Genomic DNA, 72,089 nt, shown 5'->3' on the forward strand with positions numbered 1-72,089 from the left:
AATAAGTCTTCTGTGGTCCAGGTTTGCAGGGAGGGTAGGGAGAAATTTGACCCCACAGAAGTGCAGTGAGGTCATTCACACACTCATGGGAAACTCGAACACTCCTGGTGGACCCCAGTCACTGTGACCTGCTGGAATCAGGAGCTGGATTCATGTGGGAAAGGGCCCACTCCAGAGACCTGCTTCTTTCTCCAGCCCGCCTGCCAGCACCAACAGTGGAAGAGCAGGGACCTCTTATATTTAACTGCAGAGAAGTCCAAAATAAAAGTGCTATCTGACCAACACGTGCTGGCCTGTCCTTGAATCCAGGAGACTAACCTAGGGTCACTAGGACAGCATGGGTTCAAACCTTTCCAAGGAAGTCAGGTTGTGGCAGCTGCTGGTAGAATGCCAATCAGCAGAGAATTCCTCCTAGACCCTATCCTGGCCCATTTCAGCAGAGCACCAAGGCACAGCCAAAGATGCTTTGTTCGGGTGATGAAGGACAGGAAGTTCAGTGCTGGGAAATTACTCTTCTGTTGATTGGAAGTCTCACCTCATTCTCCTTCTGGGAAAGGATGCCCACACCTATTCTTAACCTGTGCAGGCCACACATTGAAGGTGTGCAGGAATTCAAAGACCATGTTCCTATGAAGTGGGGGACAGCAGGGCCTATCCTTTTCACAGCGCCTATGATCCATTTTGTGTTGCTGTAACCAAATACTCAAAACTAATACTTTATATAGAAAAGAGTTTCATTTGGCCACACTTCTGGTGGCTGGAAGCTCCAAAACAGCAAGGTACCAGCATCCTGGCTGCTTTACAAGATGGCAGGAAATGGAAGCAGCTGTCTTTAGAGGGTGCTAAGCTTGCCCAGCCTTGCTGTCCAATGTCCCCACTCTTGAAAAAGCTGATTTCATTGAACCCAACCATTTTACAGGGGCAGCAAAATCCATTCATAGGATGTAGCCCCAGGAGCTAATGACCCCCATCAGTCCCAGTCTCTCAAAGGTGCCGTCACTTCAACCCAGTCAAGCTGGGAACCAATCTTCCAACTCGTGAATGTCTGGGAGACAAACCACATCAAACCATGGGACAGTTAACTTGTAACAACATTGCTTGTGTAGTAATCCTTTTGCAGAAAACCAGAAGACTTCAGGAGGGTGTTTGATTTTGTGGTGCTATCTTTAAAAACAAAACAGAAGCAATACAGCATGGTGTGGTGTCTAGCATTATGGAACAGGAATCGAGAGACGGGAGCTGCAGTCCCAAGTCTTTTCCTGCAAAGCCAGAAGATGCTAGGTGTCACAGTAATACCCTGAATTTAGCATCCCTTCACTGTGCACAAAAGGGGAGCTGTTGGACTCCAAGGAGGACAGTCCAATGTTCAACCTTCAGGCTTCTGGGGGTCACAGGGAAGGTTTGTGTGTGGATGGCCACCATCTGCAAGACTTGAGCTTCTTGCAGACACACAGGGGTCACCTGATGGGAAGCTCATTCCCACCATCTGGTCTAGTCTTTGATCCCATTTACAGAGCAGCCCCTTTGCCACTCTGGGATGGTGAGTCCAACTCTGCACTCATTGAGGGAGCTCCCACCATTGCCTCACTATGCAAGGTGCGTGTCCATTAGTGAACAGAATGCAGATACTTCCCTCAGTGGGGGACATGAAGCTGGAAACCAACATAAAATGGAACCTCACATAGGGAAGGGTTTCCAAGGCAGATTGGCAAAATGGTGCTGTGGACAGACTGCCAGGGTGGGCATCATGAGACTGAGACTTTGGACCAAGGACTTGGCAGGGACAGTGCATTGTCTTTAAGGGGTCTGCAGGAGAGGGTTCTGGGCAGAGGTCAAGGTCACTGCCAAAATCCTGATGCAGCACCTGCCTAGAGTGTTTGAAGAATAGTCATCATGAATGAGAGATTTCGAAGAAGGTGGCTGTTAGAGAAAAAAGGTTGACCTCCCCCAGGGAAGAGAGGACCTATGGCAGACAGTCCTCATGCTCAGTTGCAGCTTTGACTCTTTCCTGGGTCTAGTCTGCCCACTCACCCTGCAAATTTTGGATTTGCCAGTCTCCATAATCACATGAGTCAATTTTAAAACCTCTTTCTAAATATGCACACACCCTTAGTGTTTCTCTGGAGAGCCCTGCTTAATTCAATAGGCATCAGAAGCGGGGTCATGGGCATCTTGCAGGCCACTGGGAGGACTTGTTCACTCAGAGGCCAAGCTCTGGAAGATATTTTCATGGGGCACCAAAGGTGCTGGTCTGAGGGCAGATAGTCTCAGACATGTCTGTTCTTCACGTTAGAGCCACGCTACTTGGCACAAGAAGCGACAACTTCAGGATAAGGAGTAGGAAAGAAAGGATCCTGTATGTTGTGACCTTTGACCTATGCCTGGACCTATCTCCCAATGTGAATAAGATGGACTAGGCTCTTTGGGGCACAGTGGCTCATGCCTGAAATCCCAGCTGCTCAGAAGGCTGAGGCAGGAGTATCATGAGTTCAAAGACAACCTCAGCAACTTAAGGAGACCCTGTCTCAAAATAAAAATTAAAAAGGACTGAGGGTATGGCTCAGTAATTAAGTGCCCCTGGGCTTAATCCCTGATAACAAAATAAAATAAAATAAAAACAAAATAAAATTAACTGGATTAGGTTCTTCCCCCAAATCACACTATCTATAGGAGCATCAGGCCATACTGAAGCAGGCTCATCAGGAGCATGTGGGCGGGGCTCGCTCGCCGCGGTCCTGCGGGCGGGTGGCTCGGGCATGGGGCCGGGCCAGCAGCCATGGAAATCCAGTTATCAAAATTGACTCCAGAAGAAAGAACCTGACAAACCAGTAACAATGGAAGAAATTGGGAAAGTTGCCAAAAAACTATCATCATACCACCAGGCTCAGCTGGTGTCACAGGTTAAAAAAATCCTTCATGAAGACGAAAGATCTTAAGCAACATGATGGATTCAGAAGCTCATGAAAAGAGGCCACCAATCCTTACGTCTTCAAAACAAGACATCTCCCCTCACATAACAAATGTCCGTGAGATGAAGATTACTTGTGTGGCTGCTGCGCAGCTTTCAACAACGTATCCATCACATTTCCCATCCAGAAAATCCTGTTCCGACAGCAGCTCTATGGAAACAAAACCCGCAATGCGGTGCTTCAGTTGAGGAGGGATGGATTTAGAAACTTGTATCGTGGAATTCTCCCATTAATGCAGAAAACCACCACCCTGGCACTTATGTTTGGTCTGTATGAGGATTTGTCTTGCCTTCTCCAGAAGCACGTCAGTGCCCCAGAGTTTGCAACCCCTGGCGTGGCGGCAGTACTTGCAGGGACAACAGAAGCCATTTTCACTCCATTGGAAAGAGTTCAGACATTGCTTCAAGACCACAAGCATCATGACAAGTTCACAAACACTTATCAGGCTTTCAGGGCATTGAAATGTCATGGAATTGGAGAGTATTACCGAGGTTTGGTGCCCATTCTTTTCCGCAATGGATTCAGCAACGTCCTTTCTTTGGTCTTCGAGGTCCCATTAAGGAGCACCTGCCTACCGCAACGACTCACAGTGCTCATTTGGTCAATGACTTATCTGTGGAGGTCTGTTTGTGCCATGTTGGGATTCTTGTTTTTTCCAGTTAATGTTGTAAAAACTCGCATACAGTCTAAGATTGGTGGGGAATTTCAGTCTTTCACCAAGGTTTTCAAAACAATCTGGCTAGAACAGGACAGGAAACTGACAAATCTTTTCAGAGGTGCCCATCTGAATTACCATCAGTCCCTCATCTCTTGGGGCATAATCAATGCTACTTATGAGTTCTTGCTAAAGGTTATATGAGAGGAGTCATTGATGAAGTGCCATGTATCAACTAAATAGACCTAAGAATATAATTTGACCTTATTACTAATTGGCTCAAATATAAGTTCGTGTCACTAAGTCCAGGTTGCTTGAATTATGGGCAAAGTTAATTTCCATAAGCCTCAACAACAAAAATAAAACAATAAAAAGTTTCAGTAGGAACATTAAAAAAAAAAAAAAAAAGCATGTGGGCCCAGGAGCATGCTGCTCATGGGTTCTCAGCCACAAATTCATGCTCCTAGATCCATCAGCAAAGTTCTGGAAAGGACACAAAAGCCACTGGCTGAGCTTGCTCTGAGAGCTGCCCAGTCCCCTGCTTCTGTTTGGGTTGTGGTTACATCCCCCTTCCCCAGGTCAGGCCTGCAGCCATCACTGCCCTCAGGAGGAGCTTTCCTTACCCTGCTTCTGATCTTGCCTGGCAACCTGAGGCAGTTCTTAAACCTGGACATGGGGACAGACCTTCTTCCATTCTGGATCCTGCTTTCCAGAGCTCTGGGGCCTGCAGCCAATGCTTGCAGGAGGAAGGAAACCCCTGATGGTGCAGACATGGATTCCACTAGTGTCACAAGGAGATAATACCCAGGACAACCATGCGCCAGCTGTGCTCCACAACAGCTCTGCTGTGGTCCTTCAGGCAATTCCATTTCTGCAGCAAGCCAGCATGAGAAGCCTGGGCTGCCAGAGAACCTGCTGGAGCCTCCAGCCACCTGTGTCCTCCAGGGCAAGGCCTGGACACCTGCTCCCTGTCCAGGGGCCTTCATCCTTCCTGTTGAGAGACAGCTTGCCCACCACTACCCTGCCAAGCCTCTCTCTGTGGTGGCACATGACATGGGAGGACTCCAGCTCTTACAGGGCAGGACGCAAGCTCCTACTCAGCATTGGTTCCTTCTCTTTGGACTTTTATAATCTTGTAATTGTTTCAGCCTTAAGAAATACAAGGTGCTGGAAATTTGAAGTACTACACTGCTTTGGCAAACAAATTCCATCACCCCCACTTCACCAGTACTCAAGAGCCTCCCAACCCAAGCCCCCTTCAGCAACCACGTTATAGAGAAAAGCAGGATGTGGAGGCTTCAGGTGCACCACATCTCTAGCAATGACTAGAGCGTGTCCTGAGATGGTCCTGCTCTGTCAGTGTCTCATGGCACCTGCCTCTCACAGTGGCCACAGTGGATGGCTGGGAAGCCTGGGCTCTGGGTGTCCCAGACAACATCACCTGCCTCCTGGATGTGTTGGCAGATTCACAGCTGCCAACATTTTAATGTGAACCTGAGGTGGAGGAACGGTGAGGGCCAGGAATCATGGTTGGGAGCACACATATTCTAATCTGCTGTGTTTTTCTTTGCATTTCTTCACTCCAAAGCATCCTTACAGTTAAGCCACACTCAGATTGTTATCGTTCATTCACATGAAATAACAGACCAGGAGCCCTAACTTTAAAATAACAAAAACACTCAAGTAACTCTTGATGTTGTTAAATAGAAGATAAATATTGGAATGTTTCTTTTTTTGCCAACATTTTTTACATATTTGTGGAACCATTGAGGGAAAACTATAGTCTGTGAAGGGGAAAATCAGAGTGGACATGGAGGATTTAATTGAGAGTCTGACTAAATTACTCCTCCTGTGAAGCTTTCCCAGGGAGAAGTCACTGCATTTTGGAGGCAACATGGTCCTGATAGTTGGTCAAAGTTTTTGGCACTTCCTACAACTGACCACAAATAAAAGGGAAATTCCTTGGTTATGATGGACCTCAGGGCAAACAAAGTCATTTCTGGTGAACAGGGACTCTTTTGTGCCTTCAGGGAAGGGGTCCTGAGGTTCCCTAGAGGCCTCCCATGCAGCCATCCAACCCACCTCGCCCATTCCTGGAGGCCAGGTGGACTCCGCCAGCACCTTTCAGGTCTGGGCCTCTGGAGATGACTTGAGAAAGAAGACAGCACCATGGCAGTGTCCCAGAGGGCCCTACGATCTCAGGTGCAGGACTCAACAGAGGCAACAGCTGCTCATGGGGGCTGGAGGGGGAACAAATTCAACCTTTTCCCCATGACAAGGGTTAAGGTGCAGGCATAATTCCGCCAAGAGGAGAACTCTGGCTGGGTTTTACTTCTCTCTCAATGGAAAACAATGCTGGACAGGTGGTTATTTGGCAGCAAAAGAGGGCTGTGGGTCCCCATCAGCCAGCACACAGCCCTGCACTGTGGATGCTCTAGACATGTCAGCAGACTGAGGTAAGGAGAGGGAGTTGTGCCTTCTGGATTCACAGCTTAGATGAAGGAGAGCTCACAGCCAGATCATCTGCAGATTTAGTTTTCTCATGTTTATGTTTATGCATTTAGAAGGACAGGAGTTAAGCTGTTTTTACATTACTTAATAATCACTGATCCCCAAGCATGATTTAAGTTGCTTAGATCATTAATTTCCCCCAAATAAAAAGATCCATCAAGGTTATAATAACAAGTAGAAAATGACCATCTCTTTTACTAATTCTAGTTTTGATGATGAAAATAATAATTTCTGCCAGTTGAGCAGATTCCATGCAGACAAAATCAAAGCATTGTTTGGATCTCTCATCTGTCCAGGACACACTGACAATAAGCAGTGATCTGGAGAAATGCCAACCCTTGGAGGCGAGGCTACACTTTCAGCCCATGGTTAATATGAGGCTGGTAGTGGGGAATGTTCTTCCACAGGGAAATGAAAGACAAGCGATGCCCCCAAGGTACCTGGTGACTTGAAAGAAGTAGGCTGTCTCCCTGAGTGCTGGGACAAGGACCAACTAAAGCCGGGTGGCAGGCAGCACAGGGGCTGGGAGGGTGTTTCCAAGTTCACCTCTGCTCTGGCCCTCACACTTGCCACTTTGGACACTAGCCTGGTATTCAACTGGCCATTTGATAGAAGGGAGTTCAGTTATTTTGGTGGCAAAATGAAGGTGGTCTTAATCTTACAGACTGAAAACTATGGAGCAGGAACTACAGGGTTCTCCTGGGGGCTAAGTGGAAGACTCCTGTGGAGGACGCTGTGGCTTGTCAGTTTGTGCACATGTGTACCATTGAGTGGACTTGTAGCAATGGCTGGGTTTATGTTGATATGCAAAAGCACGTGGCTATGGACAGGTAACGGCAGTGGACACAGTATAGACATGGGGATATGGAGGGGAAGTTGGCTGTGGAAACGACAATGGACGTGAGGGGGAAGTGATGGAAACACGATGTACAGTGGAAGGATGTGTGGGCTGTGCTCTGCATGGTGGGGTGACACTGTGGAAATAGTGTAGACATGAGTTGGGGGAGGGGTGGGGGGGGGTGAAGATGTGCAAAGGACGTGGGCCTCGATGCAGGCTGTGTGGTAAGGGGGCCTCACCTGCAAACATAGGACATGTGATTAAGGTCAGCTCACCCCCTTCTCTGCCTGACCTTGAACATCTGTCCTTTCTCCTGGCATGGAAATTGAATTTCTTGCAGAAATGTGTGATCAATGGTGGCCTAACACCTTGCTTCTCTCACTCCCACTTCCCCAGGCCTGAGCCACTGGGTGCTGTCAGCACATCGTCACATACCTACACTCAGGAAGCTTGCCTCTGAAATGGGGGCCATGACAGACAGAAATGGTAGAGACAATGTAGCTGAGAGGAGAGAAGTATTGACCAAGTCCTCAGCTGGCTAGTGAATCCTCCTTCCCTTGGGGCAAACGTTATAGTAAAAGTAAGTCTGCAAATAAAAATTCTTCTTCTCCCAATTCCCGCCATCCACACACCTGCTACAGCTAAGCCAGGTTTCTTCTTAAATACCACAAGCTTCTAGTTGACTGGCCTCTGACAATGACTTCTACTGACTCCAGTAAAATTCTCCCAACTCATGAAGGCACAGCTGGCCCATGGCCTCTCTGCACTGTCAGGTCCAGTCAACAAGTGAATTGTGTGGTGAGCAGATGTTCCACCATGCAGGACAGTGAGGAAGGTGTCACCTCCATCATCCCCACCTCTAGCTCACACACCCACTCACACTCGCTGTAGCCCTGAGACTGCAGTGGCATCTCAAGACTGTGTGATTTGTATTCCACACCCACTGGAGTCAGGCCACATTCTTTAGGGAACTTCGAAGACTCACTGTGGCTCTCTTGGGAAGCCCATGGAAATTACACACCAGTTGCCATGTGCGTCTTCACTGTGGTGTGGCCGGAATCAAAATTCCTCTGCCATGTCTGTCAGAGCCGAGAGCTGGGAATCTCTCTGAAGATCAGTTCTTCGCTGGTAACCTCAAAGTTCTGAATTTCTTCCACATGAGCCTATGGACTCTTTTCTTTTATTGAAAGGCCACATGACAGATTTGGTTAGGCAAGTGGAGTTCTTCAAAAGAAGTCTTTTAAGTTCCATCATTATGCCAGCATTCCATGTTAAATATTCTTCTCATAGAATGCCTATTATTAATATTATCCTTGTGGAGAATATTCAAGGGTCACATAGGAGAGGCTGGTTTCAAAGGCATTCCAAGTTCTGCAGGAATAACTGCATGTATGGAAGTCTCTTTTTCTCTTAGGAGGCCCCAGTGTTGGGACCTGGCTGACAGCTCAAACTCAGATCTGGGTCTGTCCTTTGGGGTGAAGCCTTTTCTCAGAGGCCAGTCAGGCAGTGAGAGGCTGGACTGAGGCCTCCTGTGCTGAGAGGCGGGACTCAAAACACTTTGGGAGCAGAATTCAGAAAGAAAAGACATCCAGCAGAAGTGTCCACCAGTGTGTTGAGTACAGAGATAGGTAGGGCCACCTGGGCCTTTCTGTCCACTCCCAAGTATCAGCCAGGGCTCTTCAGAGAAACAGAACCAATGGACTCTTTGTGGAATAGATATGGGCACACACGTGGAAACGGGATGTGGAGGGGACATGGGTATAGAAAAGCAGTTAGATGTCCATGACCTCTCTGTATGGCTTTCCCATCCTCAACTTCAACCAACCATGAGTCAAAGATACTTGGAAAGCCATTGTGTCAGTGTTGAGCACATACAGAGGCTCTCCAACTTCATAGCTGCATGGACACAGTATGGACATTGTGACAGGCATTATAAGGGGAGGATGTATAGGGTACACACAAAGACTATGCCATTTGACATCAGGGACTTGAATATATGTGCATGTGTGTGTGTGTGACAGGGATAGAGAGGTTTCAAGGAGTTGTCTCACAGCACCACAGGAGCTGGCAAGTCCCACGTCCACAGGGCTGGCTGGCTGGCTGGAAGCCTGGCTGGGTCTCAGGACACCATCCCTTCTGCTCTGAGAAACCAAAGATTTTCTCACTTAACACTTTCAGTGGATCAGATGAGATCCACCCATTATCAAGGATAATCTCCTTTACTCAAATCAACTGATTATCCACAAATACCTTCCCAGCAACAGAGAGACAAGTGTTGACCAAATGATGGAGCACCACAGCCTGGCCAAGTTGACACATAAATTCAACCACCATGCCTGGCCAGGCTCCAAGGTACCAGCACTACCCCTCTCTTTCCTTGTGCCCTGATGATTTTACCCCTGATTCTTCATCCACAGCCAGCCTTCATCGCCTCCTGGTAATGTGGCTCTGATAATACCTTCCCCATATCCTTCCCTTGGATTCTTCCAGGTGTCACCAGCCCTTTCAGGTGGTCCTGCCCTGAGCTGCCATAGGGCAGCATGGCAGTCCACACATGGCCTCTTGCTCTGAGCCTGCTTGTTTGGGAGCCAGGGAGTTGGGAGAAAGTGCCAGGATCATGATTCTGGCTGGCACAACCAGTGACTGACTCAGAACCAATTTGTTTTGACAGTGAAAACCCAAGACAGGCAACTGAGAGGATGCTCCACACAGGAAAATATGAGCTGGCCCTCTCAGTGGAGTTCAAGCCAAAGTCACCAAGGGTCCAAGAAGATGCACCACCTCCATGGGCCACATTAAGCACAGGGATGCCCAAGAAAAAGTCTTGACTATAAAGTGGCAAGATAGGAGGATAGACAGGCCACTGGGTAACTTGTGAAGGTCAGAGCACATTTGCTAGACAATTTGCCAAATGCCCACCTGAACTGGAGCCTGTGAAGCCCAAAATCCGGTTCTGTAAAGCCAGTGCTCCCAAGGCTTACCCACTGGGGCAGAGAGACGCAATGTCCACATTCCCAGCCCTATTTGAAAAGTGAGTATAACTCCTCATATGGCATCTTAAAGATGTCAACAGGGACAGGGCGTAGCTCAGTGGTTGAGCACATATTTAGCATGCACAAGGCCTGGGTTCCATCCCCAGAACCAAAAAGAAAAAACAAGGATATCAATCAATGTTATGAAATCCACAGAAAAACAATAAGACTCCTTTTCAAATGCCAAATTCAACACAAATCCAGCGTGTCCCCCCCGGAGCGTTCCAAGCCTAGTCATACCCTGCAGGAATGCAGGTTTCCAAGGCAAAACTCAAAAGGATTTTAGGGAAACTGATAAAGAAATGAACACATTGCATTGCCAATTATGAGCAGGTATCTTGTAGCATACTGATCCTGCCACCAAGGACAACTATAAAAGCTGAATGGGAAAAAAATCTGCTTGAAGATGTTGGAAACCAATCAAGACAGCCAGACTGAAGGCCACGAGATCCCTGGGGAAGGAGACAGCATTGGGTGAGCCCTCCTCGGATGCTTTTTCCCACTGGGGTATTTGCTGATTTACAGCACAAGAGGCAGAGGCAGCTGGGAAAGGGCAGCCTAGCAGAGTCTCCAGGGGTGAGCAGACAAACCTGGAGAGCAGCAGAGCCAGAAAGCCAGGACTGAGGTTCCAGGGCCAAGGGAGCCCAGAGGAGGATTCCGGCAGTCCGTGCCCCATTCCTCCTGGATCTTTGTCAATTCAGAGCTTCCCAGAGAGGGGCAAGGGGAAGAGAAACCAAGAGGAATGCAGCTGATAAGAGCCTTAAAAGCTAAGCAGGGATTTTGTCAGACTTGCAGCCCAGGGGAGAACAAAATGAATTTCAGAGCCCACTAAAGAGGGGCCCAGCAAACACTGCAGGCTGCCAGCTGCAGTCCAGATGAGGGTCAGGACAACCTGAACAGGGTCACCCTTCCCCAAACAGATACCCTGCCTGGATGGGGCCCAGGGTCTTCCCATACTCTATCCTCTCAAGAAGACAACAACAACATCATTCATGGATTTATCACACCACTTTCATGTCCAAGACATTTCATCCCAGGGAAAAAATATCAGACAGGACCTGCAATAGACATAAATTATCAAAAATCAAGGGAAAAAATGGTAATAGGAACAGGCTCACAGGTGAGCACATACTGGAGTAATCAGAAATGCACTTTAAATAAGTATAAATGAACATGCTTAAGAAAATAGATAAAAGAGAGAGAATTGAACCAGAGAGGAGTGATCTATGAGAAAGGATGGAAATGATAAAAATAACACAGAACATAAGAATACAATCAACTGATCCAATTGAAAATTAGCAGAAAAGAAGACAAGTGAAGTGATAGATCACATAAAATATCCAATATTGGCACCTAGGGAAAGAACTGGAAAATACCATGAAAAGCATGCAAGGTATTTGGAACGGGGGGGAAGAATCTAGTGCACAGCAAACCCAAGACTGTGCTAAAAACACCACTGAAGAGATGTCAGCTGAGAATGTTCTGATTCTGATAGGAGAATGTCAAGATGTTCTATAACCCACAGAAGAATAAATACAAAAACCACCTCACATTAAAACTACTGAAAATCAAAGATATGAAAGAGTCTCCAAAGCAGAAGCATCCAAGGGTAAACAAAGAGTGACACCTGTCTGCAAGAGAATGGAGGAGGCCAGAAACAAGGGGGGATCTTCAGCATGCTGGAAGGAAATAACTGCTACTCTAGGCATTTGTGCTCACTGAAACATCCTTTGAAAGTGGAGAACACAGGAAGTTAGAAAAATGAAGAGTATTCATCTCCCTTTGATACACACTAAAACAAACAGCAAAACAAGTTCATTATTTAGGAAAAATAAAATTACCATCCAAAAGTATGGTAATGCAGGAATAAAAAAGAAGAATGGGTAAATGGGGAGGAAAATCTGATGACATGATGATTATGCAAAACAACCATGATAATACTCAGAGGGTTCAAAGTGTATATAGAATTAAAATACACAACATCAAAAAGCTGATTGTGTAAAAAGTGAAGTATAATTAATAATTAAATTATCTGATATAAGAATAGGAAAAAAATGGAGGAAGCAAGTAGAACCCAAAGAAAGAGGTCAAATACAATCTCTTCATGCCAAAGTTTATATTAAATGTAAGTGGGATAAATATGCCAATTAAATGACTGATATTATATTTAAACAAATTTCAAAAGCCTAACTACATGCTGTTTACCTATATGCTAGATGATTCTTATTTAAATCAAAAATAAAGATAGATCCCATGTGAACACGTGCACAAGGAAGGTTCATATGCAGATTTTACTAAATCAGACAAATAGACCTTGAATAGGATAGATTGCTAGAAATAGAGAAGCTGATTCCATCATGATGAAAGTCCAACAGAGAGATAAACCTAAATTTGTTTCTCCTAAATTACAAAAGCCAGAGAGAAGCAAACTGAATCATATTCATCCACAAACTCCCTGGGTTTTTAGCACAGCTCACTCAGTGGAGATAGAGAAAGCAGAAGAAGTAAAATCAGTAAGTTCATAGAGGATTTAAGAACCACAGTTAACAAATCTGAACTGTTCTCCGCCATGATGAATGATAAAATTATGGCATTTGCAGGCAAATGGATGAAATTGGAGGATATCATGCTAAGTGAGACAAGCCAATCTCAAAAAACTAAAGGACGAATGATCTCGCTAATAAGCGGATGAGGACATATAAGGGGGGGTATGAGGGGTTAGCGTTAGGGTAATGGTTAGGTTTAGGGTTAGGGATAAGGAGGCTGGTAAGAATGGAGAAAGAAAGGACTGTAAGAGGGGTGGGAGGGGTGGGGGGGAAGGGAAAAAATAACAATGAATCAAACAATATTGCCCTATGTAAATTTATGATTTTTAATTAAAATAAATAAATAATAAAAAAATCTGAACTGTTTCATACATACAGAAGGCCACTCCCAACAACTGAAGGACAAATATTTTTAGAAGAACACATAAAATGCCTCTTAAAACATCCTTCATATTGAATCATAAATGAATCTTGACAAATTTCAGAGTAATGAAATCCCTGAGTATGTTCTACAACCAGAGTGGAGTTGAGCTAGATGTCAATAACAAAAAGACCAGAGATTCCTTCCTAAATATTTGGGGATCAAGTGATGATATTCTAAGTACTGCACAGTTAAAAAAGAGATCATAATGAAAATTAGAAAATAGTTTGAATTGAAGTGAATTGAAAATGAACCAAAAAATAAACCCAAGTTTGCGAAGTGGCCCTAGAAAGAAATTAGTCTTGAATTCATAAACTGGAAATATGAAAAGGTTGAAAAATCATGATCTGAACCAAAAATGCTTAATCTCTTTGGTCTCAAGAACTCTTTGTAATCTTTCAAATCATCAAGGGTTCAAAAAACTTTTGTTTATATGCAACATATCTCTCATTATTTAGCATATTCTAAATAAAATTTGAGGAAAATTTAAAGTTATTTATTCATTTATTTTAAAACAGTAACAAATCTATTACATACTAGCATAAATAACATCACTTTAAGAAAATAACTATATTTCTAAAGCAAACTGCTAAGTGAAAAGGTTGGCATTGTTTTAAATTTTTCAGAAGTGCTCTAATATCTGGCTTAATGGAAGACAGCTGGATTTTCATATTTACAGCTACATTCAATCTGTTGTGTTTTTATTGAAATATATAAAAAACAACTCATACATATATGTAGTTGAAAAAAAAAGAAGCACTTTAATATACTTGTCAGGTAATTGTCCATGGTCGTCTCTGATGCTACACAAAAATTTTTGCAGGTGTAGTTTCTTAAAGTCAGTGTGGGGTGAACCCCAAGGAATGCACTATTTTGTATTCCATTACACTGAAAATCATGGGTATATCTACACATTGAACAGGCTTTTCATCATGCACAGTTTGTAACATTGTGCAATGGTCACTTGGAAGATATCAATTAACTGTATTATGTAGATCTTTCAAATGCTGACACATCTTTATTCAACATTTTATATTAATTAATATCTCTACCTATATCATTGTACAAGTGTTAAAGTATTGAGACGGGAGCTTGACAGTTCAAGCGTAATGTTGATGGGAACAATTTTTCCACTGTGTCTAGAACCTTTCTAATTTTAGTACTTAAATTCCAGGGACCCAGGAAATCCTGGTCCCAGGCACACCAGCATGGTGATGATATTGGTGAATGCAAACTTGCCAAGTGTTTAAATTTTACTCAAGTATTTGAATTCTATCATTAGCAATGAATACTCAGTGGTTTTTCTTGAAATAACAGTCTCATTTGATTCCTGTTTTGAAAAAATTCAAATTGGAATAAACAAGACTCATCTATCATTTTTTTTAAATCCATGAAAAAAGTGGCTAGTTCACTTTACATCTCAATCACAGAAGTCTTTCTTTGAGGCAGTCATTGGACTTCTGTATGTAGCAGAAATGCTTTGGGCACATTTCCATTTTGCCACACAGAATTTTAATGCTAAAATTCTTACCATTCATCAGTATATTTTTAACTGAAACCAGTGCTTCGTTGGCAAGTGCATGCTATTAAAGACTATAATACAGTATAGTTGGGTGCCACTCTGCTGATTCAAACCATGGTCCCAGTTTTATTCACCAGTGCTTTTTGCACCATAAGAGTAAATGAAAACACAGTAGAGAAGTAATGATTACCATAATATTCTCTTAGTATTATTATAAAAATATTTTAAAATGTCCTAGAGACCCCTGCAGTTCACAAAAGATGCTTTGAGAACAGTAATCTGAGTACACATATCATGTCTCTAAAAATAATAAGCAGATTGAACCGAAAGATGTGAAAAATGTAACAGAAATTAAGAACTCAGTAGATGCTGCAGAAGAAAGAAGAGCAAAGATCAGCAGAAACCATCCCAATGTAAACAATACAGAGTACTTGCACAATCCAGGGCTGGCTCTTTGAGAAGCTTTCCAAAAGTCACAAATGCTTCCTGCAAGAGTGGAGACACAGCACCCATTCCTAGAAAAAACACAAGGACATCCTTATAAATGTTGCAAACCCTAAAGACACACTGAAATGACATTTGAACAACTTCATGTCAAGACTTGGAGAATTTTCAGTGGAATATGTAAAGTCATTGAAACATTCAAACATTGAAAACTGACTCAGGAAGAAATAGAAACTCTGAAAAGCCCAATGTGTAATTAAAGAAATTTAATCTGTAGTTTAAAGACACCCCAAAGGAAAAACTCAGTGTCCAGATCATTCTCTGATGATTCTGAACATTCAAGAAAGAAATGGTATTGACCTTACAAAACCTTTCCAAACACTAGCAAAAGAGAAACGTATCCCCAGCTATTTTTACAAGTCAATATGTTTTCACAAGGACATTATAAAAATTACATCTCTCTCTCACACACGCAAAGATAAAATAAGGAATCCCAAAAAAAGCATACAGAATTATGTCATATGTATATGTATTATGTGTATGTATGCTTGTATGTACAAACCTGTTGTTCATTTCTTAAAAGTAATATATGTGAAGGAGTAATTTGTTATTCAGTAGGGCAAGGATGGTTTTTCTAAAAAATGGTGCTGCAGCGTTTGATATCCACGTGGAAAAGAGGAAAATGAACCCTGACATTTGATTCCCACCATGAGATCGGTTGCTGAGGGACTGCAGACCCAAAAGTAAATGATATAGCCATAAAAGCTCTCAATGATGGTAAGGGAGGATGTCCTTGTGACCACTGGATATGCAAAGATTTCTTAAATAGAAGGCAAAAATTATTCATTGTAAACTAAAGATGATTAACTGAGTTGAATATAGAAATTTCTATACATCAAAAGACAGCATTGGAGAATGAAAGCGAGGTGCATGGGGAGAAGATGGTTTCAACATATTCATCCAAAAAAACACTCAGATCCTGGACATAAACACACTCCCACAATTAAATAAGAGATGAAGAGCTCAGTTTAAAAAAATAATAGTTGAAAGTACAGTCCATGTAAAGAAAAGTGATAAATTTTGGTCTTTACCAAAATCAAAAATATTGCTTTGTGTAAAGTCCTGTTAACAGGATGGAAAAAACCAAGCTACAGAGTGAGAGAAAATACTTGCAAGCCACACTCCAGTCATGAAGCAGGGCCTGGAACATATGAAGACTCTAAAACCTTCAATCCACCTGGGGAGCCACAAGCTCATGATGAGGCATGCCACTAGGGAGGCGGCAGGGTAGTACCTGATACCTGGCCACGAGGGACAGCAGGTGCAGAGGCTGAGCCATCTCCACACCTGCTGAAAGATCAAAACAGCAGAGAACACCAAGTGCTGGCGGAAAGAAATGTGTCACAGGACCCTTCCTGGTTGGCAGGAAGGGTGAAGCCACCCAAGAAGGAAAAAACTTCTGCAGTGTCATGAAACTCAATGTGCAGGTGCTGTGTGACAGAAGTGGAACTCTGGGCAGTTTCCAAGAGTGAGAGAAACTCCCATCCACACAGAACCGGAGGTGAATGTTCAGAGCCCCAAAGAGGGCCACTTGGACATCTTCAAAGGGCTGAGTGAATGAGCATCCATCCCATGAGCACTGCTCTACCACAAGGACCAACCATCAGGGCAGAGAGTGATGTGGATGACCTCAGAGAACTCTGCTGAGTGAAAAGCCAGTCCAGGATTGCCTGCTGCATGATTTCATTATATGACATCATGAAGGACAAAATTACAGAAATGTAAATGCACTAGGAGTCACAGGTAGCAGGGTTGGTGGGTGTGGCTACACAAGGTCCGCGTGAAGAACACCTGCAACAGGGGAAATGTTCGTAACATGACTTAATCACATAGACGCCCACATCCTGGTTGAGACACTGCACTGCAATTTTTTGTCTGTTTATGACTTAGTGTCATTAGTTATCAGTTATTAGTTATTAGTATGCATCTGTTGCACACCTTAATGGACTTCAGGTGATTATTTCCACTCATGCAGGATACTCGGATTCAAATCAATGCCATTAGCATCTCCCATTGCCTGTGCATGTGTGAGCTCTCTCTTGCAGGTTAGAGGGAGCCATCGTCCCCTCTGTGCTGCAGAATGCCAGAACTGGCCCCTTGTCTCTGTTCCCAACCTCCCCTCCCATGGACACACTCCTCACCACTGTCCTACATTCAGGTCAAACTACTCTTGGCCTCCATGTAGGAGAGAAAACATGCAATGCTAGTCCTTGTGTGTCTGGCTTATTTTATTTAATGTAGAGTCCCTCCAGCTCCACCTGGGACACAATTTTTGAACCACGTGACATTGGGGAATTGGTGAAGTGTTGCCAGAGTCTCACATTCTCATTTCTTACAGTGCATATGGTTCTGTAATCACCTCAGATATGTTAAAAAATGAGTTAGGAAATGACTGTGAACACCAAAAACACCAAAGAACTGATGTGTATTCCAAGAAAGGTCTCAACAAATGGCTCCTGATCCTTTTAAATAGTGTCGGACATCATTGTGATTTAAAGCCACACACAGACACCACTGTTTATGTACCAGAATGGAGAGAGGAAGAAACTGACAAGAGCAGGTGTTGGCAGAGGTGAGGTAACTAGGCTCTCACTCCCAGCTGGTGAGAGCACAATGAGTGTGGGCTCTCAGAAATCTGCTGGACAAAGTTCGATAACCCAATTGCTCCCAGTCTGTGGCCCATCAATTCTGTCCCTAGATACATGCCCAACAGGAATGAATGCATCGTGGTCACCCAGGATGTATCCAATAACACCCATGACAGTGCTGTTTGTAATAGCCAAAACCTGGGTGAAAATCCCATGAGTATCCACTGAATACATAATTACATGGTTTTTTTTGGTGTAGTAGAATATTATATGTGGCATAAAACAAAGGACTCTTACTATGTGCAACCACATGGAAAAATCTTGCAGCAATGCTATGGAGCTAAAGAAACCAGATGAAAAGGTGGAACAGTAGATCAGGCATAAATTCATTCACATGAAGCTTCAGACCCCAGCACAGCTAGTGCCTGTGGAGAGCAGTGAGACGAGGCTATCTTCAGCAGAGCAGTGACTACCCTGGCAGGGGCAGGGGCTGTTTATAGTCTTGGCAGGAGAGAATGGCAGCAGACTGGTGTGCTGGGAGCACTTCGATGAGGAAGTCCTGGCAAGACCCACCTGTGCAGGAGAGAGGAAAGAGGGCATGATGGACTCAGAAAGCCAGAGAGACCTCTGGTTCCTGGGAACCTCAGTAGCATCCCCCATGTGGGCGTGGAGACCTCAATGACAAGTCTTGTCCACAGTAAAGTTTTGGGGGGTGCATGGGGATGCTGAAGAGACCTCAGCTGATTCAGTCCTGGGAGGACAAGCCCAGGGTTCCACATGATGACAGCCCTGGCCCCTGACAAGGACTCACATGAACAGTCAGAAACGCATCATTGGTGTCTTAGAGAGGAAGTGTTTCTTGGTGATCAGGCAACACTGGGCAGTTCTGCTCTGTCATGGCTAAAAACACAACTGGTGCCCCGGTTCAGTAAGAAAAACCTACACATTTGTCTGAATTGTATGCAATGTTGCTTTTCCCCACTGTCCACAGAGGCTCACCAAAAGGCCAGGCTCCCACTGTTCTGTGTTGGCTCCACCTTCATGCCAACATGCGCTGTTGAGGGGTGACTTGGCTACCGCTCCCAGGATCTTCACAGTTGTTACAATTCCTATCCAGTATATGATGTAAGGGGGGCATGTAACTAAAGACTCAGTTCAATTTTCTAATGCTGATTCAATGATTCACACAGATTATTTTCCAACCCCTCTGCCATGATGGAACAACCTTGTTTGCTCCAGATGTAATGCATGGAGGGCAGGATGTCAGAACTGGGCCGATGCTGGCTGGCACACACAAGCCCACCTAAGGTGCCCGTGCAGTAGCAGCCCTGGAGGTGGGGCTGTAGCATTCCAGCAAGTGGAGTCTTCCTCCTCAGCTCAGATGTGCAAAGTCAAAGGCCCCAACTTTCTTTCTTCTCCTTCTGTGTGAAGGACGTGAGTGCTCCTGTGTCTGGAGCAGCCCTGACACTGGGTGTAACAGAAAAGGAAGCCCTTGCCTGAAACTGTTAACTCTTGCACCCAGTCTCTCTACTGCTCCAGGAAGAGGAGGAAGGCAGGCGTGCTCTCCCGTCCCTGCTGCTGCCTGCTTTCTGCTGAACTTAAGGGCAGAAAATGCCTGATTTAGATGCAGCCCAAAAAGCTAGTCCACCAATCTGCGACTATGATTATTTTCCCCATGAATAAAAGATTGGGAAAAAGAGAAATTTGATCAAGCCTAAAAAGTCCTTATCTGAGGCTCTTGATACCCTGAAGAAATTGAAGACAGGAGTTTTTCCACAAGTGAGAAACTCCATCAGGACCCAGAAGAGGAGCAGCGCATAAGCAGGGACTGGGGCATGTCCCTGGAGGAGGCCCTGAACCCAAGCCCACCTGCTCAAGTACACAGGTGTCCTGAGAGCCCCCATGCCCTCATTCAAACAGATGGGCAGCCAGTGAGCTAGAGGGAGGCTGAGCATGTGTCATTACTCTCCACAAGGCTGCACTTGAGCTTCCCTTTGTTCTGAGGGGTTTATTTCACCCATAATAGACTGTGTTGACTTTCAAGCGGCCCCTTGTGGGGTGATTAGCTAGGAGAATAGAGCTCATTAACAGTCATACTTTTCAAATGGAAATTGTCCTGTCTTTATGGAGAGTGGCTAGGGAGTCCTTCATAGAAATTAGCATTGCTTTCTCTTTTCTTTCTATGACTCTTTGGGTCCTTGCATAATTCTGAATGGAGAGGAGAAGAGGGAGAGAGTGAATTAAACTGATATTCCCATTACTGTTCTCCTTTATAATCTCAAGATAGGTTACCCATAGATGCTCAGAGACCACTTGGTCTCAAAGGTTGGGTTTCTCTATCAATTGCACCCAAATAACTATGACCCTTGCTCATTGAACTCTTGACCACATTGCTCAGAGTTGTGTACATGCGTGCACTCACACCCACAGTGGGATGAAGACATGGCCACATCCTTCACACAGAATATCCACCAAACTGCAGCTACTCCATGGCCTCCTACACCATCACTTGGGATGCTGTATGTCTCCTCTGTTAGCCAACTTTCCATAGCTCTAACAGAGTCCCCGAGATAATGAACTTATTGTAATAAACTTAAAATACACCTTAGAAAATGTTTATTTTTGCCTCACAGTTTTGGAAGTCCCTGCCCGTATTGGGTTGGCTCCATTGCTTTGAGTCCAGCAGTGAGATAGCTCATCATGTAGAACACATGGTGAAGCCACCCTGTTCACCTGGCCAGTCAGGAGCAAAGGAGAAAGAGAAGGAGGCTGGGTTCACAGTCACCTTCAAGGGCATGTCACCAAGGGCATAGAGACCTCCCATGAGGCCCCAGCTCCCAAAAGTTTCCCCCACCTACCAATAGCACCTCCCTGGGAACCGAGTTTTTGACACAAAGGACTTTGGGGGACATTTATACAAACTGCAATGTCCTCATGCTAGAAGCAATGGTGAAAATTGAACCCAGGCTCTTCAGAGTCTCCAGAATTTGAGAAAGGGGTGCTCTGACAAGCTCAGAGTCCCAAGGGTGGTCCTGGAGATTCTGTTTCATCCTGGGCACCCAGCAGCTCTGTGAGCTGCATGTGCTGGACACCCCTCCCCAGCATGACCTCAACATGTTTTCCAGACTCCCTGGATCACACAGGCCTCCAACTCCCACACCCTCTGTCCCCAGGGACAGTCCCCCAAGAGGAGTCCCCTGGGAGCAGGGCTCCAAGCACTGGATTGGTTGGAAGAAGGACAAAGCACAGCAGAGTTGGCTGCAAAGAATGATGGGCTCGCTGGAAAAGCACAGGGTGGGGGAGGTGTTTCAGGGACAGGCAAACAACATTTGAAGCCTGGAGGGAAAACCTGTGGAAGCTTAGGGATGCGTTGCTGTGGTGGGTGTGCCTGGCAGGGACCCAGCCCTTCTCCATTCAGGATGTACATTAATGTACCCAAAATATTGAGAGCAAATATTGACTCTGACTCCTAAAAAAAGCCTTTAATTATTTATTTTGAATAATTTGATACTCCAGTAAATTAATGCTAAAGCATTTCTCTGTTTGTGCCAAATCAGTGCCTTCAGTGGGAACTCTGTCCATTTTTGCAGGCAAGCGCTCCTCTCAGTAGGCAGTCCATTTCTGCAGAGTGCCATTCAGTTAATTTCAAAAAGAACCAGTAAAGGTATATGGAGCAGGCAGTCATAGCATGGAAAATATCAAAATTACTAGAGCCAGCAATAGAACTTGGATGCCATTTTCATGCACTAATAATTTGTAGTCTACATACTGAGGTGACTATCAACTGACTACTCTCTATGCTGAGCATTCAGGTCATTAAAAATTCACCGTTAGTCCTCTACCTTTCAACATTGGGGAACCAGAGGCCTTTCCTCCTCTCCTTGGGTAAAAGCGGACTGCAGACTGCCATTCAAAGCGACGCTGAAGCCCTGTGCCAGCGAGATAATGTCCATGTCCTGGTTTCCCTTTGGAGGGCCAGCCTCCTTTGTGCATCAGGCCATGAGGTGCTACACGGAGGCTCCAGGAAATGGTTTCCTTTCATATCAATCACTTCCTTAGGAATCAGTGAACAGGAACCCTCCTGATGAACCACATGAAATTGAACATCTGATGATAGGTGGGCCCTACAAAAATATACCACATGCTTTTGTTTAAAGGGGAAATTAAAAAAAAAAAAACATGGGCAGGAAAAAACTGTCAAACAACATTTTTAACTTCTAAGCCCAGGTAAAAAAGAAGACCAAATATTTGAAGTTCCCAGGAAGCCCAGGTGTTGGAGCATCTCCCACTGCTTGTGGCTTTCTGGGAGGAATTACCTCTCCTCACTCCATTTTGTCCCCAAAAGCCCCTGTTCAGGCTGTTTTCATAAGCTACCTGATTCTAGAAATCCCTGTAGGAAAGAGATCAATTTAATCAGGGAAGGTCAGAAAAACACATGGCTTTACTATCCAGGAAGTCAGGAAGGACAGCTGGACTGTAGCCCACAGGCCCAGCTGCCTTGTCCTTTCTAAATCCTACAGAAGGTGTAATTTTCACAGTAAAAAGGCATTTAGCCATTAATTGAATCCAAGGGAGAACAGTGCAATTAGTTAAGTGATCACTCCAAAAGACAGTGGCTTTGATCTTCCAGATGAAGAAATGTCAAAATGTCAAAGAAGCACAAGTTCCACTTGGACCTTCTGTATAGGGTGGGTTCTCTCAACTCAGAGATGCTGACTGGTTTTTCACACAGTGACATGAGGTGGCCTCAAGGACTGAGCTCCCAGACTTGGGTGCAGCCATCTGTGGTGGGTCTCCTGGAGACTTTCTCTACAGCAAGCAGGCGGATTCAGGAATTCTCTGGGTAAGTTGCCCTAAAGAATGAAATTGCCTCTGGAGTCTCATAGTCCCCAGAGAGGCTAAATTTGGCACTTTATATGCAGCAGCACAGGGGCCTAGGAGTGAGGAATGGGTGATCCACAGAAGGGTTTCTGCTCTGTCTGCTTCCCCAGGGACCCTCTGCTCCCTGCTGGCTGGTCTTGATTCAGGTCATGTCACTTCCTTGTGAGATCAACTGCCAAGCCCAGAATACATCACTTCACTCCTTGGGATACTTGGACAACAGTGAGGGTGTTTCTGAGCCCTTTTCTGTGGCATCTGTCCTCTGGATCTCCCTGGTGACAAGGACACAGTTGCATTTCTCACAGTGGGAGTTGGTCACGCAGGAAGCTACCATTGTCCTCACCATGATGAGGAAATGCTAAATAACATCCCCTAAGTCACAGGCCAGAAGGACACAGGCATAGACTGGGACACAGACTCATGTCTGCAGCCTGTCTAAACCTCACACTGTGTCTGTGGAGCAGAGAGATGGGAGAGGCAAAGGGGGCATTGCAGAGAGTAGAGGTCAATCCTTTCCCTCCATGGTGGACACATCTATGAGTTCAGAGCTGTGGAAGGTCCTCCTTCAAAATTTCTCCCTCTTCAAGGCCTGGTCCAACACTGAACAAGAGCCACCCACCCTCAGTTCCTCCTTTAGGCTGAGCAGCTTGTCTACAGAGCTCTGAGGAGCTTTACATGGGAGGGAGAGCCATTAACTCAGGGTCCCCCATTAGCCCACATTCCAAACTTGCACTCTGCAGGACACAACAGGAATGACATTTAGTTCTGGAACATCTGGATCAGAGAGAAGGAGGGAGGGAGAAACCCAGAGTAATCGTAGTGAGAAATAGGGCAGAGGGAAGATCCCCCAGGAATCAGGAAGCCCTTAGCAGGAGCAGAGTGCCCAGACTGGATGAAGGAGGAAGGTGAAGGACAGGCAGGTGGCAAGACTTGTGTGGGAGCCTGCACAGCTTCTCTGTGACCCAGGAAGATGGCACTTCCATTGGAAGCCAGACCTGGCTGTCACCTGGGACTCGAGAGGAGCTGCTGGGGTATCCCTTTCCCTCCCTACTGCCAAACATGCCACCAGAAGTGGACCAAAGTCTACAATATCAGCTTTGTAAAACCCTGAGGTGCTACTTCAGGCCTGGATCCCAGGAGTGGGTGGCCTTCCCCAGGACACTCCTACAACACTCAGTACAAAATGTTCCCTGACAACTCAGTGCAGACCCCATATCAAATCCAAACTTGGAGGCAAGGAACTCTAGATAAAATGAGGTCCTGAGACATATCACACTTGGCTAGCATGTGGACTTGGAGCCTGCAAGCTGATGCTGTGTTAGGCAGACTTCCTTTATAGGACTCTGAGAACTGTGAGTCAGGGTTTGTGACAGGCAGGAGTTGGTAACTTCAATGTCTATAATCCTTTTCACACAAATTGTACCCTGACTTGCTTTGCAGAATTAAATAATGCAATTACATACCCTATGAGAATTCATCCACATAGAAGAAAATTCTTTTCCCATAATATAGGAAGTCAATGCTTGGCGTCTTGTAGGATTCTGCAAACTCTCTCTCTCTCTCTCTCTCTCTCTCTCTCTCTCTCTCTCTCTCTCTCTCTCTCTCTCTCTCTCTCTCTCTCACTGTAAAAGGAAGGTTTCCTTTTATCCAAAGCTTGTACTGCATAAAATAGAGCATGGCTCTATTTTATTTAATACATTTTCAAACATCTTGTCATGCTGTCTCACAGACCACCAAAATTACCCTGTGTGGTGGGAAAGTGGAGCGAGGGTAAGCAAGGAGAGCTTATCCTGCTGGAGATGTCTGAAATGGATTTTTGGTTAAACAATGGACAGATTAAGGGTAGGACACCAGCTCTTCTCCCCACCATGGGGATGCCCTGTAGGCAGTGGAGAAATGTAGTAAGTACAATGAAAATTGTATTTAATCATTACTACTAATAAAGGGCCAAGCCTACACAGCAATTTACTGTGCTGTCAGCAAAATGAATAGCTTAAGGCACATAAGCAGTGTCTTAGATAACACATACACAGTAAGTAAATGATGAGGAAAACCACCATGGAATATAACAGTGTACAGACGACTGTCTTCTCCAGCACAGCTACTCTTTCCAAAAATCCATTCAAGACACCTCCCCAGTGAATCTGTTCATTTTGTTCTGTGATGTTTATCATGTTCAATAAGCATATTTCTTGCTCTATAAAGTGTTTCTGATGGGTCTTTTTCTTTTTTTCAATTGGTAAATGAAAGAATGATGTCATATGACAGCATTAAATACTATTAAACAGACCATAACTAACATTCACTGTATAAATTATACATAAGCTGACACTTTTATGCACTTTGTGAGGAATGGCTTCATGGGTTATGCAACCTTTTCCAAAACAAGCTGCAGAGAGAAATGTGACTGGTTCTGTTTCATGGTTGCAAATTGGTAAATGAATTAGCATTCATTTATTAAGTTTTCACTGGGAACCCTTCTCATTCAAATACTTGTAGATTATAATTTATTTTTATCTGAGGCATAATTTTTCATGTGGCAGTTTTGCCAAAATCAATACAACAGGAGCCAAGCCCTCTTCTCTGTTCCCCACTCCTGCCTTCCTCCTCTTGGCTGGATCCTACATGTGTCTATTCCAGCAGGGAAGGTAAATAAATGAGTCTGCCTCATCAGGATGGCTGTTGCCAAAGTGCAGAGCTGAATATTATTTTTACTAGTGCAATCCACACACTCAGCCACTTTTTCAAACAGCATTTTTGCATTTATAAGCCAGGAGTGTGGGATCTTGTTTGTGGCAGGAAGCCTGCATATTTCGCCCACAATCCACAAGGAAAGCCCATGCCAAAAGTTACAGTGGCAACCCTGGGTTTTCAGAGAGCCCAGCTTTAAATGGAAAGCATGCAGTCTTGGGAAACACCCTCTGTACATAGTGGTGGCATCCGGGCCCCACATGGGCACTTGGACTCCCTGCCAGACACACATGCAGAGTGTGTCTTAGGATCACAGGCAGCATGCAGAGTGAGCCCTGTAGAAAATGGAGGAGCACCAACTGCAGTGCATGTTAACAGCAAGTGTCACAGATGCCAGGTCCCGTGATACAGACTGGCCTCCTGTGAATCTGAATTTAATTCTCTGAATCTTGATGAGGTTGCAGGGACTTCAGATTTTAATAATTTACTTTATGTAGTGAAAATTCATTATTTATTTTAATATGCAAGATTTTTCTTTTGACTTTCTGAAACCCAGACAATACTACATTTCCAAGCAAAATTTGTACCAAAATATATGATTTGGCTAACACATGTCAAGAGCTCAGTGCTTAAGAGCTTGACAACTACATTATTGGTATTGGCATTATCAGACTTTCAATTGATATATCTGTGATGGCTTGAGTTCAAATTCTTGGCAATGCTGGCCCTGGTTCAACAAATTTCTGTCATCTCTGAATGAGTGGAAACACGCTCCAGCTCCAGGCATGCTGCTTCTGCCACTTCTCTGTTCTTTTCCACTTAACCACACTTCTCTAGCAGGTTCTGACTCCAGCAGACCTTCCTGCAGCTGAGACTCCTTGCATCTCATGTGATTGAGGAATGTTCCCTGGCTCCCCTCAGGGCCCCTGCAGTCTGCTAGGGCACCCAGCCTGGGCACCAGCACTAGCTGAGCTCCCAGTCACCACTATTCCAAGCACTGAGTCTGAAGCAGGTTGGACGCAGCAGTGTGTCCCCTAATGACTGCTCATTGCAGGCACAAGAGGCTGCTGTGCTGACAGGTGCCACTGAAACACCCAGATGGCTTGTCAAGGGTGACCAATAAGAATTCCAAAATGGGAGAGCAGATTATTCAGAAGAGGCAGGTACTACCTCAGGAAAACCTCTGTGTGCACACATGTACACTATATATGCACATCTGTGTGTTGCATGTATGTATACGCATGGGTGGTGCACATGTCCATGTCCTTAGTCAGACTGCCACATACGTGCATTCCACATCTGCAGAATCAAACAGCTACAGATAAAAGTACTTGGGGAAAAAATCACTTGTGTACTGAACATGCAGACTTTCCTCCTTGTCATTAGCCCTAAACAATGCAGTGTGACAACCATTTACACAGCATTCACAGTCCATTCTATTAGGTATTACAAGTTACGTAGAAATGATTTAAAGTGTGCGCAGAATGTGGTGGGTCACAGGCACATGCTCCACCATTTTTATAGTGACTTGTGCATCAGCAGACTCTGGTGTCTGTAGAAGTGCTGGAGCAGATCCCTGCAGATGCTAGGGTCACCTGCACATGTATATGTGCATACATTTATATGTCAGATAAAACTATGGCATTTTGTTCCTGCTACAAGTGTTTAGGGCTTCCTGCAGCCTCAGGACTTTAGCCCTCTGCTCACAGGCCTTTCACCCCTGCACTGCAGCTGATTTGTGAGAGGCAATCTCACTGCCCAACGGAAGTGGCCCTGAAAGCTCCAAGTTGCTTTCTCTGAAGTTTTTGAGGTGGGCACTGTAGGGAAAAGCAGCAAAGTCACAATGTTGCACCATGATGGTCCCTGCTACATATCAAAATATGGAGCAAGTCTGGTCTAAACTCCTGGAGAGAGCCAACAGGGTAGAAATGACCCTATTTAATTGTCATACTTGGGATGTGAAGCAAATGATCTCTTACATTAGTTCAATGATACCATCCACATGAACATGGAATCATCAGAGCAGGGATATTCCCCCTCCATAATCCCATCTACCTGTGATGTCCTTCACCAATTTGCTGAGGAACCACAAGTCTGCGTCTCACCTGAGACTCTGTCTTGAGGGCCAGACAGGTACGTGATAACAGCTAATGCTCTCAAGCACTTAGCCGGTGCAAAGTAGGCTCTAGAAGCTTCGCCTGAGTCAGTTCCTCTCATCCAGACTCCTGCCAGAGGAAGCAGAGACTCACCAAGGTCAAGTCCAGGCCCCAGGCATAATGGCAGAACTGCCACCTCTGAGGCCTCACTGCCAGTCACAGCTTGTGACTACATTCTGGTAAATCTTAGGTGCTAACTTCTGAACTTGTGCCTCGCCCAATCCTGACCATGTCCTGTATTCCATCTTAAGGAATGAACTACACACACCTGGTCCATTTCAGATGGTCCTCCTGGGTGCTGCCACTTGGGGCTCTTGTGTCAGTCAACCCACCTTTCAGCTGGGGCAACCCATGTCTCCCCTCTGATACCAGTATTTGGAAATTCAGAGTTGTGCTTCTCAAGTGGCCCTCTAAGAAAAGGGGAAGGGTGTCCTGTCTTCAGTCACCAGCAGAGTCAAAGCCTGCCTGGGTTTGTGAGGGACTCATTTTGAGCTAGATGCTTGAGGAAGACACAGCTGCCCTGGGCCAAGCACAGACACAGGTGGGGAGGCCCTGACCAGTATGCAGAGCTGCCAATTTGGCTTCAAGAATCTCCAACAAACTGAGTGCAGGCCTGACATGGGATGGTTCCCCTAATTCTCCAGGGACAACTCTGCAGCCTCAGGGGATTCCTTGAGTCCAGGGTCAGCAAACTGTCTGCAAATGGTGAGATAGCAAATACCTTAGGTTTTACAGGCCTGCGGGTCTAGGTGGCATCAGCTGTGCTCTGCTGTTGTAGTGCAAAGACCACCTTAGAAATGCACTAGCAAATGAATGAGGCTGTGTTAAGGAAGGTTTCTTATGGAGGCTGGTGGCAGGCCAGCAGCTGCTACCCATGGACTGAAGATGCTACCTGTGCCCCAGGTGCCAAACCTGAGCAAACGGCACAGGATTGCACTTGACTCCCGGTCTTCTCATGTGTGGGGGTCTACATCTTCATGAATTTTCACATATCATGATTCCAGGCCACCTGTGCCCAGCCACCATCTCCCCTTAGGTAGGGTAGTATGTGGAAATGAGATCTTTGAAGATATAATTAGTTAATAATCTCAAGATAAAATCATCCTGTGCTTATAGTGGGCCCTAAATCTGTTCTCCAAGATCTTTATAAGAGGGGAGAGACAAAGACATAAGGACCATGGCCATTTGATGATGGAGGTGGAGATTGGAGAAGTGGGGCACAAGCCAAGGAACACCAGAGACCACTGAGAGCTGGAAGAGACAGGAAGTTCTTCTCTCCAAGAACCTGTGTGTTGGGAGAAATCCTATGTCTTGGCTAGCAGCTGTGAATGTCTCAATTTGTAAGGAAAACCTTCACACATTCACGCCCGTCAGGAATACCTACAGAGAAGAGCATTCCGCTCTGGTCACTTAGGAAAGTAAACAACTGTACCCAAATTTACCTAGTGTTACCAAGGGAACCTGTATAGGGGCCTGGTGGTTTGATTCCCCCATGGCACATTGTGATTGGGTTAAAAGTCTATAAAATGTATGGTTTCTCCTGCAATAAACAAGTTTGCAGGTTGCTCGCCACAAGCCTGCTTTTACCCAACTCCTGGGGTCTGGGTTATGACTCCATCAGCTCTTACCTGCACCTGAGCTAGCCTGGCACCCCTACACCTGTGGAAGGATGATGGCTTTGTTGACACCTCTGGCCATCTGAATTGCGAGATAAGTTTCTGCTATTTTAAGTCACCAGGTTGTGGTGATTTGTTACAGCAGCTGCAGCACACTCATACAGTTGAGTCACCTTTAGAGTCTCCTAATGAGCTTCCCTCCCTTCAGCACACCAGGGCAGTCCTCCATCTTTCCTTCACATGAGAGCCAGGCAGATCTTCTTAATTCAGACACCTGATCATAACCCCATGCTTAACATTCTTCCATGGAGACTTCTCCTCTGTCATTAAGTCCAGACTCCCCACCTAAACACAGCTCCCCAAGCACCTGCACCCTCCACCAACTTCCCCTTCATGCCTGTCAATCTTTAGCCACATGGAGCTACCTGGGGCCTTCTGGTTGCAGCACACAGCTTTTACCTCTGGGTTTGGTATGTGCCACCCTACCTATCTGAACTGCCCCCACCGGCTCCTGCTCTCCTTTGCGACCCCACTTGGACAACCCCTGCTCTGGGCAGACTTCCTTAACCACCTGCTTCTCCCAGACTGAAGCCCAAAGCATTCTATGGAAGCACTTCACAAACTTAAGGCATCCCTACTTCCCCCACCATCTTGTTTTTTCCACATCTATCCACAACTGAATTTTATTTTACAGTATCTATTAAGAAATTGGTTCAGTTTTTAAATTCAAATTTGATTTGAAAATAGAAGAACCTTCCATCCCATGCTAAGAGGAGGACCAAAACTCCTCTTAAAACAAAACTGCAGAGGAATGTGAAGCACTGCTATCAAAAGTATAGCCTGTTACCTGTGAGGCTTGTGCTCTTTAGCAAAAGGGGCCAGTGGGTTTGAGCCCTGCTCTGCGTCACTGCCAGCAGGATTCAGAGAGAAACCACATGGAGATGACCTTTTCTCACTTCTTGCTGGGAAGCCACCTGTACCCCAGTGGCCTCACCTGTGAGTTCCTACAAACAGGCAGCACAGGAGGACCCCACTTGTCCCTTCTCTGCTTCCACTCTCAGCCTCTAAACTCCTGGGTGGCAGGCCACTCCCCATCACCCAGTACCATGCTTGTAATGACCCAGGGGCTCAATGAGTGAATGCTGGGGGGCAGGATGCAGGTGCCCTCTTGAATAGTTGGAATAAGTCTTCTGTGGTCCAGGTTTGCAGGGAGGGTAGGGAGAAATTTGACCCACAGAAGTGCAGTGAGGTCATTCACACACTCATGGGAACTCGAACACTCCTGGTGGGACCCCAGTCAACTGTGACCTGCTGGAATCAGGAGCTGGATTCATGTGGGAAAGGGCCCACTCCAGAGACCTGCTTCTTTCTCCAGCCCGCCCTGCCAGCACCAACAGTGGAAGAGCAGGGACCTCTTATATTTAACTGCAGAGAAGTCCAAAATAAAAGTGCTATCTGCCCAACACGTGCTGGCCTGTCCTTGAATCCAGGAGACTAACCTAGGGTCACTAGGACAGCATGGGTTCAAACCTTTCCAAGGAAAGTCAGGTTGTGGCAGCTGCTGGTAGAATGCCAATCAGCAGAGAATTCCTCCTAGACCCTATCCTGGCCCATTTCAGCAGAGCACCAAGGCACAGCCCAAAGATGCTTTGTTCGGGTGATGAAGGACAGGAAGTTCAGTGCTGGGAAATTACTCTTCTGTTGATTGGAAGTCTCCCTCATTCTCCTTCTGGGAAAGGATGCCCACACCTATTCTTAACCTGTGCATGGCCACACATTGAAGGTGTGCAGGAATTCAAAGACCATGTTCCTATGAAGTGGGGGACAGCAGGGCCTATCCTTTTCACAGCGCCTATGATCCATTTTGTGTTGCTGTAACCAAATACTCAAAACTAATACTTTATATAGAAAAGAGTTTCATTTGGCCCACACTTCTGGTGGCTGGAAGCTCCAAACAGCAAGGTACCAGCATCCTGGCTGCTTTACAAGATGGCAGAGAAATGGAAGCAGCTGTCTTTAGAGGGTGCTAAGCTTGCCCAGCCTTGCTGTCCAATGTCCCCACTCTTGAAAAAGCTGATTTTCATTGAACCCAAACCATTTTACAGGGGCAGCAAAATCCATTCATAGGGATGTAGCCCCCAGGAGCTAATGACCCCCCATCAGTCCCAGTCTCTCAAAGGTGCCGTCACTTCAACCCAGTCAAGCTGGGAACCAATCTTCCAACTCGTGAATGTCTGGGAGACAAACCACATCAAACCATGGGACAGTTAACTTGTAACAACATTGCTTGTGTAGTAATCCTTTTGCAGAAAACCAGAAGACTTCAGGAGGGTGTTTGATTTTGTGGTGCTATCTTTAAAAACAAAACAGAAGCAATACAGCATGGTGTGGTGTCTAGCATTATGGAACAGGAATCGAGAGACGGGAGCTGCAGTCCCAAGTCTTTTCCTGCAAAGCCAGAAGATGCTAGGTGTCACAGCAATACCCTGAGTTTAGCATCCCTTCAACTGTGCACAAAAGGGGAGCTGTTGGACTCCAAGGAGGACAGTCCAATGTTCAACCTTCAGGCTTCTGGTGGGTCACAGGGAAGGTTTGTGTGTGGATGGCCACCATCTGCAAGACTTGAGCTTCTTGCAGACACACAGGGGTCACCTGATGGGAAGCTCATTCCCACCATCTGGTCTAGTCTTTGATCCCATTTACAGAGCAGCCCCTTTGCCACTCTGGTGATGGTGAGTCCAACTCTGCACTCATTGAGGGAGCTCCCACCATTGCCTCACTATGCAAGGTGCTTGTCCATTAGTGAACAGAATGCAGATACTTCCCTCAGTGGGGGACATGAAGCTGGAAACCAACATAAAATGGAACCTCACATAGGGAAGGGTTTCCAAGGCAGATTGGCAAAATGGTGCTGTGGACAGACTGCCAGGGTGGGCATCATGAGACTGAGACTTTGGACCAAGGACTTGGCAGGGACAGTGCATTGTCTTTAAGGGTGTCTGCAGGAGAGGGTTCTGGGCAGAGGTCAAGGTCACTGCCAAAATCCTGATGCAGCACCTGCCTAGAGTGTTTGAAGAATAGTCATCATGAATGAGAGATTTAGAAGAAGGTGGCTGTTAGAGAAAAAAGGTTGACCTCCCCCAGGGAAGAGAGGACCTATGGCAGACAGTCCTCATGCTCAGTCTGCAGCTTTGACTCTTTCCTGGGTCTCTAGTCTGCCCACTCACCCTGCAAATTTTGGATTTGCCAGTCTCCATAATCACATGAGTCAATTCCTTTTAACAGACCTCTTTCTAAATATGCACACACCCTTAGTGTTTCTCTGGAGAGCCCTGCTTAATTCAATAGGCATCAGAAGCGGGGTCATGGGCATCTTGCAGGCCACTGGGAGGACTTGTTCACTCAGAGGCCAAGCTCTGGAAGATATTTTCATGGGGCACCAAAGGTGCTGGTCTGAGGGCAGATAGTCTCAGACATGTCTGTTCTTCACGTTAGAGCCACGCTACTTGGCACAAGAAGCGACAACTTCAGGATAAGGAGTAGGAAAGAAAGGATTCTGTATGTTGTGACCTTTGACCTATGCCTGGATCTATCTCCCAATGTGAATAAGATGGACTAGGCTCTTTGGGGCACAGTGGCTCATGCCTGAAATCCCAGCTGCTCAGAAGGCTGAGGCAGGAGTATCATGAGTTCAAAGACAACCTCAGCAACTTAAGGAGACCCTGTCTCAAAATAAAAATTAAAAAGGACTGAGGGTATGGCTCAGTAATTAAGTGCCCCTGGGCTTAATCCCTGATAACAAAATAAAATAAAATAAAACAAAATAAAATTAACTGGATTAGGTTCTTCCCCCAAATCACACTGTCTATAGGAGCATCAGGCCATACTGAAGCAGGCTCATCAGGAGCATGTGGGCGGGGCTCGCTCGCCGAGGTCCTGCGGGCGGGTGGCTCGGGGCGTGGGGCCGGGCGCCCGCAGCCATGGAAATCCAGTTATCAAAATTGACTCCAGAAGAAAGAACCTGACAAACCAGTAACAATGGAAGAAATTGGGAAAGTTGCCAAAAAACTATCATCCCTCATACCACCAGGCTCAGCTGGTGTCACAGGTTAAAAAAATCCTTCATGAAGACGAAAGATCTTAAGCAACATGATGGATTCAGAAGCTCATGAAAAGAGGCCACCAATCCTTACGTCTTCAAAACAAGACATCTCCCCTCACATCACAAATGTCGGTGAGATGAAGGATTACTTGTGTGGCTGCTGCGCAGCTTTCAACAACGTATCCATCACATTTCCCATCCAGAAAATCCTGTTCCGACAGCAGCTCTATGGAAACAAAACCCGCGATGCGGTGCTTCAGTTGAGGAGGGATGGATTTAGAAACTTGTATCGTGGAATTCTTCCACCATTAATGCAGAAAACCACCACCCTGGCACTTATGTTTGGTCTGTATGAGGATTTGTCTTGCCTTCTCCAGAAGCACGTCAGTGCCCCAGAGTTTGCAACCCCTGGCGTGGCGGCAGTACTTGCAGGGACAACAGAAGCCATTTTCACTCCATTGGAAAGAGTTCAGACATTGCTTCAAGACCACAAGCATCATGACAAGTTCACAAACACTTATCAGGCTTTCAGGGCATTGAAATGTCATGGAATTGGAGAGTATTACCGAGGTTTGGTGCCCATTCTTTTCCACAATGGATTCAGCAACGTCCTTTTCTTTGGTCTTCGAGGTCCCATTAAGGAGCACCTGCCTACCGCAATGACTCACAGTGCTCATTTGGTCAATGACTTTATCTGTGGAGGTCTGTTTGTGCCATGTTGGGATTCTTGTTTTTTCCAGTTAATGTTGTAAAAACTCGCATACAGTCTAAGATTGGTGGGGAATTTCAGTCTTTCACCAAGGTTTTCAAAACAATCTGGCTAGAACGGGACAGGAAACTGACAAATCTTTTCAGAGGTGCCCATCTGAATTACCATCGGTCCCTCATCTCTTGGGGCATAATCAATGCTACTTATGAGTTCTTGCTAAAGGTTATATGAGAGGAGTCATTGGTGAAGTGCCATGTATCAACTAAATAGACCTAAGAATGTAATTTGACCTTATTACTAATTGGCTCAAATATAAGTTCGTGTCACTAAGTCCAGGTTGCATGAATTATGGGCAAAGTTAATTTCCATAAGCCTCAACAACAAAAATAAAACAATAAAAAGTTTCAGTAGGAACATTAAAAAAAAAAAAAAAAAGCATGTGGGCCCAGGAGACATGCTGCTCATGGGTTCTCAGCCACAAATTCATGCTCCTAGATCCATCAGCAAAGTTCTGGAAAGGACACAAAAGCCACTGGCTGAGCTTGCTCTGAGAGCTGCCCAGTCCCCTGCTTCTGTTTGGGTTGTGGTTACATCCCCCTTCCCCAGGTCAGGCCTGCAGCCATCACTGCCCTCAGGAGGAGCTTTCCTTACCTACTTCTGATCTTGCCTGGCAACCTGAGGCAGTTCTTAAACCTGGACATGGGGACAGACCTTCTTCCATTCTGGATTCTGCTTGCCAGAGCTCTGGGGCCTGCAGCCAATGCTTGCAGGAGGAAGGAAACCCCTGATGGTGCAGACATGGATTCCACTAGTGTCACAAGGAGATAATACCCAGGGACAACCATGGGCCAGCTGTGCTCCACAACAGCTCTGCTATGGTCCTCCAGGCAATTCCATTTCTGCAGCAAGCCAGCATGAGAAGCCTGGGCTGCCAGAGAACCTGCTGGAGCCTCCAGCCACCTGTGTCCTCCAGGGCAAGTGCCTGGACACCTGCTCCCTGTCCAGGGGCCTTCATCCTTCCTGTTGAGAGACAGCTTGCCCACCACTACCCTGCCAAGCCTCTCTCTGTGGTGGCACATGACATGGGAGGACTCCAGCTCTTACAGGGCAGGACTCACAAGCTCCTACTCAGCATTGGTTCCTTCTCTTTGGACTTTTATAATCTTGTAATTGTTTCAGCCTTAAGAAATACAAGGTGCTGGAAATTTGAAGTACTACACTGCTTTGGCAAACAAATTCCATCACCCCCACTTCACCAGTACTCAAGAGCCTCCTGACCCAAGCCCCCTTCAGCAACCACGTTATAGAGAAAAGCAGGATGTGGAGCTTCAGGTGCAAACTGGTGCCACATCTCTAGTAATGACTAGAGCGTGTCCTGAGATGATGTCCTGCTCTGTCAGTGTCTCATGGCACCTGCCTCTCACAGTGGCCACAGTGGATGGCTGGGAAGCCTGGGCTCTGGGTGTCCCAGACAACATCACCTGCCTCCTGGATGTGCTGGCGGATTCACAGCTGCCAACATTTTAATGTGAACCTGAGGTGGAGGAACGGTGAGGGCCAGGAATCATGGTTGGGAGCACTCATATTCTAATCTGCTGTGTTTTTCTTTGCATTTCTTCACTCCAAAGCATCCTCACAGTTAAGCCACACTCAGATTGTTATCGTTCATTCACATGAAATAACAGACCAGGAGCCCTAACTTTAAAATAACAAAAACACTCAAGTAACTCTTGATGTTGTTAAATAGAAGATAAATATTGGAATGTTTCTTTTTTTGTCAACATTTTTTACATATTTGTGGAAACATTGAGGGAAAACTATAGTCTGTGAAGGGGAAAAATCAGAGTGGGCATGGAGGATTTAATTGAGAGTCTGACTAAATTATTCCTCCTGTGAAGCTTTCCCAGGGAGAAGTCACTGCATTTTGGAGGCAACATGGTCCTGATAGTTGGTCAAAGTTTTTGGCACATCCTACAACTGACCACAAATAAAAGGGAAATTCCTTGGTTACGATGGACCTCAGGGCAAACAAAGTCATTTCTGGTGAACAGGGACTCTTTTGTGCCTTCAGGGAAGGGGTCCTGAGGTTCCCTAGAGGCCTCCCATGCAGCCATCCAACCCACTCCCTCGCCCATTCCTGGAGGCCAGGTGGACTCCGCCAGCACCTTTCAGGTCTGGGCCTCTGGAGATGACTTGAGAAAGAAGACAGCACCATGGCAGTGTCCCAGAGGGCCCTACGATCTCAGGTGCAGGACTCAACAGAGGCAACAGCTGCTCACGGGGGCTGGAGGGGGAACAAATTCAACCTTTTCCCCATGACAAGGGTTAAGGTGCAGGCATAATTCTGCCAAGAGGAGAACTCTGGCTGGGTTTTACTTCTCTCTCAATGAAAAACAATGCTGGACAGGTGGTTATTTGGCAGCAAAAGAGGGCTGTGGGTCCCCGTCAGCCAGCACACAGCCCTGCACTGTGGATGCTCTAGACATGTCAGCAGACTGAGGTAAGGAGAGGGAGTTGTGCCTTCTGGATTCACAGCTTAGATGAAGGAGAGCTCACAGCCAGATCATCTGCAGATTTAGTTTTTCTCATGTTTATGTTTATGCATTTAGAAGGACAGGAGTTAAGCTGTTTTTACATTACTTAATAATCACTGATCCCCAAGCATGATTTAAGTTGCTTAGATCATTAATTTCCCCCAAATAAAAAGATCCATCAAGGTTATAATAACAAGTAGAAAATGACCATCTCTTTTACTAATTCTAGTTTTGATGATGAAAATAATAATTTCTGCCAGTTGAGCAGATTCCATGCAGACAAAATCAAAGCATTGTTTGGATCTCTCATCTGTCCAGGACACACTGACAATAAGCAGTGATCTGGAGAAATGCAACCCTTGGAGGCGAGGCTACACTTTCAGCCCATGGTTAATATGAGGCTGGTAGTGGGGAATGTTCTTCCACAGGGAAATGAAAGACAAGCGATGCCCCCAAGGTACCTGGTGACTTGAAAGAAGTAGGCTGTCTCCCTGAGTGCTGGGACAAGGACCAACTAAAGCCGGGTGGCAGGCAGCACAGGGGCTGGGAGGGTGTTTCCAAGTTCACCTCTGCTCCTGCCCTCACACTTGCCACTTTGGACACTAGCCTGGTATCCAACTGGCCATTTGATAGAAGGGAGTTCAGTTATTTTTGGTGGCAAAATGAAGGTGGTCTTAATCTTACAGACTTGGAAAACTATGGAGCAGGAACTACGGGGTTCTCCTGGGGGCTAAGTGGAAGACTCCTGTGGAGGACGCTGTGGCTTGTCAGTTTGTGCACATGCGTACCATTGAGTGGACTTGTAGCAATGGCTGGGTTTATGTTGATATGCAAAAGCACGTGGCTATGGACAGGTAATGGCAGTGGACACAGTATAGACATGGGGATATGGAGGGGAAGTTGGCTGTGGAAACGACAATGGACGTGAGGGGGAAGTGATGGAAACACGATGTACAGTGGAAGAGATGTTGTGGGCTGTGGCTCTGCATGCAGGTGGGGTGACAGTGTGGAAATAGTGTAGACATGAGTTGGGGGAGGGGTGGGGGAGGGGTGAAGATGTGCAAAGGATGTGGGCCTCGATGCAGGCTGTGTGGTAAGGGGGCCTCACCTGCAAACATAGGACATGTGATTAAGGTCAGCTAACCCCCTTCTCTGCCTGACCTTGAACATCTGTCCTTTCTCCTGGCATGGAAATTGAATTTCTTGCAGAAATGTGTGATCAATGGTGGCCTAACACCTTGCTTCTCTCACTCCCACTTCCCCAGGCCTGAGCCACTGGGTGCTGTCAGCACATCGTCACATAAGGCCTACACTCAGGAAGCTTGCCTCTGAAATGGGGGCCATGACAGACAGAAATGGTAGAGACCATGTAGCTGAGAGGAGAGAAGTATTGACCATGTCCTCAGCTGGCTAGTGAATCCTCCTTCCCTTGGGGCAAACGTTATAGTAAAAGTAAGTCTGCAAATAAAAATTCTTCTTCTCCCAATTCCCGCCATCCACACACCTGCTACAGCTAAGCCAGGTTTCTTCTTAAATACCGCAAGCTTCTAGTTGACTGGCCTCTGACAATGACTTCTACTGACTCCAGTAAAATTCTCCCAACTCATGAAGGCACAGCTGGCCCATGGCCTCTCTGCACTGTCAGGTCCAGTCAACAAGTGAATTATGTGGTGAGCAGATGTTCCACCATGCAGGACAGTGAGGAATGTGTCACCTCCATCATCCCCACACCTCTAGCTCACACACCCACTCACACTCGCTGTAGCCCTGAGACTGCAGTGGCATCTCAAGACTGTGTGATTTGTATTCCAATGCCCAGCACCACTCCACTGGAGTCAGGCCACATTCTTTAGGGAACTTCGAAGACTCACTGTGGCTCTCTTGGGAAGCCCATGGAAATTACACACCAGTTGCCATGTGCGTCTTCACTGTGGTGTGGCCGGAATCAAAATTCCTCTGCCATGTCTGTCAGAGCCGAGAGCTGGGAATCTCCCTGAAGATCGGTTCTTCGCTGGTAACCTCAAAGTTCTGAATTTCTTCCACATGAGCCTATGGACTCTTTTCTTTTTATTGAAAGGCCACATGACAGATTTGGTTAGGCAAGTGGAGTTCTTCAAAAGAAGTCTTTTAAGTTCCATCATTATGCCAGCATTCCATGTTAAATATTCTTCTCATAGAATGCCTATTATTAATATTATCCTTGTGGAGAATATTCAAGGGTCACATAGGAGAGGCTGGTTTCAAAGGCATTCCAAGTTCTGCAGGAATAACTGCATGTATGGAAGTCTCTTCTTTCTCTTAGGAGGCCCCAGTGTTGGGACCTGGCTTACAGCTCAAACTCAGATCTGGGTCTGTCCTTTGGGGTGAAGCCTTTTCTCAGAGGCCAGTCAGGCAGTGAGAGGCTGGACTGAGGCCTCCTCTGCTGAGAGGCGGGACTCAAAACACTTTGGGAGCAGAATTCAGAAAGAAAAGACATCCAGCAGAAGTGTCCACCAGTGTGTTGAGTACAGAGGTAGGTAGGGCCACCTGGGCCTTTCTGTCCATTCCCAAGTATCAGCCAGGGCTCTTCAGAGAAACAGAACCAATGGACTCTTTGTGGAATAGATATGGGCACACACGTGGAAACGGGATGTGGAGAGGGACATGGGTATAGAAAAGCAGTTAGATGTCCATGACCTCTCTGTATATGGCTTCCCCATCCTCAACTTCAACCAACCATGAGTCAAAGATACTTGGAAAGCCATTGTGTCAGTGTTGAGCACATACAGAGGCTCTCCAACTTCATAGCTGCATGGACACAGCATGGACATTGTGACAGGCATTATAAGGGGAGGATGTATAGGGTACACACAAAGACTATGCCATTTGACATCAGGGACTTGAATATATGTGCATGTGTGTGTGTGTGACAGGGATAGAGAGGTTTCAAGGAGTTGTCTCACAGCACCACAGGAGCTGGCAAGTCCCACGTCCACAGGGCTGGCCGGCTGGCTGGAAGCCTGGCTGGGTCTCAGGACACCATCCCTTCTGCTCTGAGAAACCAAAGATTTTCTCACTTAACACTTTCAGTGGATCAGATGAGATCCACCCATTATCAAGGATAATCTCTTTTACTCAAATCAACTGATTATCCACAAATACCTTCCCAGCAACAGAGAGACAAGTGTTGACCAAATGATGGAGCACCACAGCCTGGCCAAGTTGACACATAAATTCAACCACCATGCCTGGCCAGGCTCCAAGGTACCAGCACTACCCTCTCTGCTTTCCTTGTGCCCTGATGATTTTACCCCTGATTCTTCATCCACAGCCAGCCTTCATCGCCTCCTGGTAATGTGGCTCTGATAATACTTTCCCCATATCCTTCCCTTGGATTCTTCCAGGTGTCACCAAGCCCTTTCAGGTGGTCCTGCCCTGAGCTGCCATAGGGCAGCATTGGCAGTCCACACATGGCCTCTTGCTTTTCCTAATGTGCTGGTCATGACAGTGTCCTCAGATGATCTATTCCAGCTCCATCTCCTGATCCCCCTTCCCACCAGGCTGGAGCAATGTGTGGGTCCCCAGAGACAGCTCCAGAGTAGCACACACATACAGGTCAACAGGTGCCTGAAGAGGCATGACCCAGAGCAGAAGCCAGATGGGGGCCTGCCCAGGATGCCAGGAGGGTTGAGAGAGTGGAGGTGGCTGAGGGGAAGGGACGACTCTGTGAGAACACAGAAGGGTGCTGGCTCTCTGGCCAAAGCACTTGCAGATTCCTGTCCAGCCACTCCCCTCAACTACAGGCCAGCCAGGGACCTGTGCCTACCCCTGGCTTCTCCTCAGCTGAGGCTGTGAAGATCACACATGGCAGCACAGAGATCATGCATGGGAAGAAAAGGGCACCTGAACTGATGTGGGTGTCCTCAAAAGGCCACCCCTCCAGAGGTCCAGATGTGACATGTCACATGAGGGGACCATGGAAAAGCTGTGCCACACTCTGGACGCTAAAATGGGTCTTGCTTAAAACCTGGCCAATGGCTCAGTGCATGGTAGGGGTCCTGCCCTGCTGCCTGGCTGTGATCACAGGGCTTTCCCAGCTCAGGCTGCTAGAAGAGGCCTTAGAACTTTCTAACCCCAGCTTAGAAAATGCAGCACTATCTCCCCACCACCCCATCCCCAGGTTTGAGAAGGGAGCTGAGAGCAACCATAAGGGACTTGGGAGGACTTAGAGACCATACTGCCTGCCAGTGGCACTGTCCCAGTGCCACCAAAGCCAGGTGGATGAGGAGTCTCTAGCCCAGTGCACAGTGGGTGAGCACATTCTTAGCCTCTTCCTGTGACATTTCTCAGCCTAAAATCAAGCAGCAAGCTGCAATACATAAATCTTTAATGTGCAGAAGGAATAGCAGAGTTTCTTTAATATTTTACATTAAACTTGAATTTCAGATAGTTCCTTTTATTTTTTTTTTTTTATTGAACAGCCACCATTGCCCCAGATGTGGTTAATGAAGCAGGCAAAAAAAGTCATGGTGCAGCCCCTGAGTACTGGAGTGCCAAGTCAGGAAGCGAGGTAGAGGTCCAGTTCTTAGAGCAACCAAGTGGCCAGGGGCTGGGGGACGGCTGGAGTTCAGAGGGCACGAGGCTGCCCTGAGTTACTTGATGACTTTGGATGCTGTATCTCTGACAGCACAGAGAATTCTAGATCCCACTGTCTACCCTAACTAGTGGTGGTCCAGCCTCAAGGAAACGTTCCCCAAGGTTTAGTGCCCATGACTCCGCTGGGAGGCGTGGACAGAGCCAATGGATAAGCTGCTGGGTCTGGGAAATTGCTGGGTTTTCAGGGACCATCTCTACAGCCTGCAGATCTTGGCACATCCAGGCTGGTTGCTGCTGGGCCATCTTTGACCCTTGACACCTGTCCTTTATTCAACTGTGCCTATGAAGCTGGGCCTCTCCAAGCATCTCTGAAGGGACATGGGGAAGGTGGTTCCTGCTGTCAGCCACAAGCATCCACCCCCTAGAAGGAGCAGGGCTGCCTGACACCAGTTTGGTGCCATGCTCTTTCTCTTCAGCCTTGTTTCTTTCACAGGGTTCCTGCCACGTATGCTTCGTGCTCTTGCAGGGCCCAAATTTTCTTGACTGATTTGGTGGTTTGTTACTGAACCTACTGGTCTAACACAAAGGTGGCCTCCCCTCTGAGCCTTGGTATGGTATGATGGTCTCATTTACATTAGGAGGGGGAGGAGGAAAGCCATGTCCTTTAAGAGGATATAAAAGAGGGGTAATAAACTATTACCATGTGCTAGGAGGCAAACCCAAAGCAGCACAGTCTACCACACAGATCAGGGCAACCGGGGAGCCAATGGATGTGTCTTGTGGACTTGTGCTTCAGGAATTGGGTGGTAATCAGGAAAATCATAGGAGCCAATTAAAGGGATTGTTTTCCAGATCTTCCCTGGGATGTTGTTTAAAGGGTTGTGGTTGACCTGTGGTCCCGAGACTGACATGGCTTCCACTCACAAGCTGGGGAGGGACTGAGTGTGCAGACCCCATCTCTTCTACACCTCTGGCACATTTTTGGAAACAAGCATGAGTCCTGTGTCCTGTGCCAGGGTGTTTTGAAGCAATGGTGCTTGGAACCAATTCCTAATGCTTTGGGAGGCAGAATTGGACCCATTACCCCAAAGTGGAAACTGCAGGAAATTATAGAGAAAGGGTGTGGCAAAGCTCCACAGGCTCAGCCAAGAGCAGCTAAGCCCGGCATCTGCAAGAGGCCGAGGAGGGGATAAGAGGCCACTGGCTTTGTCCAGCAGGTTTTGTCCTGCAGGACTGGAATTGAGAAATAGCAGAAATTACAAAAGACTACAGAGTCTCTAGATCACTTCTATTTGACTGTGGAATTCCTGGCAGTAGTTTCCCTTCCTAATTCTATTTTTTTTTTTGGTTTGGTTCATATTTAAATAAACATTTCCCAAGGAGATGCCATTGAGCAGCCCCAGAAGCTGCCCTTGGTGTGTGGGGGCTGAACACTCCCTAGGGAGCAGCTGCCCAACAGTGCCCACAAGTGGAGAGGAAGAACCCTGGTGAGGAGAGGGAACAAGGTCCTGCGAACCTTCCTGCTCTTGGGCCCTGAGGGCTCTCACCCCAAGGTCCCTCCCAGCTCACCCTCACCCTGCCCCCAGCCCAGAGCCTGGCCTCTGAGGGCAGTTCCCTGCCATCTCTCTAAAAGGGTTGCAAACTTAAAGCCCTGAGTGACAACCTCACGTCCCTGCATCCAAACCCAGTGCTCTTGGTTTTCACAACTGTGTCCACTCCTCTAACCAGGTGGCAGCTAACTGGACCAACCCCCTAATGGACTGGATCATGTGGCATTGCCAGTAGGTGAAGTTCTTGCTACAAGGGGGCACAAAACCCATTCCTGAGTATTAGACACACATCCAGGGACACAGAGGTTTCTTCCTGTGCAACCAGACCAACTCCAGTTACTGTAGAGCTGAGGGTCCTTCCACCAGACTTCCAGGTTGTCTCCAGTCTATTCCTGACACAAGACTGCAGCAGAAAAACTAGGAATCGGGCTCCTCTGCTGAGGCTCATGTGACAGATGGGGCACCACGTGTCCACGCAGCACCTGCAGAATGGGAGTAACACAAGACTGTTCTTCACCAAAGGACTGTCCTAGTCAGGCCAGGACCAGCTCCCACAGCCCTCTGAAGGGCCATGGAGCAGGTCCAGTCAATGTCAGTCAGTTCTCCAGAGCAGGTGCTGAGATGTGCAGTGGGGCATAGGGCATGATTTGGAGATCAACTCCTGTGAAAGGGAGAGGAAGCAGGAGTGGGTACAGAGCACAAAGCCCCCACCAGCTCTGCAGGGAACCTGGGAAAACTGTGGCTGGCCAACTTGTCCTCTGTCAGGAGCAAAAGTCCAAGTCTTTATATGCAGTCTCACCAGACACAGCTGCCCCAGGAAAGGCACCACCATGGCTCTGTAGGAGATGCTAGCTGGTAGCTGCCGGCTGATCACACACCCCAGCCACTGGGCAACAGAGGACTCCAGAAAGGCCCATGCCTGTTTCTACCACCCCAGTATTATCCTTGCTCTGCAGGTGAGAGAATGGAGACACAAAGATGTTGTTCACTTCACCCAGGGTTGCTCAGCTGGGTAGCAAGAGCCCCAGGGCCCCTGGGACCCCCAGTGTGAGCTCTTGCTCCACCCTCTACATCACACTGCCCTGTGAATGTCACATGGTTCAAACAAGATGGTGCCTGGGAAGAGCTTAGCCTCCTGGTGCAGTTCAGCAGTGCTCCTTATATTATCATTGTCAGTGACCCTGCAGAAGAAGGGTAGAAATGACACCACAGAGGACACCGCATGGGAGGGCATCCTTCATCCATTACAGGAGAAGACCTTAATTTCCCTATGTGCTCCTGTATAAAACAAGGTTAGACCTGGCCCCGAGCCCTAATGTCCAGATGCTCTGCTTCTGTTATGCCCTTGGGGACCAACCTGGCTGTGTGGTGAGCTAGAAGAGTGGTTCCCCAAAGGGAAAAGCACCCCTTGGTGAGGGTTCTGGAGGCCAGGCCCAACAGAGTCCTCCCCTGACACCAGCTGTCGTGTTAGTGTCACAGACTCCAGGGGCTGTCAGCAGCACCCCAGAGGAAGGAGGACATGAGAGCCACACTAGACTTTGCCTGCACCCAGTGTTGACACCTGCCTCAGCTGTAACTGAAAGAGCCTGCCCAGGGAACCCCAAGCTGCCCTTGGTGCACTCTGAGAAAGCATGGAGGATGGACACTGTGCCTCCTGCAGAAGTGCCACCTCTCCTGGAGGAAGAGCCTGGAAAGTATGGACCAGTGAACTGATATGGTCACCCAGCTTGGCATTCCTGGCAGGATTCTTGACCAAGGAGAGCAGACAAGCCCTCCAGGTCTGTGAGTAAATGCACTGATGGCCAGGATGGCAGGGTTGTTCTTGCTGACTGCACTAAAGAGGAGGAATGTCGTCACTTCAGTCACCTTTGCTCATAAAGCAGGAGCTGTGGGGATGGCAAGAGCTGAGCACCTGGATTGGGTGCTATAAGCAGCTCTACTGCTCTGTGGACCCCAAGTGCGTCTCGCCTGTTTAGGACTTGGGGGTGGGGGCAGTCCCATGCTGCAGCCTGGCTCCATGTTTTTCCACTGACCCCCATTCTGCAGGCACAGCCTTCCCAGGTTGGAATTGTCTTCTCCATTTCACAGACTTGAACATAGAGACTGAGCAATCCTAAGATCTTGAACTTGCTCAATGTCATGCAGTCAAAATTGGTGGAATTGAGAGGACAAGGCTAACCACAAAGCAGAGCTGAGAGGAGCTGCCAAGAGTGGGCAACTGAAGGAGGAATGGAGACCCACACAGTAAGCCTGGCAGCTGCAGAGAAGGAGAAGCACGTCTCCAGCCAGATGGGACATCCAGAGGATGGGATGTGCCTTAGAGTGAGCTTCTGTGTGCCTCCTTCAGCATGTCCACAGGGGTGGGGGAGAGTTGGCCCCACTTAAATGACCAGGGAGAGAGAAAAAGTGAGGCCATTCCTGTATCTATTTTACAAACAAGAAAACAAAGTCAGCAGTCTACCCGAACTTGAAGAGATGGAATTCTGGGTCCAAAACCAAGGTCTTTGTCTCTTGTTAATATAATTGGAACTGTAGGGCAGTCTCCACTCACCTCATGGTGGTATTTTAAGGATCCTGAAAAGTTGTATATGCAAATGAACAGATGGGGTATTGTGAGTTGGGCCCAGCACAGTGAGGGGGACTCGTCACTGGTGAAGCAGTGCTGATCGGTTAGGTCATCTCCACCTAGGAGTCAGGCCTGATGCATTGCTGCTTCATGGCTCTGCAGTCCCCCTGACCTGAAGATCATTCCAGGCACTTGAGGTATCAAGCTCATAGGCCAGGCAGCACACAGGGCTGTGCTACGGTGCTCAGTTACAGCATGAGGCTCACAAAGAGCCAGCCAGGGTGAGTGACATGAAACCAAATAAAATCCAGCAGGATGCATGTAAAGATCTGTATTTAGGTTTTCAAAAAATCAATTATACAAGCACAAGATGGGAGAGATGCAGGTTTACAAATGTCTGCATGAAGAAACAGGAAGGATTAATGGCTGCCGTGTGACATCGTGGCAAGAGCAGAGGGACTCTTGCTGCCTCCAAGTCTCTAGATGGAGGGCCACCTACCTTGGAGAAGAATGCCCCATTCTGGGCAGCACATCTTCAGAGGTCAATTAACACCATGAACTGCATTCTGAAGTAGGTAATGGAGCCAACAGAGAGCCCAGAACTTGCATCATTTGAAGAGCAGTTTGACACATGGGTTGGTTAATTCCGAGACAGGACTGCGCGAAGAGGCACAGAGTTATCCTCATCTGGGGAGGAGGGAGCAGACTTCTGTGTTGCCCAGGGACACTGCGACTGAACTTGCACTGGGTCCATGGTGTTCCAATGTGACAAGGAACTTTCTAACATGTGGCATTGTCCCCACAGTCTGCTAAGTCAGGGACTCAGGGAATGTGAAATGGAAGTAGGCGGATCATCCACCTCAGGCCATGGGGGTCCCTGCAATGGGAAGTGTTGTCCCAAATAGCTCCACTTGGGACTGCCCAAGGTGGCCCTGTGGCCCAAGGGTACCCAGCATCAGGCCTTCCATCTGCAGAAGAAGACTACTCCATCCCATCTCCAGCCTGAGCCCTGGCTTCACTTTGGGCCTTACTGGCAAGCAGAAAGATAGCAGGCCACCGCTGGGGAGGTTAACGGGTCTGAGTAGCTCCCAGGCTAATCACCCTCCAGCCAGCACCCAGCACACAGACCTTGCAAGTGTCTATGGTCCTGGCCTCACCTCACTGCTGGCAAGAAACAAGGCCAGCACCTGGCCTCTGGGGAGACTTGAAGAAAATACAGCAATAGAGGTAAGAGAGATCTGCATGTAATGGGCTTATTTATTTTAGCTGCTCCTTGTTTGTTTAGATATAATTGGGGCCAATTACCTACTTACTTGGCATATTTGAGACTGGAGACACATCCATCTTGGAGTTGGCTGGACTGTTGCCTCACCTGTGAGATGGGGCTCCTCGGCGTTCCTTTCCACTTACACTCATGGACTCTGCACTTTCTAACTGGAATCACCATGGTGAAGTGATGGGGGAAGATCTTGGTATGAGTTGACGCTCAGCTTAAATTCCCTAGGGAGTTCAACCTCTCAGTGACACTCGTGAGATGAAAGGAGACAGGAAGAATGAAGAACTCACTTCTGCTAAGCCCTGAAAGAATAGAGAGTTCCAGAACAGTCAGGTGCCTGGCACGTGATGTGATAAACACAGGGCTGCCTCCTTCAGCCTGGTCACAACCCACTGTGGCCATTCTTGGCAGTGGCAACCCCAGGGTCTGCAGGACTCTGGAGATGGGAGATGGCTGGAGTCACAGCACTGACCTCAAGGAACGTTCCACCTCACTGGCAAAGCACCAATTATCAGTGGAAAATTGTGAGGTTCAAGGTTGGTGGACACTCCTGGAGCAGAAGGACTTGTGGGAAGAGCCTCAGGGGGAAGCAGCACCCACTCTACATGTGTCTTCAGGGAGGAGCAGGCTCCTGGGAAGGCTGGGCAGCTGGAACACCACCGGAGAAGAGTGGAACAACAGGGAAAGGGGCACGGGAGCCCGTGGAGTGGCTCCTCACTGAACCACTGGGGATGATTCAGATCTGAACACAGGTGAGGGTTGGATTAGGGTTTGGGGCTGCTGGATCTGAGAGCAGTGATGGCCCAGAGAGATTGCTGTGGCAGGGGGAATGCTGGAAGCTGGACTCTGTTCTGGCTCATCTGAATTGACAGGAATCTGCTAGTTCACTTAATAAATAGTGCCTGGCCATCAAGTCAGGCCACAGAGAAAAAATCTCTATAGGAAGAATGTTATGGGTCGAAATGTGTCCAACACCCAGCAGCCATGAACTTGACCCCGGGTAGATACTGGGTCCTTACAAATGATTTAGGGAAGATGACGTCTTCAGGAGGGGCCTGAGCCATAGGACTGCTAAACAAATACAGAGACTGATTTGAGCACAGGGAGAAGGCCAAGGAAAAACAGAGGTCAAGGTCAATGAGATGCTTCCACCAGTTAGGAACACCAAGGTTTGCCAACAAACCCCAGAAACCAGGATGGGGCTAGAACAGATTGTCCCTCACGGCCCCTGGAGGAAAAAGCTTCTCTGAGGCCTGGACCTCAGATGGCTAGACCAGCACAGAGAGTGAATAACTGGCTGTCATGTGACCAACCAGTGAGTAGCACGTGGTCCAGCTGACCTTGGACACTAACATAACCACTCCCCTCCTTCCTCTTGTCAAGAGAGGGATCCACCTCCTACCCCAGGAGTGGACCTCTGCTTGTGCCACATCTATTCTGTGGGGCTGCATGAAGAAGTCAGTCTCTGTTGAATCTGCTGCTCCTCCTTATGTGGTGACCACAGTGTTTGGCGGCAGTAGAGGACAATTTCCTGGCTTACAAATGGGTTGAGAGACAACACAAGCTGCTTGCCTGCTGAGGTCAGGCAGTGGGTGGGGTTTAGCTGCAGTCATGAAGGAAGAATGATTGGCAGAGGGAACCAGCCCCCTCTTGAAGGTCTGCTCCAAGGGGCTTTTAGTTTGAACTTCTTCAACTTGGTTAGTAGCATCTACACAAAGTGCTTTTCAAAACACTTTACATTTTACCTTTTTTAAAGAAATGAAGAATTTTCATGGAGAATCAGAGTTACAAGATATTTTTCACATATCCCAAAGATTTCCAACTTGGCGGGCACAGCCTGCTTCTCGAGTGGCAGTTCCTTACCTGCTGCATTTGGGCTTTACAGCTCTGTATCAGCCATGGAGAGTGGTGGCTCTGAAGTACAAAGCCCATACAGGGAAATCCAGGTCCACCAGCCCAGGCAGAGCTGTCTCCTATAACTGCGCAAGTGCTGTCCTGCCAGGCAAGCTGCTGACTGTGTTTACTGCTCATAGCACGGGGCAACGTGGAATTTGAGGCTGGAATGTCACATGCAGCAGAAGTGTATGAGTCACTCTGCGCTGGTTTGATCTCCCGTAAATAAGACTCACCACTAGAGCACCTGAAATCGAGTCCAGCCCCACTCGGGAGTGAGACCTCGAGCAGTCAGACCTGCAGCTGCTTGTGTTCCCTTAAACCAAAGCAAAGCATGGAGACAAAGTAGCTGGTGCACCCTTTCTTGGGGCTTTTATTGCTAAAGCACAAATGAGTAAGACCAGAAGATATGTTTCTCCTAGGAGAAGATGAGGAGTCCCATTCTTGGAGTGGATGAGGTTACCTCCTGCAAGGACTCACTGTAGCTGAGCGACTGGCTGAGCCCTGGCCTGCCTCCACCCTCTGTTGTTCCATTCATCCATACAACAGGAGTTCACAGCTCTGACTGCCTAAGAGACACGGGTTACGTGCTGGAGGTGAGCCTGAGCATGGATTGGCCTGCACCCTGGACAACAAGACACAGTAAGCAAATAATGGTGGACCCAGGAATGAGTCCCAGAATACCAGTGCTGCACAGACATGGCCACTTGATTTCAAGAACAGTCTTGGGGAAGAAGTGAAATTTGCAAGAGCCCTTGGAAAAGAAGTATGCCCACATAGGGTAGGCATGAGGAAGGACATGGGAGGACCTGAGAACAACCGGGCTCTGAAGGCCTGGAAGGATGAGCATTCAGGCCCACATTCTTTGTCTGAATATGACTACTATGGCTTTTGTGTGAGTGACATCATGCAGTATGTGACCTTCTGTGACTGGCTCACCCCACCAACTGTCATGTCTTGAGATTCATCCCTATTGCAACATGTGGAATGTCCTTCCCTTTCCAGGCTAGGTAATATGCACTGTAGATCTGTAGCAAATTCTGCTTATTCTCTCATCCTTTGATGGATACTTGAGTTGCTTCCACCTTTTGGTGATTGGGATGCTGCTGCTTTGAAGGTGGTTCTACCAAGACTTGTTTGAGACCCTGCTTTCAACATTTTTGCTTGTGCTCACAAGTGGAATTGTTAGATTGTATGGTAATTCTCTTTGATGTTTTGAAAAATCATATTGTTTTCCATAGAAGCTAAACATTTTTTGTTTCTTTTGATATAGGGTTGACAATTTCTCAAGAGCGCCATGAGCATCACCATCATCACCATCATCACCATCATCACCACCACCATGACAGGAAACAATTCTTACTATTTCAATTGCCCTTATCTTTACTTCATTCGTTGCAGTTTGTTCAGCCATATGTAAAATGTCCGTCACTTATTTAGAATGGTAACACTTATCAAAAAGTTGACTTTTTTTGGACATATTCCATCATTAATCATCTTCAAATAAGTTGTGTAGAACACAATTGAACACTTCCTGTAATAAAACACAGTGTGGTTGAAGAGTTATTTCCCAGTGCTTGCTTAACCCTGCTAAAAAATAGATGCAAAAATATTGGCAAAGTCTAGGCATTATCAGGTAAAAACACAGTCCTATGGTTGCTAAATTCAATTAGTCCTCAACATGTGCTTTGTATCATTACTGCTTAAAAAAGTTCAGAAAACATTTGTAAAGTGAAATTATACCAAAGAGAGCCTAGAATATGTTAAGAGGAATTTTACCATATTTGTGGAAAAATTAAGAATTAGAAAGCATAAGATCATTTTATAGAACTTTAGTTTCCTTGAAAATGACAACTTTGAAGGTCTGATCTGGGAAAGGGGGACTATAAAACATGATGACTGCCTACCAGTTGTGTAAATGCTGTGTTCACCTGCTGTGTAGCAGGCACCTCAGCAGCTTCACATTCATTTTCTGGATTCCTTATAATGACCTTTCAGATGAGATTATCTCATTTACAGAGGAGAAAACCAAGGCTCTAGGATTCTCAACAACCTGCACAAAAGACTATGTTTCCTTAAAGGCTGGATCAACAGAATATGATATGCTTATTCAGTCTTCTTTTCTGGATTCTTCCTTCTCTAGTTATTTATCCAGAGCAGGTCTAGAGACAGCAAACTTGGTGGACCCTCTAGAGTTAAATGCCTTTATTTTGCTCTCATATAGGATGCCATTTTGGCTGGGTATATAATTCTAGGACTAAAATACTTCTTCCTCAGAAATCTGGGAATATTATTCCAGTGTTTTCTACTTTTTAGTGTTGCTGCTGAGAAGATTCAAGTCAATACAACTCTCGACTATCATCCTTTCTCTCAAAGCTGTTCACCAATTCTCTTTGCCCTCAGGACTCAGAAATTCAAATATAATGAGATAGGATATCCATCTTTTCACTCAGCTGCTCCATAGTCTGCCTTCAATCAGAAGACTGGATGTTCCTTCAGTTCTGGCAAATATTGCCTCCTTGCTTCTTGCTTAATGACTCACCTCTGCTTCCTCTGCTTTCCTGTGCATTGGGTGGGGCTCTCCTGAGAACAATCCTGTCTGACTTTAGCCTCCCACCTCCTGCTCTGTCTGGGCAACATCAATGCTGTGCTATGCTCTGCACTGGGCAGGGAGTGGGCTTTGGTCAGCCCAGCTATGGCAGAGGCTGCTCTTCAACAGCTACTCTGCGACAGTTTCTGTAGCCCCCAGACCCTCAAGTGCTACTGGCTTCCATCCAGAGCCTTCTCCTCCTGCTTTTCAGGATCAGGCCTCTTCTTTCAATCCTCTACTCTTTCTGTCTCTCTGAGATTGCATTAAATTTCTGGTCCACTATTCTTGTTTCTCTTCACAGTGATTTTCTGGATTGCTTTTTGCTTTTTTTAGGCTATTTCATGGCATTTGTGACTGTCTCCTGGTTGTAGAAATGATGTGCTCAGTCCATCACATGGCCCTTACTTAATTTAGTCTGTGTTTTCACTGTTGATGTAACACGGGGACAAAGCACCGGTATTTAGTAAGTTACCACTGAGGCCAGTTCTTTTTATATGACCCTGCTGAAGCCCTACTGCAAACCTGGAGCATTCTAGATGGATAACTCAGCGTCAATTAGTTCAGGCTTTTATGTCATGCTACATTGACAGCAAGTTTTTCATGGATGGGTCAGAAATAAGACAAATTTGCTCCTCTTCCCTGTCCTTTCAAATACAAATCTCAGTAGCACAAGGTGATCTGACCATCCAAGAGTCATTTCTGGTAACAAGCAATGGTGCACCATGGAGCTATGACTATAGTAAGTTTTTACTTTCAGCACAGTTTTATTTTTCTCTGCAATGTTTAATATAATTTCAGTAGAGTCAAAGATGTGTGAAAACTGATGCCATTCAACCTCATTTATGATTCCAAAGGAGTGTGTTGTGTGTGTGTGTGTGTGTGTGTGTGTGTGTGTGTGTGTGTGTGTGTGGGTGGATGGATGTGAAGTTTGTAAATTGGATCCCATCAATAAATTTTACCATTACATAGTGTTTTGTTTAATGTTACATGTAATCAGCTTGTCAAACAAGCTCTGTCCATTAAAATATTATTGTAATTAGTAAGACCAAAATGTAAGGTTGGCAAACCAAATAATGTTTGTTTCCAACACTCCGTGGCATTGTGAGCTGCCTTTGCCTTCTCTGTAGCATGGACCCTTTCCCCAAAACAGGGGAGAAGATGATGTTCCCAGAATGCATGTACCTTGTACAATTCATGTGACTTTTCCATTCAGAGATGGCTTGGACTGGCTCAAACTTCTTCAGAGTTGATTAGTTCTCCATCTGCCCAGCGCCCCACATGGCTGTGATGAGAGTCATGCAGGGGCCAGGTAAGAAAGGAGCTGGGGTGCCAGCAATCCCATGTTCCCCAGAGGCATGTTCCCATGCCAGGGCAGCAGTGTCCTGTGGCTGCTGTAACAGAGTACCACAGACCAGGTCACATGTGTGTGCACAGTTATCCTCCTACAGCTCCGAGGTTGAGTCTGCAATCAGGGCATCTGCAGGCCTGCATTCCTCTGAAGGCTCTGTGAAGACTGTACTTCTGGGTCATCAGCATTCCTCTACTGCCCCCTCATCACTTCATCTAATTGCTGCCTGTCCCCTCTGCGGCTACTAGCACAGAGCCTTCTATCCCCTCTCCCAAGGACCCCCATGACTCACCAGGTGCTCCCTGAAAATGCAGGATGGCCTACCACCTGTGCCAGCAAAAGTCCCCTCTTCTAGCAAGGGCCATGTTCAGGCACTAAGAGGGACATATCAGGCGTTATTTAACCTAGCCACATTAGTTTCCCCTTAACCAAAAAATCCTGGACTTCAAAGTGAAAGCAAAACCCCCAACATTCCCTGCTTCTTCCCTTGGCCTATAGGGCCAGAGTTGAGACCCTGGGCCCCAGTCTGAGCACCCAGCTTTTCAGGGCCCCATCCTCACCAAAGCTTTCACTGCTGAGGTCTGAGGGGGACAGGAGGTGGGTGAGCCAGGGGGCCACAGAAGGCAGGTCCTGGCGTTGTGAGCCTGGTGCACCACAAAGGGCCCATGACACCACAACATGCAGCCGGGGAGTCACAGAGAACACACTCCCACAGCCAGGGCAGCCACATCCTGGTTCTGGATGGCAAGGCTGGCCTTCCTCGGTTTCTCCTGATGGAAGGAGGAGCTTCCTGCCCTGCCACCTGCATCCCATGGCAGTGGTGATCTGGGCTTGCTGGGCCCAGCACAGGACCATATTCAGGACCAAATTATCCCCGAGTCATGTCCCTCACCTCTGGTGGCATGCTTCATGGAAGCAGGGAGCAAGGGGTTCCTGCCATGACTAACAAAATAGATTACAGAGACAGCCACTTACCTTATTTGTCATCTTGCCAAAGGAAGGTGGCTCTGAGATTCTGAGGACCGAGTGGAGGTTCAAATGCACAGCCATGAGGTAACAGCATACATCCCATGCCATTGCCATTCTGCTCTGATGCTCCAGGAGAATGAGGAACCAGCCTCATAGGATGGGGCTTGGAAACTGGGACCTGCTTACCTACAGTCAGATAACAGCCCAGAAGGAGGGAAAACTGGTTCCAAATCTTAACTACAAATCCACTTTCCATTTCCTTTGTGCTTTATTTTCTTTCTCTTTTTCCTTTTTCTTCTCTTGCACAAAAGTTGGTCCTTTACAAGAAAGCTTGTTGGACTTGGGTAGCTCTCATGTGTACGGCACATGATGTTTAAGATCTCCTCGAATGCTCTATGAATTATGGAGACTTTAGAAGTGAACACCTGTGTGTGTGAATCACATTATTTGAAGAGGGTAAAATGAAAGGTTTGCAGTCTCTGCCTGTCTTCCAAGAATGCTTAAATTTATGTTGAAAAAATTAAAAATAAATATAGAAACAGAGAAATGAACTGAGCCCTCCCCTGCACAGACCAGGTTAACATTTGGCAGCTAATGCACATGGCATGCCCATGTCCCTGTGATGGGGGACACAGTGGGCTCCTCTAGCCCTGTGGCAACCTTTCCCCAGGGTCCTGGCCTCCCTTTTCAAGACCTGGCACTGTAGCCGTGACAAGTGGCCAACTCAGCAATCTGGTAATGATCCAGAGAGCAGTAGGCTCTACAGAAGCGTCTGTTGAGTTGGTCCTGGCCCCAGTTCAGCCCTCTGTGGCAGGACCTTTGCTGCCAGCTGTGAGACTCGACATCACCAGGCGGCCCCCAGCAGAGCCCTGGAGGGGGAGGAGAGGAGGCCCCACTGAGCCTGCTCACTCCTATTCTCCACTCTCCTCTCCAGCTGTTTTTTTTGTTTGTTTGTTTGTTTTCATGAATGCACAAAATTTATCATAAGTCATTAGCAAACCACAAAAATAAAAACCATTAACCAGGTAGATACACACACACACACACACACACACACACACACACACACACACCACTAAGGGATCCTTACAATTAGGTCTTGAACTGCAGTTGACAGTTCACAATTGTGGCCATTCATGGTAGTTTCTGGAATGTGGCCTACAGAGTTCACACAGGTCAGTTATCTATGGAAAGCAATCTCTTACTGTGTTCCTTTTAGGGCCAGTGATATTTTACACCTTCTCCCATTTAAAGGAGTCTGTTCAATATATAGGTAGTTTAGTACAAATTCTGTACCATTTAGTCACTGTAAAGATGGTTACACAATTCTTTATAATCTATATTTTCAACCATTGTTATATCCACCGGATTACACAAAATCACTTTGAAGAGGCTCAACCACTATTCATAAGCCTTTCTAATGAAAATGTCTAAAAAAAGGCATCAACTTCATGGTAATTAACAATGTAGTCGGCATGTAATGAAAACTGACAACTTTTGCAATACAATCATCAGCCCTTTCAAAGGTATAACATTTAAGATAGATTAATATAAGGTCTGGTCCATCAATATGAATGACCTTGAAATTAAACTTATAGAGTCTCATATTAGGTAATGGAACCAAAAATCACAAAAGTAGGTGTTTGATTAAAACCCACACCAATTTTTTTTTGTTAATCTCTCATTTTCCCTCCTTTTCTCAAAAAAAGATTGCACTTACTAAAGTCCTAAATTTACAAATATTTCCTTGGGATCTAAAGGATTTGTCATCTAGTCACAAAGTTTGTCATAATTACTCAGGACCTCTCATTCCAATTTATTTTACGTTGAATGACTACAAAGAAAGCTTTATGCAGAATTTAAGAAAAAAACCCTTGCAGTAGATTAACTGCTGCAACTGTAAGAATGATACTGTAGTATCTGAAGTTCAAACATTCAGGTGTCTGTGAATAAGATTCTTGAGATGATCAAATTTTAACACAGTAAGGACAAATAAATGCATCTTTGAGGTCAGAACCTAAAGAATACATTTCAAGAGTTTTCATATGTCAGCAGGTGTCTCTGCTTCGGGTCATAAGATCACATTAAAACTCTGAGGAGTGTAATCACATATTTATAAACTAAGAAACATGTGATGTATTTTTCATTCATATGTGTACTTGTGTATGGAAAGGAGCATGGTCTAGAAACCAGCCATTACTTGAAGAGATATGGGGCAGTGTATAGAAACAGAGAGGTAAATAAAACGTTATTTACCAACTTATCAGAAAAAAATTGCATCTGGCAGCTAGAAGAGTTAAGATGCCTGTCAATTATTACCAAAGGTGAAAAAAATGAACTCAATCTGAATTTCAGGTTTGTCCTTATGTATGAAAATGGGAGTATCAATAAAAATAGATTTTTCTAGGTAGCTTGTGGAATCAGTTTCTTTACTTGGTAGTCCCATCCATGTAAAGTTTCTCAAAGACTAGCTAGCTGAGCTCACATGTGGGGACACTGTACTAAGAGTTTCTCAAGTGGAAGAAAGACTCCCCACAAGCAAGTCACCTATAAAAGACTATTAACTCTGAATTACAAAAAGTGTAGAAGATGAAAGAATTTCAGTGAGCATTTTTCAAACGAACAGAAGTCTGTAACAAAAATAAAAGGCTAATTAGAAATGTGAAGTTAAGAAAAGAATGTGAAGATACTAAGAAACAAAAAGTTTTAACATCTCATTGTGTTCTTCTATATACCAATTATTTAAAAATCCCACAAAAATAACTTTGAAGGTTTAACACATCTAAAATTAATCTCGCTCAAATACCCCAGCAATGGCCTAACTGTAAAATGTCTGAAACTTACTCTGTAATTTTTTAATGTACTTTAAAATGTTGTAACAAGTCAGGGTTTTAAAATCTACTATAAGATATGTATTTGTCATATGTCAAATTTCCCTGTGATGTTTCTTCAAAACCACTAAAAACCCTCATTAAACCAAAACTAAACATCAACTGTTGTAGAATGGTATAGCAACACACAATTTTCACTAAGACCATTAAAAAAGCATCCCTTACATAGAGGGAGTCAATTATTGACATTTACACTTTAACTATAAAATTACTCCTAATTTCAAGAACTACATGTTCTTTAACTATGTTAAAGAAATCTCATACCTTCCTTTCCTATATTAAAAAGACCGATGGAAGATAAGAACATCTTTCCAAAATATTTTTTGCTTAAACAAACAATAGTATCTTTAAAAAGTCACTGGGAAGCCTCAGGACCCCCATCTATTAAAAGGTTGAACCAAGTAGGACCTTCAAAGCTGGATTTGACACTTCACTATCTCTTTGGCCATTCCAGATACACTGGAGATGATTCCTTACAAGGATTCTGTTTTGTGTTGGTTTTTGTTAGAGGGCCTTCTGGTTTTCCAGAATGGAAAACTTGTTAATAATGTCATGTCTCAGCATCAAAACTCACACTGATAAAGCTGCCATAGTGCTCAAAGAAAAATCCTTTGGGAGCATACTAGCTACCCCTCTATATCACCGTTATGCCGAAATCCATATCTGAATCAAGTGTTGCATCCCTACCCATTTAAGCACTTGAAAAAAAAAAAAAACTGTGACAAGTCCAATTTTCTCATTACACCCTTTTACTTTAGCAATTTAAATCAATTTAATTAAACTAACACTTATTTAAAAATGAAGGGCTGAACTGAGAGAACATAACTTCCCAAAGCTGCAGCCTATGCTGATGCTTGGCCAAGCATTCCTATCCAAGATTTAAAATAAGATTTCCATACCTGTCTTCATCACCTTCAACAGGAATAGCTATGCTGAAGACAGAGGTTGTTCATAGGTGTTAACTGGAGGGGGTTGGCCAGGACATCTGCAACAGGAGGCTTCACAACAGGCTTATTTTCAGCAATAAGAGAAAGTGGCGGTTCAGGTAGGGGATCTGATTTTCTTCTAGTATCGTCAACTTGCCTGACTAAAGCCTGAGTCTGAAACTGGCTTATGTCAGACTGTGGTAGACTAGTTGGAGCCCTATGAGTTGCCTGGGTTTTAGGGCAGCCCAACGTGCTGGATGACACTGCTGCTCCTGCTGACGGGCGTATGGCTGTACAGCTGCTGCGCCAGAGGCTGGGGTACATTTGGCATTATAACAGAAGTTGTAGACACACTAGGCACGCTGGGAGCAGGCAATGCAACAGGCACGTTTGGAACTCCGGGCACCACGGTGTGAGGGCCACCAGGCACGGCTGACAGCTTACTGCTGCCACCTATCTGTGGCAGAGGAACCGACTGGGGCTGCCTGGCCCTGGCAGGACCCAGGCCTGGCTGCACCACGCCTCCCCCAGCAGCGGGGGGCACGCCAGCGGGTGGAAAAGGTGTGGCCTGCCCGCCCTACGCAGGTCCCTGCCCCGGAGCCACAGCTTCAATGGGGGGAGAAGACGTACCTGCCAGTTGCGCGGCCACCCGGGCCGCGTTCTAGCTGGCGCCCCCAGGGTAAGGCTGGCGCTGGCGGAAGGGGTCACTCTGGCTGTGGTGGACGAGGGCTGCGCCAGGCTTGATGGCTGCAAGCCCGACATGTGCTGCTGCAAGTACTCGCTCTGGCTGGAGGACTGGATCGGTAGCAAATGCCTGAGCGGCATCTGAGGCTGGGGGTATGAGAAGTGCGTTGGGTTTTGCACTGCAGGGGCGCCGCCAGCCAGACCCGGGTGCGGAGGCAAGCACACGGCGGGCTGCACCAGGTCTACACTCGTCGACGGCAGAACCTGTGTCCTGGGTCCCGGAGGGGTGCCGCCTGGCCTGGTACCTGGGAGCTGGCTTGGCTGTGCGGCTGCCATCATTGGCTGAGGCCCCGCAGCGGCTCCGGCGAACAGCGGCAGCAGAGCGGAGTTTTGAGCCACAGCCCCACCTATGGGTGGCGGCGGCTGTGGCTGCCCGACACTAAAGTTCTGCAGCTGGGCCGGGGCGGGCTGGCTCATTTTCTCCGACAGGGGTAGCTGTGACACAGCAGTCAGAGAGTTGTCAGTCCTTGAGTCGGGCCCGGGCGCCCCTGCATGGAGGCCACCACCACCACCGACCCTCCGGTGGCGCCCAGGCCGCTGTCCCGCTCAGCCTAATGCTGTGCCTAATGCAGTTCCCTGAAAGGGCCTGGAAGCTGCTGAGTCCCGCTCACAGTACTCCATGCCCATCCATCTGCCGCTGCGGTAGGGCTCCCCGCTCTCGTAGTCCAGGTTGATTATCCGAAAGCGAGAACTGCAGGTGGTGGGGGGCTGCGCTGGGGCTGCAGTCCCTGGTCCACTGGACGGGTCCGCCGCAGGGGAGCCTCCCGGAGCCCCTGAGGTGGGGGCCGAGGTGGAGGCCGAGGTGGAGGCCGCCGCCAGGGAACTGGCAAGCTCCCCAGCCACGCTCCGGCCGAAACGGCTCCTCCTCCGTTGGCCAGAGCAGCCCGTCCAGGAGGAGGTTTGGGGAGACAGTCCCGGAGGTCTCCGCGTCCCCAACTTTGTTAAGCGTCTCTTCGGAGGAGATGCGCTCACAGACCTCCTTGGGGCCTTAATCCATGGCCCTGGAAATGTCGAATATCTCGGAGTAGACATCCTCAGTGCGAGACTCGTCCAGGTCGTCCAGGCTCTCGGTGTCCTCGGCGATGCTGGTGGCCACCTGCGCAGTGGTGACACTGGTGATCTGTTTTTTTATTAACAAATGGTCGAACTACCACAGGGTTATAGAACTTAACATGTAAATTGCAGTAGAACTTATACTTTCTAATTCAAATCCCCAAAGACTGCCATTTAAGTCAAATATATGAGTGAAATTTTGCTTCTGTGCTATAATAATGTAATGAGATGGTCAAAAATCTGCCCATAACTAGAGTAATTATTAAACCAATAATTTTGGGTTGTTTTAATTTTTTAACCCAATAATTTTAGTTATTTAATCAAAGGTATAAAAATCACTGAGGTCAAGTTCTTCCTATAAAAATGAAGTTTTAAACACCAGCTTTTAATTTCAAAAGTGACAATGCTAAATCTAACCCAGTAGGGGAATTTCTTACACAGGCAAGTAATACAAGCTCAAGAGAAAGATTGCTGCTCATATTTCAGATCTTTACTAGGAAATAGCAGAAAAGCACTATTTTCTCCAAAATGGCCTTGAACTAATTTTTAACATTGACTGAAATTGATCAATCTTCCATAAGCTTGACTTGATCTACGGGCTGAGATAAAAACTATGAAGCGAATCCCCTGGAAACCGCCCACCACCTGGGTAAGCACGTGTGAGGTTGTGGGTGGGTGTTTCTGGGGCTAAGGGCTATTGTTTTCTTTTTTGTGCTACAGGTAACTCTGAAGGAGTGCCTTTATGCAGCCTGGTAGCAGTCGTAGAGGCTTTCCCTTTTGCTGTCACTCCACATGTTAGAGCCTGTTGGTAATATGGAAATTTCAATTTTCAGTTATGTCTCCTAAGCAGGTCAAACAGCCCACAAGCTCCTGAATTCACCAGCTGCTTAGGGCCCTTGTCCTCATAGACTTCCTTGGACAAAGGCTCCACACTTGCACTGGTGACACAGAAGTCTCCACATCTCTTGACTCTGGCTGCTGGTACCCAAGGCATTGGAGAGCACCATTTTGTTCTTGCAGCTGTGCGGTGGGAATTTATTCCCCTCTGCCCTGCCTCCCCCTCTTCTTAGAGGTCAGTAGGATCCACAAAGTTTCTGTCTGTCATTATGGGGAATATGAAATTTGTTCAATGGCTTCCAGAAGAGCAGAGACCATCCAAACTAAAAGTTACTCACAAAGCTCATCAACCTAATGACTCAATCTCCCGTGGTATCCTACATATCCACTGACACCCCCTAGAAAGAAACAGGATAGAGTTGTCTTTTAGCTTATGCCTGCTTTCTGGAAAGCACATGACTGGGCAGAGAGATGGGCAGAGGAGAGAAAGGCACCAAAAAAGTACTGAGTACACAGCAATAGAAGGCCAGAACCTAAATATCTGAAAGCCACCTCATAGCAGAGCACTGAAAGAACTAATGGGTGGCCTTTGGAAACAACAGCTGTGGCCTCCAATGCACATGACCACTAAGGCATATGGGCCAGCACCCTTCCTTAAAGTCCTGGTCACTCCCTGATCACAGCTGTCATCCCCTCCCTGCTGCCAGGCATAGCACCACTCTTGGATCTGTGCCCGCCTATCCTGGATCAGCATTGCCAGGCCTGGGTCCTCTCATGGAGACTTCATACCTCACCCAGGGACAGTGAGGCAGTCAGGGATGCTGCTCCCTGTGCAGGTCCCGCCTGCCTCCCTGGCAGCTGCAGTTCTTCCGTGACCCTTGAGTCTCCCCACATCTTTCATCATTATCCAAGGTGATCGGTCATCTCCGTGGCACCAGTGGTCTTTTGTTTTAACTTATTTTGCACAAACCACTGTCATCCTGTGCCGATCTCCCAAAAAAGAATCTTACATATAAGGGATGGTTACAATTTGTTTGCTGCAGTACGAAAGGCTGAACCCAGGGGCACTTAGCCACTGAGCAACATCCCCAGCACATTGTACATCTTATTTAGAGACAGAGTCTCTTTAAGTTGCTTTGGGCCTTGCTAAATTTTAAGGATGGCTTTGAACTAAGAATTCTTCTGCATCAGGTTCCCAAGGCACTGGGATTACAGGCATCTGCCACCTCATCCAGCTTCCAGTCTTATTTTTTGTTTAGAGACAGGGTCTCATTGAGTTGCCCAGGCTGACCTCAAACTTGGAATCCTCCTGCATCAGCATCATGTGTCACCAGGATTATAGGTGTGCACCACTGTACCTGGCATATCAAACCTATTTTGAACTTATTTTATGGCCAAATTAATAAAAAGTAAACACAGTTTAGATAAAGTTTTCCACAGTATTGACAGTCCCACTCTGACTATTGATTACTAAACTGGACTTGATTTAAAGCAAATACATTCTCATTAATTTTCATGCTTTAATTTTCATTATCTGCTTTTATTTAAGAAGGTTACTCCATGATTTATATTTGAATAAAAAATCATTGGTATTTTCCTTCCTCTTTCATTTAAAGTAACTATCTTCTTTGAAGCATTATAAGCACTTTCTTAAATATCAGGCCTGTGTGCTCTTTCTTGTCTCTCTTTCTCCCTTTCCCTCCATCCACAATGTGTTTTTTTTCCACCTAGACCAAGAGGTATATAATACTTTGTATATTATATTGTATAAAATTCACCCACTCTTATCCATTATTATAATTAATTCAAGAAATGCTTGCCTCATTCCCCCAAAAAATAATTCAAAGAGTCAGAAACATTTGTTGAGGCAAATTAAAAGCAAATAGGTGATATTAGTGTGGGGAGAGACAGAAAAACAGAAAAAGAAATAGAAAGGAACAATAAAGTGACTATCTACATATAAAAGTGATAGAGAAATCTGTGCAAAGTTATGTGGGAATTATTTGTATGATTATTTTAACATTTCTGTAATTAAAATTATTTTAACTTTTATTCAATTATGGCAAAGTAGGGGATGAATGAAACACAAAAATAGTTGGAACTGTAATGTCTCTTAACTTGCTAGGAATAGGCCAATAATTCAGTTATAAGCTTTATAATATCATACATGAAGCAAGAAATTATGTGTGCCATTGTCCACAAAATGAATACAGATCACTGCTCAATGAAGAACATGTAATTATTCCTAGTTCCTAGTACTGAAATGAGAAATAAATTTCTCCCATGTGTTCTCAATGTCCTCAATAACATTTTAAACATTTTTTAGATGTTGATAGACTTTTTTATTCATTTATTTATATGCAGTGCTGAGAATCAAACCTAGTGCCTCACAAGTGCTAGGTAAGAGATCTATCACTGAGCCACAACCATAGTCCCCTCAATAACATTTTTATAGTATATAAAATAAAAGTTTCATAGGGCTGTTTTGAATAACATCATTCACACTGGGCCAACAGCCTAATGCCACAGTAAAGTTCACTTAAAGCAATCAACAGAGTATTAAACCAGGCATCCCAAGTACATAGCTCCAGAACAGTTATGTTAAACTCAAGGCTAGCATTGCAGAATATCTATAAGAATAGACAACTTGCACAACTTTTCAATGTTTCCAACATACTGTTGGTCTAGGTCAAACTTTTGGTAAATATTAAATCCAAAACAGAAGCTTGTTCATGTCAATAAGCACACACAACTTATTTATGCTGCAGCTTATGAGCCTTTTCTTTAACAAGCTGGCAAATCAGGGGTAAAGTTAATGCACTCTCACTTGAAATTTACAGTGAAATGTGTAAAGTTTAATAGTTTTGCAAGAACATATGCCTGGATGAAGATCATCTTAGTACAAAAGCAAATCAGCAACTACTCTATAAAATTCTCAGAGCCAGGACAAGTCTTGTCCTGTAAAACATTGAACTATTTGTCTGTCTACTTTATATAAACAAATCCACAGAAGGACATGCTACTGAGAATGGCAAAATGCCCAAGTCCACACATCAGTACCACTGGGTGAATGAAAGTATTAGAAAGCACTGTTATCTACATAACTTAGTAAATTATGAGACAATGCACACTAAAGCATCAATATTAGAACACTTAATGTGTAATCTTTTTTGTCTAAAAACTTAAGCATACCACAAAGTTAATTCTCTTTCTGGTCCTGAGCTTCAGAGAGAGCAATGACTGTTAACCAGACATGTGTGACACTGTTCAGGGAGAAAGACATAGACATTCATGTAGCCCCTACAATATCAGGCTTCAATGTGTGAACAAGTATGTATTTTTCACACTTGCAGCAAAATGATCCTAAGGCAGTGGTTCTTAAACCTGCATGTGCATCAAAATCAACAGGAAGTATTTCTTTAAAATTTTAAGAAGTACTACTTTTAGGTAAATTATCTAAACTGCTCAGAATTTTTTTTTTGTTGTTACCAGTGACAGAACATGGAATCACTTAACCACTGAGCCTCTCCCAAGCCATCCATAGGTTATTTTGAGACAGGGTCTTCTAGAGTTGCTTAAGGCCTTGCTAAATTGCTGAGATTGACTTTGAACTTGCAATTCTCCTGCCTCAGCCTCTTAAGCAACTAGGATTACAGGATTGTACCACGACATCAGACTATTGCTCAGAATTTTTAAGAAACTAATTTAATAGTTGTTTACAGGACTCATAAAATATGCCCCAAGATAATATTCAATTCATTGCTAAGTATAACTTAGCAATCAGCACAACACTGAAAACAGAAGACAAATGGCAGACATGTAAATGATCATAAAGGTGATGATTTTCACTCACAGATTATCTGTTTTGATTCATTAAAACACTTCTGTAAACATTTCATAAATCTTTCACAGTATCCTCAATAAACTGTCATAATAAAAATAGTACTAAATAACCAGTTGCATAAATCCATTTGTTCATTTATTATTTGTTGAGCACCCAGAATGTGCTGGGTACTGTGTAGGGTCCAAAGTGCAGGAACAGTCCTTGTCCTTGAGAAGCTTCCCATTAGGGGCTGCTCTTCACTGAAAATGATTCAAGTAACTAACAAGGAAAGAGAAGAATGAGAAGCATGACAGTAAAGACTATCAGAATGAAAGAGAAGAGACATCATCTTCACATTTATTTCCCACAATCATTTCTACTTTCACAGTTTATGCACTCCAATTCAGTTTTAAGCTGTATAACTGCCAATGCAAAGCAAGAAGTATAATAAAAAGAAAAAAAAACTGAGACAAAATATATAGTAATAAATAGTGCCCATTTTTAGCTAAATCCATTAAATATGGATTTAGCATATTTTTTAAACTAAGCAACTGTGATGTGAAAAAAATCAACTGTGAAACACAGAACCTGATATTTTTATGAATGAGACATCAGAAGAAAAGGCAGCAATGTGGTCACCATGTGAACCATTTCAGCAAAAGTTGTTGGAGCAGACAAGTCCCAATCATCCTTTTCTTCACTTAAGAGTCATCATTACCAGAACACTTTCACCACTGAAGTTTAACTTTTGGATTCAAATTAGAAATGTCAAGATTAAATCTTTTGAAAAGGTCATGGAATATTAAATGTAATAAAATATTTGATAATGATCTGCTACAGTTGATAGAACTTCATGTAAACAGTGTGGTTCAGTTACATGTGAATCACACCAAGGCAGTTCAGTGGGGTCTCTCATTTACACAGTAAACATCCGCAGCAACCTTGGAAGAAGTCAGATAAACAAAATGACCTGACTCTTAACCCACAGTTTGCTCATGAATATTTGAAACATATGGTAACCTCTTATAAATATTGAAAAGATTTAAAATCCAAAGGATGTGCATCCTACTTAGATTTCATATGAATATAATAAAATTTATTTTGAATCAATAATGGTAAGATATTATGAGATATTCCATTATGTGTTTTTCCAATAATTAGGCAGTAAAAATCATGTCTGAATAGACCAAGATGTACATTCTCAATGAAACATTAAAGTTACCTAAGTTAGGCTTTACCAATCTTCCCAATATTAAAATAATAGCAGCTATTTCTTAAACCAATTAAGCTCAAGTCTTCTTCATCTAGATAGTTAGCCTCATGCAATAATCATAGTTCTAATATGCTTTTGAAAATATAAAAACAAATCATGTTAGAAAAAAGAAATACCTCTGACAAATTTCTCAGAGGATGCTGAATTATGGAAATTTAATACTTGGTCCAATTATCTTTTACTACACAAGAAAATGCAGTATAATTCTATATTCTATGGATAAGAGCATGGTAAAATCATTAACTTGTCAAGGGATGACATTTTCAGGAGGTGTTTACAGGACAAATATTTGCCTGGATGTCATACTACATAATGCACTCCTGGCAAATCAATAAGAGAAAAATAAATATTTCAGCAGAAAAACAGGTGAAGAACATGAATCAAGCAACTCAAAGGATATATAAAGGCCAACATGAAGAAAAAATGAATGTTTCTTCATTTCTTGTCTTCCCCCTAGGTCTCTCTCACTACATTACGTCATTCTTTCTATGAGTTCAGAGACACAGCTGCTTTGTCCATAGCTGTATCCCTAGATTAGCACCCAGGAAGTACTCTCAAAAACATTGTTGAATGAACAAAAGGAGTGAACGAATAAACCTCATTAAAAACTAAAGAAAACAATTTAGAACAGGATTTTAGTTTTTAACCTATAAGATTGGAAAACACAAAAAAAGATGAATAACATCAAACACTGTGGAGGGTGTGAAGAGATGGTACTTGTACTACTTTGGGGAGTGTAACTTCATATAGCTTATTGATGAGAATTTGAAAGACCCCTGAGAATTCATTTAAGAATCTATTGCCACAGTATTCATAGCTGCTCAATTCACAATAGCCAGATTGTGGAACCAAACCTAGATGCCCTTCAATTGATGAATGGATAAAGAAACTGTGGTATATATATACAATGGAATATGACTTAGCCATAAAAATAATAAAATTATGGCATTTGCAGGTAAATGGATGAAATTGGAGAATATCATGCTAAGTGAGATAAGGCAATCTCAAAAAACCAAAGGATGAGTAATCTTGCTGATAACCGGTTAATGAAACATAATGGGTGGTGGGATGGGGCAAAAATGGAGGAAGGAGGGACTCTATAGAGGGATAAGAGGGGTGGGAGGGGTTGGGGGAAGAAAAAGATAACAGAATGAATCAAAAACTATTACCCTAGGTAAATGTATGCTTACATAAATGGTATGCCTCTATTTCATGTACAAACAGAAACAAGATGTATCCCATTTCTTTACAATAAAAATGAATTAAAAATTTCTTAAAACTAATCTATCCTACAAATTAAAGCAGAGTTACATAATGCTATATGTGCTGGAATATTTACCAAAACACTACTTGTGACAGCAATACATATATATATATATATATATATATATATATACATACATATATATATATACACACATACATATAATAATGTGGGAATATATGTACTAGGATGTAGAAAGATGTCAGAATACTCAGGGGAAAATGTAAGCAGCAAAATATGTACAGTCTAGTATGTTGATTTTAAGTCATTTGGGTGTAAACTGAGTTTTCCTTGTTTTTTTCATATTTTTATCGATCAATTGTATATCATCTGTTTGAAGTGTCTGTTCAGTTCCTTAGCCCATTTATTGATTGGGTTATTTGTTTTTTAGATATTGAGTTCTTTGAATTCTTTATAGATGTCTAGACTTCAGTTAGGCAAAAGAGGATAACTCAGAATTTAAATATTTCTTAAAGAGAAACAGCTTATCATTGCCTTGGTATATATACTCTTCAAACATTAAAAGTGCATAAACAGTGCATGTGTATATGTGTATGTTCAAGATTTGAATCACCTAGTAACCATGTACAGTGTCTTATAATATATGTCAAGAAAAATTGTGCAATAAAAGTAGCAATATTATGGTTATCCTTAATAGAAAAAGAAGGAGAAATGGACAAGGAGTCAGGTTACTCTTATTGTCCCCTAAATTTTATTGTGGGCTCCTAAATAATTCCCTGTTTCTAGACTTCACTTATAAAATAAAAGGCATAGACTATACATTTTGTAAATTTCTTTCTAACCTTAATATCCCACTATGTAAATATATTAAAATATATTGATTTATGCAAGGATGGTTTTAAAAATCTTTACCACATACATTTCATTCATGTTTGACGGGAAAAAAACTACTAAAATTAGGGTCAAATATAATAACTGTTTAGGTGAAATTTACTATTTAAAAGGAAATAAAATTATAAGTCCTCCCAGAAAACTTCTGGTTGTGAATCATAACACAGCAGTCACCTTATTCTGATGTTTATATAGATGGCATAAATTTCATCCAACAAAAGCAAAATAAAAGTGCTGTTTTCTGTAAGATAATTGTGGTAACTTGTTTTTATGCCAACTTATCCCTAGGTATAGATAATAAAATAGGAATTTTTAGATGGTAAACAGTCTGGGAACTGACTCCTCAAACCAAAAGTTCTACCAGATTACTCATATCAAAGAAACTCATAACTAAACCTCTTCTCCCTGACAGGACAGAGAAAACACATTTTAACTGTTGTTCTAATAAGGTTTGATATTTAATGGGAAGAGAAGGGAAGTTAAGAAGCAAAATTGAAGAATTAAAAAAAAAAAACACTTTTGTACATCTAATGATAATTAAGGGATGTAATTGATATTCAAAAATTTATATTGAATCTGTAATACCAGCAAATAGGTAGAAAACCTATTGGAGTCAGTTGTGCATACATACATCTTGTATAGAACATAGAGAAATATGTATGTCTGCCTGTGAAATGAGCAGAAAACAGTGCAAATACTTTATAGAACACATATTTACTGCAGGGAATAAACGCATATAATCATATAACCATCTTTTCTTTATGTTTACTTCTTAACATTTACTTTGTTCACCAATAAAATAGGAATTTTCAAGCTGTTTGACAATAAATACACAGTCAAAAGTACCACAGAAAAAATGATAAGAACTGAGTATTAAAAAAAACTCAGTATTTTCTAGAAAATAACGTTATCAAAGAAAAAGTGAAGCATTTTAATGCAGGTCATTCTTTCAGTGTGTGGCTAAGAGATGATCCAGAAAATCTATCAGGAAAAAGTCATATTGGATCTGGGGAGATGCAGATTTGGGCATAAGCTACTCGATGGCAGCAACACTTCAATTTTACTCACTTCTCATTCCCTTGGAGATCATTATTCAAAAATGCATGTGGAATAAACAAAGTTATTAGATTAAAATGTATGTTATAGGGATCATCCTTTATACCAAAAGGTAGTTTTACTTTTTATGTTAAATTATAATAACCATGGTGCATCCTAAAGTCAAATATGCCCTCAGAAGGAAATAAAACTCTCAAGTGAATAAACACTTGGTAAGTGTCAGAAAAACCAAAGCCTACTGAAGTTTTTGTGTGCAGCACCTTACAAAGCACTTGGAAAAATTTCAAACATCCTGCAAGAGAAAATTCCAAGTGAAACTCAATCCATGTAGGTGTTTGTTTTGCGTGAGCTAGAGCATTTTTATAAAATGTAATTTTAATTGGTGGCAGATATAAAATAGCACTTTGTAGTTATGCTACATATTCATTCATGAATAGAATTCAGAACATTTAATTAATAAACTCCTAATGCTACTGGAAAATTTTACATTATGATAACATTGGGTTCAGTGAAATTGCTCCATCTTGTCTCCCCATCCTTACAATGTTACTAGATAAATCCACTGATGGTCTTCATAATTTGGCTGGTCATCTATAAAACACATCCCATGTGGGTTGAAGATAACATTCTGAATGGGTGGGAGCTTAGATACACTTTAAACTCTTCAAGACAAATGAGCCAATTTAGGTATGCAATTCTGTAGATACATGCTAACAGTCACAAACATCACCTTGGGCACACTCTCTGGCTGTTACTTACAGACTGGCTGAGGACACCAGGAGAATGGAATGAGATGCCAGTTTACATATCACCCTTTCTGTCTCCCCACTGAGGATATAAAGTTGTAGACCCTTCTTCCCGCCCTCACTTTGGGCTATCTGAATTGAGATTTATTGCCCTTTTTAGGATTAAAGATAATTTTAATAATTTAGCATGCTCCTTAGGTATTTCTCTGCATGCTACAGGATTTTTCAGTTACAATTGTTTTGCAGCTCTTGGCAAATACATTTCCAAAGGAGAATCAACAAACACAAATTTAATAAAGTGATTCTGCAATTGGAATATAAACTTAATAATAACTTCAATTATTGAGAACTTTATTTCAGAATAAAATATACTTTTACGTAGTCTCTATCCTACATGAACAAGCCATGACAGTAATTTACTCATGAATAACATTTATTATGACTGTAGTCTAGGTCAGATTTATGCTGTATTGTGAAATTTTTATTGTGACAATTAAAGATTCACATGCAATTGTAAGAACAAAGTCCCCTTGTTCAATTTGCTCCACTAGTAACATTTTATAAAACTATGGTTTAAATAGCAGAACCAGGATACTGATATTGATAAAAATCCACCTAACTCATTCAGATTTCCCAGATTTACTTGTATTTGTCTGTGTGTATTAAGTTCTAAACAATTTTATTAGCAGTTGCTTAATGCATATACATGCACATACAGTCAAGATACTGAACAGTTCAACACCCCAAGGATCCCTCTTGTTGTCTTTTCTCTATGTACCTCCTTATACCCACCTCCCTCCCACCCCATTTCCCTTGCTTACATTCTGACAACCACTCTCTATCCTCCACTTCTATAATTTCCTCAAGAGTGTCATGTACATGGAAACATACAGCATATAACTGGAGGGGACTGACTCTTTCACTTGACATTACTGCGTGGAGATATACCCAGTTAGCCACATGTATTAACAATCCCTTTCTGTTTACGGTTGAGCAATATTCCAAGTATGTATGTACCAAAGCTTGTTACTGCTGAGATATTGGAAAAAAGAAGTTTGTTTCTCTGCTTCTCACTTAAAATTCTCCAATTCACTCAATTTGATTTCTGCCCATAATGCTCCACAAATATCACATAAAATCACTAAAACCTCCAAATTTCCATATTCAATGGACAATTTTAATATTTAGATTTTTTCAGCCTTTCCGAAGCAACTGATGTTACTGACCACTCATCCCTCCCCTAAAATTCTCTTCTCCCTTAGTTCTAATCAAACTCTTCTCTTCTGGTCCTCTTCTAAATTTTGTTTTTGTCTACTTTTGTAGACTCTTACCCTCCTCATCCCAGTCCTTACTGTGGATATCCTCCCCGCACTCCATCTTTGTGTTTTCACTTCTTAACACTTCACACATTCCAGTGTAAATACCCACATTCATGCCTTCCACTGCTCACTACATGCTGAAGACTCCAGTCAACATCTTTCTCCTAAACTACAGGTCCACAAAATGGATAAATGTTTGCATTCTAACTTAGCATATGTGAAACTAAACTCATTACTCCCTTTCTTTTCACATTGACTGACCTAGTTCCAACCACCTCCTTCACTTCTTATCATCACTAACTCTATGCCTGGCACCACAACTAAAACTTCAGATTCATCTCAACTTCTTTTATTTTACCTTCCATATCTAATTCAAAACTTCAGATTCATCTCAACTTCTTTTATTTTACCTTCCATATCTAATCAAGCACTCAATCCCATATACTCTATCTTTAAAATATTTCTTTAGTTTACACACTCCTCTTACTCCCTGCCAATAACTTCTTAGTTCAAGCTATCATTATTTCTTATTTCTCTTGGATCATTACAATAGATTTTCTTCTGGTATCTCCATTCTATTCTCCAAACTTCTGCTAAGGTACATTTACCTAGCTGCAATTGGCTCCCCACTGCCTACTTGCACAAAGACAATTTTTTTTAGCAAGCCACATAAGACCCCTTTAAAATCTACCCCTGTATATTCCATTTTTTTCTCACTTCTTGTACCTCTGCATTCTGTGGTCTCGTTATACCAAATTACTTGTAGTTCCCAACATACTGCTTCACAAACTGGTGATTCAATGTACAAATAAGGAGTCTGGAGAGCTTTCTGAGGGAAACAAAATGGTAGATGGGATTTCCAAAAGGTCAAAAGAGTTGAAATCACTAACCAATTTAGTATTTGGAGGGGAAAATGCTTGAAAGTATTCTAAATTTAACATAAAGAACAAATAATTTAAAAATTTAATATAAAATTTATCTTGTCCAAAGATAATAGCCTTCTAGTTTCTTCAAACATGGAGTACAAAATTCAAATATTCTCCTAGAAAGACCAGAAAAAGCAATGAAATCATTGATACAGTCTTTCTAGATATTTAAATATAACACAAAAAAGTCTGACTTATGAACTAGAGATCTTTTTTCTCTCCAATGAAACTTTATATGCCAGGAAAAAGGAAATGAAATTTTCTAAACATTAAATAGCACGTATTAGCAGCTCTTTGAATATTTGATACTATTTTCTCAGATGTGCAAGATTCCCAATGATTTGGTTTTACACTTTCATTGCTGTGTCTTCAAGCAGTGATGAAAGAACTTTAATCCATACTACCAGTGTATTTTTCTGCTGATCCACAGGGTAGTAGTGTATTTCAAAATAAGGTCCTCACTGTGTCAATATAACTAAGTATCCAAAAGCCTGCAGAAATTAGCTGCTCCTTTCTGCATACCCACAAACATAAGAATACTAAATTCCGAGGGTGACAGGATACTAAAGAAATCCCCATCATGACAAATAGCATGATACTTGTAGGGAGGAGTGATAAGAAATATGTCAATGAGGCTAGATCTGCTGCTGCTACTGAGGCAGGTAGAACTGCAGGAGGTGGCTGATGGAGGTGGCGGTGGCCGAGGCCAAGGGAAAGATGGTGGATGGTGTGAACCACATAGACATTTATGCGGGTGTGGGCGAAGAGTTCAACCAGGAAGCGGAATATGGTGGGCATGATTGATAGATTTCTATGATGATGTCATCTCTCCATCTGCAAATAATGGAGATGCCCCAGAAGAAAGGGATTACATGGATACTCTCCCCCCAACTGTTGGTGATGATGTGGGTAAAGGAGCAGCACCAAATGTTGACTGTACCTATACTGGAAAAAGAATTGCATTACATATTGGAAATCTAACATGGTGGACAACAGATGAAGACTTAACTGAAGCAGTTCATTATTTGGGAGTAAATGATATTTTGGAGATAAAATTTTTTGAAAATCTGGCAAAAGACCTATCAAAGGGGTTTTCCCTTGTTGGTGTTGGATCTGAGGCATCATCAAAAAAGTTAATGGATATGTTGTCTAAGAGAGAACTTCATGATCAGAATCCTGTTGTAACTCCCTGCAATAAACAGTTCCTTAGTCAATTTGAAATGCAGTCCAGGAAAACTACAAAATCAGGACAGATGTCTGGGGAAGGTAAAGCTGGTCCTCCAGGAGGCAGTTCATGAGCAGCATTTCCACAAGGTGGTAGAGGACAGGGCCATTTT

The 72,089-nt window shown here is 44.6% G+C and overlaps 4 pseudogenes across 4 annotated transcripts in view; 3 read left to right on the plus strand and 1 right to left on the minus strand.

The window, feature by feature from the left end:
• The first annotated feature begins 2,727 nt into the window (after positions 1-2,727).
• LOC306652323 (mitochondrial nicotinamide adenine dinucleotide transporter SLC25A51-like) lies at positions 2,728-4,012 on the plus strand (annotated as a pseudogene). Its single transcript has one exon. The product of its transcript is annotated as a mitochondrial nicotinamide adenine dinucleotide transporter SLC25A51-like (transcript).
• A 28,841-nt stretch (positions 4,013-32,853) lies between these two features.
• Positions 32,854-34,156, plus strand: LOC306652315 (mitochondrial nicotinamide adenine dinucleotide transporter SLC25A51-like; annotated as a pseudogene). The gene has a single exon. The product of its transcript is annotated as a mitochondrial nicotinamide adenine dinucleotide transporter SLC25A51-like (transcript).
• Positions 34,157-52,641: 18,485 nt separating this feature from the next.
• On the minus strand, positions 52,642-59,650 carry LOC306652318 (TSC22 domain family protein 2-like; annotated as a pseudogene). The gene is made up of 3 exons: positions 59,537-59,650; positions 56,833-58,750; positions 52,642-52,654 (listed from the first exon to the last, which is right to left on the minus strand). The product of its transcript is annotated as a TSC22 domain family protein 2-like (transcript).
• Positions 59,651-71,444: 11,794 nt separating this feature from the next.
• The window catches only part of LOC306652320 (cleavage and polyadenylation specificity factor subunit 6-like), a 1,728-nt pseudogene continuing 1,083 nt past the window's right edge, over positions 71,445-72,089 (plus strand). The window contains exon 1 of the transcript in view: positions 71,445-72,089. This exon is cut by the window's right edge and continues 1,083 nt beyond it. The product of the transcript in view is annotated as a cleavage and polyadenylation specificity factor subunit 6-like (transcript).

This window comes from Sciurus vulgaris, assembly GCF_902686455.1.
Source record: "Sciurus vulgaris genome assembly, contig: HiC_scaffold_177_arrow_ctg1, whole genome shotgun sequence".
Classification (NCBI taxonomy): domain Eukaryota; kingdom Metazoa; phylum Chordata; class Mammalia; order Rodentia; family Sciuridae; genus Sciurus; species Sciurus vulgaris.